The sequence below is a fragment of the Salmo salar genome, chromosome 05 (assembly GCF_965601325.2).
Source record: "Salmo salar chromosome 05, fSalSal1, whole genome shotgun sequence".
Classification (NCBI taxonomy): Eukaryota; Metazoa; Chordata; class Actinopteri; order Salmoniformes; family Salmonidae; genus Salmo; species Salmo salar.
The window spans coordinates 63,000,426-63,072,300 of record NC_138295.1 but is presented as its reverse complement, the minus strand read 5'-3'; the positions used below and the strand labels follow the sequence as shown (position 1 = coordinate 63,072,300).

At 43.8% G+C, this 71,875-nt stretch overlaps 3 protein-coding genes across 8 annotated transcripts; 1 reads left to right on the top strand and 2 right to left on the bottom strand.

Moving 5' to 3' along the window:
• Positions 1-22,026: 22,026 nt before the first annotated feature.
• LOC106605451 (transcriptional repressor p66-beta) lies at positions 22,027-42,752 on the bottom strand. 5 transcript variants are annotated; one of them, XM_045718497.2, is made up of 11 exons: positions 42,468-42,752; positions 33,476-33,879; positions 33,233-33,362; positions 32,652-32,783; positions 30,763-30,912; positions 30,248-30,424; positions 29,445-29,805; positions 29,099-29,298; positions 28,767-28,877; positions 27,538-27,784; positions 22,027-27,009 (listed from the first exon to the last, which is right to left on the bottom strand). In XM_045718497.2, exons 2-11 carry the CDS (start codon positions 33,871-33,873, stop codon positions 26,873-26,875), a joined length of 2,043 nt encoding a protein of 680 aa, XP_045574453.2. In that variant the 5' UTR covers positions 33,874-33,879; positions 42,468-42,752; the 3' UTR covers positions 22,027-26,872. The 5 variants fall into 5 exon arrangements, with proteins under 5 accessions (XP_045574453.2, XP_045574455.2, XP_045574456.2 ...); XM_045718499.2 differs by having other exon boundaries at positions 29,445-29,820; positions 30,784-30,912; XM_045718500.2 differs by having other exon boundaries at positions 29,445-29,808; positions 30,784-30,912.
• A 2,123-nt stretch (positions 42,753-44,875) lies between these two features.
• Positions 44,876-61,260, bottom strand: iqgap3 (IQ motif containing GTPase activating protein 3). Of its 2 annotated transcripts, none has more exons than XM_014201121.3 (36): positions 60,998-61,260; positions 60,599-60,686; positions 58,541-58,697; positions 58,092-58,169; positions 57,833-57,977; positions 57,597-57,710; positions 57,119-57,297; positions 56,930-57,011; positions 56,677-56,840; positions 56,510-56,597; positions 56,163-56,326; positions 55,728-55,888; positions 55,511-55,626; positions 55,203-55,366; positions 55,018-55,108; positions 54,700-54,867; positions 54,228-54,367; positions 53,930-54,100; positions 53,743-53,826; positions 53,536-53,607; positions 53,371-53,440; positions 52,991-53,199; positions 52,701-52,853; positions 52,397-52,560; positions 52,075-52,299; positions 51,635-51,775; positions 51,336-51,420; positions 48,784-49,016; positions 48,531-48,663; positions 48,142-48,392; positions 47,961-48,048; positions 47,632-47,844; positions 47,304-47,470; positions 47,069-47,197; positions 46,869-46,977; positions 44,876-46,684 (listed from the first exon to the last, which is right to left on the bottom strand). In XM_014201121.3, the coding sequence occupies exons 1-36, from the start codon at positions 61,032-61,034 to the stop codon at positions 46,571-46,573; spliced, it is 4,947 nt and encodes a 1,648-aa protein (XP_014056596.1). In that variant the 5' UTR covers positions 61,035-61,260; the 3' UTR covers positions 44,876-46,570. The 2 variants fall into 2 exon arrangements, with proteins under 2 accessions (XP_014056596.1, XP_014056597.1); XM_014201122.3 differs by having other exon boundaries at positions 53,536-53,601.
• A 584-nt stretch (positions 61,261-61,844) lies between these two features.
• Positions 61,845-70,816, top strand: LOC106605386 (tetratricopeptide repeat protein 24-like). The gene is given in 11 exon segments (XM_045717736.2): positions 61,845-61,856; positions 62,292-62,349; positions 62,352-62,401; positions 62,766-63,059; positions 65,499-65,700; positions 65,780-66,016; positions 66,864-66,992; positions 67,326-67,447; positions 67,582-67,674; positions 69,619-70,195; positions 70,530-70,816. Coding segments are annotated over 8 exon segments (1,038 nt in total). The 3' UTR covers positions 67,382-67,447; positions 67,582-67,674; positions 69,619-70,195; positions 70,530-70,816.
• Positions 70,817-71,875: the final 1,059 nt, after the last annotated feature.

Below are 71,875 nucleotides of genomic sequence, written 5' to 3'. Positions count from 1 at the left end.
TCCTGACTTCCCTGAAAAGTTGCATATCGCGGGGGCTATTCGATGCTAATGCAGAACGCCACAGGATGTTTTTGTGCTGGTCAAGGGCAGTCAGGTCTGGAGTGAACTAAGGGCTATATCTGTTCCTGGTTCTACATTTTTTGAGTGGGGCATGCTTATTTAAGATGGTGAGGAAAGCACTTCTAAAGAATAACCAGGCATCCTCTACTGACGGGATGAGATCAATATCCTTCCAGGATACCCGGCCAGGTCGATTAGGGAGCGTTTGACAGTGATGAGGGGTGGTCGTTTGACCGCGGACCCATCACGCACGCAGGCAATGAGGCAGTGATCGCTGAGATCCTGGTTGAAGACAGTGGAGGTGTATTTAGAGGGCAAGTTGGTCAGGATGATATCTAAGAGGGTGCCCATGGTTACGGATTTAGGGTTGCAGCTAGTAGGTTCCTTAATAATTTGTGTGAGATTGAGGGCATCTAGCTTAGATTGTAGGATGGCCGGGGTGTTCAGCATATCCCAGTTTAGGTCACCTAACAGTACGAACTCTGAAGATAGATGGGGGGCAATCAATTCACATATGGTGTCCAGGGCACAGCTGGGGTCTGAAGGGGATCTATAATAAGCGGCAACGGTGAGAGACTTGTTTCTGGAAAGGTGGATTTTTAAAAGTAGAAGCTCGAATTGTTTGGGCACAGACCTGGATAGTATGACAGAACTCTGCAGGCTATCTCTGCAGTAGATTGCAACTCTGCCCCCTTTGGCAGTTCTATCTTGTCAATAGATGTTATAGTTAGGGATGGAAATTTCAGGATTTTTGGTGGCCTTCCTAAGTCACGATTCAGACACGGCTAGGACATCAGGGTTGGCGGAGTGTGCTAAAGCAGTGAATAAAAGAAACTTAGGGAGGAGGCTTCTAATGTTAACATGCATGAAACCAAGGCTTTTACGGTTACAGAAGTCAACAAATGAGAGCGCCATGTGTTGTCACTGAGGAGAATGGTTCTCACCTTCCTCCTCTCAGGAGCCTCCACTGATGTTGCATCCCAGCATATTTTACGTACTTCAGGTTCTCAATAGTGTTAATGCTTTGCCTCCAGTCATTGCTGACTTCTACCAGGGAGTTCTGGATGTCCTTCACATCCCCCAGGGCATTGTGGAGCTGACGGAGGCCTGAACGGACCCCTTTTAACTGGGAGTGGATTGCAGCCTGGAGAGTAGGGACAAACAGTTGTAAATTATTTAGATATGGTTTTTAATTAATCAAAGGGCAGTACAAATTCACAGTATGCAGCCAATGTCAAAGCTAAACAAATTATTTTCTAAATTAAGTCGTGCTTCTACTAAAACTCTAGATCTAACTGGGTGATCAATAAATCATGGGATTTATGTCAGTTGCTAGGTCTTAGCAGGTGAATGATTCATTTTCTAATGATTATGCTAGCTAGCTAGCTATGGCTCCAAACAGAATCAAGCTAGCTAGCTAACTTAAAAATAGCTTGCAAAATAACTTTATCTAATCGATTTCGGTATCTACCATCAACGAAAACCACATATTTCATCTTCTTCTGTGGTTTGGTAACTTCCGGACTCTGGCTGGACTGAAGACACCGCAAAGTTTGGAAAATGTCAAATTATGCAGTGCCCTGCTTGCAACAGCGCCTTCAACCGCAAGGGGATGTTGTATTTCCACTCCGTTGTTGACGTCCCCATTGAAATGCATGACATCCAGCGCAACGTAATGGAGTGCTTATGGGTACTGTGAACGAGGCATAATGGTTACCTTATGGACGCTGTAGCCTCGTTTTACTCCGACGTGTAGAATTTGAGCTAGGTTTGGCCCAGAAATTGTCTGACAACCCTAAAGCCTCTAAAGTTTACATTACCCATAAGCACTCTGTTACATTGCGCCAGATGTACTGCATTTCAATGGGGATGTCCACAACAGATTGGAAATGCAACGCCCCCTTGCGGTTGAAGGCTCCGTTGTGAGACACGCAGCATACTTACAATTTTTTTTAAACTTTGCATCGTCTTCAGTCCAACCATAGAGGAAGATGAAAATACACTGCTCAAAAAAATAAAGGGAACACTTAAACAACACATCCTAGATCTGAATGAATGAAATAATCTTATTAAATACCTTTTTCTTTACATAGTTGAATGTGCTGACAACAAAATCACACAAAAATAATCAATGGAAATCCAATTTATCAACCCATGGATGTCTGGATTTGGAGTCACACTCAAAATTAAAGTGGAAAACCACACTACAGGCTGATCCAACTTTGATGTAATGTCCTTTAAACAAGTCAAAATGAGGCTCAGTAGTGTGTGTGGCCTCCACGTGCCTGTATGACCTCCCTACAACGCCTGGGCATGCTCCTGATGAGGTGGCGGATGGTCTCCTGAGGGATCTCCTCCCAGACCTGGACTAAAGCATCCGCCAACTCCTGGACAGTCTGTGGTGCAACGTGGCGTTGGTGGATGGAGCGAGACATGATGTCCCAGATGTGCTCAATTGGATTCAGGTCTGGGGAATGGGCGGGCCAGTCCATAGCATCAATGCCTTCCTCTTGCAGGAACTGCTGACACACTCCAGCCACATGAGGTCTAGCATTGTCTTGCATTAGGAGGAACCCAGGGCCAACCGCACCAGCATATGGTCTCACAAGGGGTCTGAGGATCTCATCTCGGTACCTAATGGCAGTCAGGCTACCTCTGGCGAGCACGTGGAGGGCTGTGCGGCCCCCCAAAGAAATGCCACCCCACACCATGACAGACCCACCGCCAAACCGGTCATGCTGGAGGATGTTGCAGGCAGCAGAACGTTCTCCACGGCATCTCCAGACTCTGTCACGTCTGTCACGTGCTCAGTGTGAACCTGCTTTCATCTGTGAAGAGCACAGGGCGCCAGTGATGAATTTGCCAATCTTGGTGTTCTCTGGCAAATGCCAAACGTCCTGCACGTTGTTGGGCTGTAAGCACAACCCCCACCTGTGGACGTCGGGCCCTCATACCACCCTCATGGAGTCTGTTTCTGACCGTTTGAGCAGACACATGCACATTTGTGGCCTGCTGGAGGTCATTTTGCAGGGCTCTGGCAGTGCTCCTCCTGCTCCTCCTTGCACAAAGGCGGAGGTAGCGGTCCTGCTGCTGGGTTGTTGCCCTCCTACGGCCTCCTCCACGTCTCCTGATGTACTGGCCTGTCTCCTGGTAGCGCCTCCATGCTCTGGACACTACGCTGACAGACACAGCAAACCTTCTTGCCACAGCTCGCATTGATGTGCCATCCTGGGTGAGCTGCACTACCTGAGCCACTTGTGTGCGTTGTAGACTCCGTCTCATGCTACCACTAGAGTGAAAGCACCGCCAGCATTCAAAAGTGACCAAAACATCAGCCAGGAAGCATAGGAACTGAGAAGTGGTCTGTCGTCACCACCTGCTGAACCACTCCTTTATTGGGGGTGTCTTGCTTATTGCCTATAATTTACACCTGTTGTCTATTCCATTTGCACAACAGCATGTGACATTTATTGTCAATCAGTGTTGCTTCCTAAGTGGACAGTTTGATTTCACAGAAGTGTGATTGACTTGGAGTTACATTGTGTTGTTTAAGTGTTCCCTTTCTTTTTTTGAGCAGTGCACTTGGTTTTCGGTGATGGCTTTATGGGACAGCTAGCATTTTGAAACAATAACCCATTCTTATAAGTGAGTACAATTTTAATAGTAATGTTGAATAATACACACTGTTAAGCCAATTATATTATATGACTGTTGCCTCCCGTTTAAGTTTATTGTGAAGGTAATGACATTTGTTTTGATTATAACTATTAGGTGGAGGTCGCTAGCTACAATGGTATCTTCAACCTAGCCTAGCGTTTAGCTAGCTGCTCTGCAGTGCAAGCTAGCTTGACTCGCTATAAAGTTAGAGATACAAGTTGAGGATTTTTTTTTTTAAACTAACGTGTTTTATTATCACCTGAAACAATATATTTATCTGGTCTTGAATGAAAAGGTCATATTTTACAAACTCCCAAAATAAATGTGATCTCTTACGAGAGACAAGCTCTCCTCCATCTTGTGTTACAAACACTACACTTGTCCATTCAGTTGCGGGGCAAGAATTCATGAAGATGAAATAACACTTCACTATGTGAATGGGGCATCATACCAACAACTGTGTCAAAAATCCGGTATAGCAGCCTGGTTGATAGACTAGACGTAACATAGTAAATGTATATCCGGACACTGACTATTGATATGATATACCTTTGGTATGGTTACATATGACAGAAGCTTACTCAAGGCAAAAACCGAAGTAGGGTGGTTGGTCCGGTTGGATGGGTGCTCTACAACATTCGCAGAGTACGACCCTGCCTCACACAGGAAGCGGCGCAGATCCTAATCCAGGCACTTGTCATCTCCCGTCTGGATTACTGCAACTCGCTGTTGGCTGGGCTCCCTGCCTGTGCCATTAAACCCCTACAACTCATCCAGAACGCCGCAGCCCGTCTGGTGTTCAACCTTCCCAAGTTCTCTCACGTCACCCCGCTCCTCCGCTCTCTCCACTGGCTTCAAGTTGAAGCTCGCATCCGCTACAAGACCATGGTGCTTGCCTACGGAGCTGTGAGGGGAACGGCACCTCCGTACCTTCAGGCTCTGATCAGGCCCTACACCCAAACAAGGGCACTGCGTTCATCCACCTCTGGCCTGCTCGCCTCCCTACCTCTGAGGAAGCACAGTTCCCGCTCAGCCCAGTCAAAACTGTTCGCTGCTCTGGCACCCCAATGGTGGAACAAGCTCCCTCACGACGCCAGGACAGCGGAGTCAATCACCACCTTCCGGAGACACCTGAAACCCCACCTCTTTAAGGAATACCTGGGATAGGATAAAGTAATCCTTCTAACCCCCCCCCCCCCCTTAAAAGATTTAGATGCACTATTGTAAAGTGGTTGTTCCACTGGATATCATAAGGTGAATGCACCAATTTGTAAGTCGCTCTGGATAAGAGCGTCTGCTAAATGACTTAAATGTAATGTAAATGAGCGTATAACGTTACATAGGAATGTCTAGCAACCCCTAGCCTAGCTAACGTTAGCAACCTAGCTAACGTTAGCCACATCAAATTGGCATTCGTAACATATCCTACCTTTAACAAAGTCGTACGAATTTGTACGAATTACAATTTGTAACATATTGTACGAATTGCAATTCGTAACATATACAAAATGGATGATGGACATCCACAAATTCATACATTCCATACAGAATGTGACGTATAAGTCTCCTGGATTTACATTTTACTATGTTATGTCTACCCCAGAGACCAGGTTGACGAGAGGCGGGGAGTGGGTTGTGTACCGCCAATCAAGTTGATTTGCAAATTGCGATCCTGGATTTACATTTTACTATGTTATGTCTACCCCAGAGACCAGGTTGACGAGAGGCGGGGAGTGGGTTGTGTACCGCCAATCAAGTTGATTTGCAAATTGCGCGACTATAATACAATCAGTACAATCAATAAGACCATCTGACACTCCCTTTACATAGGCAAAATCAACAAAATCCCTTTCCAACCCGCTGTCAAGGTTCTTATATACAAGTGAAAGCTATTTATTGTGTAGTGGCCCCAATTTGTTGTGTGCTAAACAGTACTGTCCTCTAGTGCGCATTTATATGAAGTACATGGATGACAAACCTGCCACTATAGAGTTGAGGGTGGGCAACATGTATTACATAGGCCATTATAGACCTGATTCTCAACATAATGACAACCATATAAACTTGTGAACAATTGGATATTTGTGCGTAGTCCCTTTCACTTCAAAGTAGATTGTTTGATGATGATATAAGCCACTGTAGCCAAAAGCATCAAGCTTGTTCAAACACTTTCATTCAGATGTTGGATATGTTATTTAACGTTGCTGTAAAATTAACTTGGTGAAGTGAATGAGTGTTCCATTTACTGACCAGATATAGGCCAAAAACTAACAATACAAACAGAATATTTCAGTTTCTTACAGTGCCTTGCGAAAGTATTCGGCCCCCTTGAACTATTCGACCTTTTGCCACATTTCAGGCTTCAAACATAAAGATATAAAACTGTAATTTTTTGTGAAGAATCAACAACAAGTGGGACACAATCATGAAGTGGAACGAAATTTATTGGATATTTCAAACTTTTTTAACAAATAAAAACGGAAAAATTGGGCGTGCAAAATTATTCAGCCCCCTTAAGTTAATACTTTGTAGCGCCACCTTTTGCTGCGATTACAGCTGTAAATCGCTTGGGGTATGTCTCTATCAGTTTTGCACATCGAGAGACTGAAATTTTGGCCCATTCCTCCTTGCAAAACAGCTCGAGCTCAGTGAGGTTGGATGGAGAGCGTTTGTGAACAGCAGTTTTCAGTTCTTTCCACAGATTCCCGATTGGATTCAGGTATGGACTTTGACTTGGCCATTCTAACACCTGGATATGTTTATTTGTGAACCATTCCATTGTAGATTTTGCTTTATGTTTTGGATCATTGTCTTGTTGGAAGACAAATCTCCGTCCCAGTCTCAGGTCTTTTGCAGACTCCATCAGGTTTTCTTCCAGAATGGTCCTGTATTTGGCTCCATCCATCTTCCCCATCAATTTTAACCATCTTCCCTGCCCCTGCTGAAGAAAAGCAGGCCCAAACCATGATGCTGCCACCACCATGTTTGACAGTGGGGATGGTGTGTTCAGGGTGATGAGCTGTGTTGCTTTTACGCCAAACATAACGTTTTGCATTGTTGCCAAAAAGTTCGATTTTGGTTTCATCTGACCAGAGCACCTTCTTCCACATGTTTGGTGTGTCTCCCAGGTGGCTAGTGGCAAACTTTAAACGACACTTTTTATGGATATCTTTAAGAAATGGCTTTCTTCTTGCCACTCTTCCATAAAGGCCAGATTTGTGCAGTATACGACTGATTGTTGTCCTATGGACAGAGTCTCCCACCTCAGCTGTAGATCTCTGCAGTTCATCCAGAGTGATCATGGGCCTCTTGGCTGCATCTCTGATCAGTCTTCTCCTTGTATGAGCTGAAAGTTTAGAGGGATGGCCGGGTCTTCGTAGATTTGCAGTGGTCTGATACTCCTTCCATTTCAATATTATCGCTTGCACAGTGCCCCTTGGGATGTTTAAAGCTTGGGAAATCTTTTTGTATCCAAATCCGGCTTTAAACTTCTCCACAACAGTATCTCGGACCTGCCTGGTGTGTTCCTTGTTCTTCATGATGCTCTCTGCGCTTTAAACGGACCTCTGAGACTATCACAGAGCAGGTGCATTTATACGGAGACTTGATTACACACAGGTGGATTCTATTTATCATCATTAGTCATTTAGGTCAACATTGGATCATTCAGAGATCCTCACTGAACTTCTGGAGAGAGTTTGCTGCACTGAAAGTAAAGGGGCTGAATAATTTTTCAGTTTTTTTATTTGTTAAAAAAGTTTGAAATATACAATAAATTTCGTTCCACTTCATAATTGTGTCCCAGTTGTTGTTGATTCTTCACAAAAAATTACAGTTTTATATCTTTATGTTTGAAGCCTGAAATCTGGCAAAAGGTCGAAAAGTTCAAGGGGGCCGAATACTTTCGCAAGGCACTGTACTTCCTTCTTACTAATTCAGAATGTTGCCTATACTGGATTTTTTTTACTATACCACATCTTTATTAAAATAAACCTTTATTATACCACACCTTTATTATACCACACCTTTATTCAAAGAAACCTTTATTATACCACACCTTTATTATACCACACCTTTATTATACCACACCTTTATTATGCCACACCTTTATTATACCACACCTTTAATAAACTACACCTTTATTATACCACACCTTTATTAAACCACACTTTTATTATACCACGCCCTATGTGTAAAAGTACACAGTTGGGATATGGGTTAGGTTGTACTCACAGTTGGGATATGGGTTGGGTTGTACTCACAGTTGGGATATGGGTTGGGTTGTACTCACAGTTGGGATATGTTACACCACATGGACCTTGATACACATGCGTTTTGAGATACATTTTTGTAATTCATGTATTAGCCACAATAGTCTTGGGGGAATAAAATGGCAGAGAATGAATGAAGGACAGGAATGTACAGGTCGCTTTACCAAACCATGTCAGTTATTGGTCCATTCATTACTAGCCTGCTGTTTTAAAGGCACAGTGCAGTCAAAATGTGATTTTCCTGTGTTTTATATACACTCAGTGGCCAGTGTATTAGGTACACCCATCTAGTACTGGGTCGGACTCTTCGTAGCCATGAAGGGATGCACCTGGTCAGCAACAATGTTCAGATCAGCTGTGGTGTTCAAAACGTTGCTCAATTGGTATCGAGGGACCTAACGTGTGCCAGCAAAACCTTCCCCACACCATTACACCACTGCCACCAGCCTTTACCGTTGACACCAGGCAGGATGGGGCCATGGACTCATGCTGCTTAGGCCAAATCCTGACTCTACCATCAGCATGACGCAACAGGAACCGGGATTCGTCGGACCAGGCGATGTTTTTACACTCCTCGGTTGTCCAGTGTATGTGATTGCATGCCCACTGCAGCCACTTCTTCTTGTTTTTTGGGGGGGCACGACGATCAATCCACTCTCAATCACTTAGTTCACTTATTTTGCCCTTTCTAGAGTTCAAACGAACAGTAACTGAATGCCTCGATTCCTGTCATTATGATAATGCCCTTTTAGTGTAAGAGCTGTTTAAAAAGACTGCCTGAAAAATCTGACAGTTTTGGTGGGATTGAGTTTGGCCTGCATGGTGACATCGCCAGACGGTAAATTAGTTAATAGACCAATAAGAAAGACATTTCCAGCCCTTCTGCCAATAACCGCTAGTTTTCAGTTTTCTCTGTCCCCACTCAGACCATTACCAGACAGTCCTAGCAAAACAAAATCTTCAGAAATTTATTTTTGCTAAGAAGCAATTGTTTTCTTATTTTTACCATTTTAATTGAAAACAATCACAGTAAGGTACTTAATTGTTACCCAGAAATGATTTGATATTGAGATAAAAACTATTATAAATTACTTGTACCTACTTGGTAATACAGTACATGTGGTTTGTATCTTAGCGATAACTCATGATGGAAAGTTATGAAGCAAATCCAAAGGTCGCTCAGTAATAAACTCAGCAAAAAAAGAAACGTCCTTTCACTGTCAACTGCGTTTATTTTCAGCAAATTGAACGTGTAAATGTTTGTATGAACATAAGAAGATTCAACAACTGAGACATACACTGAACAAGTTCCACAGACATGTGACTAACAGAAATGGAATAATGTTGTCCCTGAACAAAGGGGGTGTCAAAATCAAAAGTAACAGTCAGTATCTGGTGTGGCCACCAGCTGCATTAGGTACTGCAGTGCATCTCCTACTCATGGACTGCACCAGATTTGTCAGTTCTTGCTGTGAGATGTTACCCCACTCTTCCACCAAGGCACCTGCAAGCTCCCGGACATTTCTGGAGGGAATGGCCCTAGCCCTCACCCTCCAATCCAACAGGTCCCAGACATGCTCAATGGGATTGAGATCCGGGCTTTTCGCTGGCCATGGCAGAACACTGACATTCCTGTCTTGCAGGAAATTACGCACAGAACGAGCAGTTTGGCTGGTGGCATTGTCATGCTGGAGGGTCATGTCAGGATGAGCCTGCAGGAAGGGTACCACATGAGGGAGGAGGATGTCTTCCCTGTAACGCACAGCGTTGAGATTGCCTGCAATGACAACAAGCTCAGGCCAATGATGCTGTGACACACCGCCCCAGACCATGACAGACCCTCCACCTCCAAATTGATCTCGCTCCAGAGTACAGGCCTCGGTGTAACGCTCATTCCTTCGACGATAAACACGAATCCGACCATCACCCCTGGTGAAACAAAACCGCGACTCGTCAGTGAAGAGCATTTTTTGCCAGTCCTGTCTGGTCCAGCGATGGTGGGTTTGTGCCCATAGGCGACGTTGTTGCCGGTGATGTCTGGTGAGGACTTGTCTTACAACATGCCTACAAGCCCTCAGTCCAGCCTCTCTCAGCCTATTGCGGACAGTGTGAGCACTGATGGAGGGATTGTGCATTCCTGGTGTAACTCGGGAAGTTGTTGTTGCCATCCTGTACCTGTCCCGCAGGTGTGATGGTCGGATGTACCGATCCTGTGCAGGTGTTGTTACACGTGGTCTGCCACTGCGAGGGTGATCAGCTGTCCGTCCTGTCTCCCTGTAGTGTTGTCTTAGGCGTCTCATAGTGCGGACATTGCAATTTATTGCCCTGGCCACATCTGCAGTCCTCATGCCTCCTTGCAGCATGCCTAAGGCACGGTCACGCAAACGAGCAGGGACCCTGGGGATCTTTCTTTTGGTGTTTTTCAGAGTCAGTAGAAAGGCCTCTTTAGTGTCCTAAGTTTTCATAACTGTGACCTTAATTGCCTACCGTCTGTAAGCTGTTAGTGTCTTAACGACAGTTCCACAGGTGCATGTTCATTAACTGTTTATGGTTCATTGAACAAGCATGGGAAACAGTGTTTAAACACTTTAAAATGAAAATCTGTGAAGTTATTTGGATTTTTACGAATTATCTTTGAAAGACAGGGTCCTGAAAAAGGGACATTTCTTTTTTTGCTGAGTTTATAAGTAAAGTTATTCCAGGAAACAGATAATACAGTCACGATACATGGCCACTATCCATGTACACACCCACTCAAAAAAAGCACACGCACAGACAGACAGACAGACCTTCTCTCAAAACATAAAAAACATAGAATACAGCTAAATTAAGAATATGACAAAATGTTTAATAAACATCAGGACAAAGCCAGTATTTGTATTTGTATTTATTATGGATCCCCATTAGCTGCTGCCAAAGCAGAAGTTACTCTTCCTGGGGTCCAGCAAAATTAAGGCAGTTTATACAATATTAAAACATTACAATACATTCACAGATTTCACAACACACTCTGTGCCCTCAGGCCCCTACTCCACCACTACCACATATTTACAGTACTAAATCCATGTGTATGTATAGTGCGTATGTTATTGTGTGTGGTGTGTGTGTGTGTGTGTGTATGCATGTGTCTGTGCCAATATTTGTGTTGCTTCACAGTCCCCGCTGTTCCATAAGGTGTTTTTTAATCTGTTTTTTATATCTAATTTTACTGCTTGTGTCAGTTACTTGATGTGGAATAGAGTTCCATGTAGTCATGGCTCTATATAATACTGTGTGCCTCCCATAGTCTGTTCTGGACTTGGGGACTGTGAAGAGACCTCTTGTGGCATGTCTTGTGGGGTACGCAAGGGTGTCCGAGCTGTGTGCCAGTAGTTTAGACAGACAGCTCGGTGCATTCAACATGTCAATACCTCTTGTAAATAAAAGTAGTGATGAAGACAATCTCGCCTCCACTTTCAGCCAGGAGAGATTGACATGCATATTATTAATATTAGCTCTCTGTGTACATCCAAGGGCCAGCCATGCTGCCCGCTGGCCATTGCTTGCTCTGTGGCACCTGACCACACGACTGAAATTGCTCAATTTCCACATTATTTATTACAAGATTTAGTTGAGGTTTAGGGTTTAGTGAGTGTTTGGTTCCAAATACAATGCTTTTAGTTTTAGAAATATTTAGGGATAACTTATTCCTTGCCACCCACTCTGAAACTAATTGCAGCTCTTTGTTGAGTGTTGCAGTCATTTCAGTCGCTGTAGTAGCTGACGTGTATAGCGTTGAGTCATCCACATACATAGAAACTCTGGCTTTACTCAGTTTACAATGGCATGTCGTTAGTAAAAATGTAAAAAAGTGAGGGGCTTAAACAGCTACCCTGGGGAATTCCTGATTGTAACTGGATTATATTTGAGAGGCTTCCATTAAAGAACACCCTCTGTGTTCTGTTAGACAAGTAACTCTTTATCCACATTATAGCAGGGGGTGTAAAGCAATAACACATACGTTTTTCCAGCAGCAGACTATGATCAATAATGTCAAAAGCTGCATGAAGTCTAACAAGACAGCCCCCACAATCATTTTATCATCAATTTCTCTCAGCCAATCATCAGTCATTTGTGTAAGTGCTGTGCTTGTTGAGTGTCAATTCCATGCTGAAATTCTGTTGTCAATTTGTTTACTGTAAAATATCATTGTGTCTGGTCAAACACCATTTTTTTCCAGAAGTTTACTAGGGGTTGATAACAGGCTGATTGGTCGCCTATTTGAGCCAATAAAGAGGGCTTCACTATTCTTGGGTATCGGAATGACTTTAGCTTCCCTCCAGGCCTGAGGGCACACTCTCTCTAGTAGGCTTAAATTAAAGATGTGGCAAATAGGAGTGGCAATATCGTCTGCTATTATCCTCAGTAAATGTCCATCTAGATTGTCAGACCCTGGTGGTTTGTCATTGTTGATAGACAACAATCATTTTTTCACCTCTTCCACACTGACTTTACGGAATTCAAAAGTAAATTTTTTGTCTTTCATAATTTGGTCTGATATACTTGGATGTGTAGTGTCAGCGTTTGTTGCTGGCATGTCATCCCTAAGTTTGCTTATCTTGCCAATGAAAATGTAATTAAAGTAGTTTGCAATATCAGTGGGCTTTGTGATGAATGTGATCCATCTGATTCAATAAATGAAGGAGCCGAGTTCGATTTTTTTCCCAGAATGTAATTTAAGGTGCCCCAAAGCTTTTTACTATCATTCTTTATATAATTTTTCTTTGTTTTATAGTGTAGTTTATTTTTATTTTTATTTAGTTTAGTCACATGATTTCTTAATTTACAGTAGGTTTGCCAATCAGTTGGGCTGCCAGACTTAATTGCCATACCTTTTGCCTCATCCCTCTCAACCATACAATTTTTCAATTCCTCATCAATCCAAGGGGATTTAACCGTTTTTACAGTAACTTTCTTAATGGGTGCGTGCTTATTAGTAACTGGAATAAGTAGTTTCATAAATGCGTCAAGTGCAGCGTCTGGTTACTCCACATTACACACCACCGACCAGCAAATATTCTTTACATCATCAACATATGAATCACTACAAAACTTATTGTATGACCTCTTATACACTATATTAGGCCCAGCCTTTGGAACTGTGGTTTTCCTGGATATGGCTATTATATTGTGATCACTACATCCTATGGATTTGGGTACTGCTTTAAAGCAAATATCTGCAGCATTAGTAAAAATGTGATCAATACATGTTGATGATTTTATTCCTGTGCTGTTTGTAACTATCCTGGTAGGTTGACTGACAACCTGATCCAGGTTGCAGGCACTGGTTACAGTTCGATTTTTTTTCCCTGAGTGGGCAGCTTGATGATAGCCAGTCAATATTTAAATCACCCAGAAAATATACTTCTCTGTTGATATCACATACATTATCAAGCATTTCACACATATTATCCAGATACTGACTGTTAGCACTTGATGGTTTATAGCAGCCTCCCACAAGAATGGGCTTTAGGTGAGGCAGATGAACCTGTCGCCATATTACTTCAACAGTATTTAACATTAGATCGTCTCTAAGCTTTACAGGAATGTGGTTCTGAATATAGACCGCAACACCGCCTTGGTTGGCATTTCTGTCTTTTCGGTAGATATTATAACCATGTATTGCTACCACTGTATCATCAAAGGTATTATCTAAGTGAGTTTCAGAGATAGTCGGAATATGAATGTAATCTGTTACAAGCAAGTTATTGACTTCATGGACCTTGTTTTTTAGGCTACGTATGTTAATATGGGCTGTTTTTAGCAATTTTCTGGGTTGCTTGATTGTTTTTTAATGCTTTACTGGGAAGCTTATCAGAGGTAGACGTACTCGTGTTATTTACATTGGAGCTGATAGTGCAGGGTGAGCTGCATAAAGTGGTCTCCCTACTATTGCACACCGCCTCAGTGCTAACAGTGTAACTCTGGTTTATAGGCTCATGATTACTGCTTACAATAGCTGTAGGATAAACAGATGTATTCGGTGCAATTAGGGGTACATAAATTAAATTACTTACATTGTGTTTGCCAATGCCCCTAAGATCATGTACATTTGATGCAGCATTATGAAGACTTATTGTCACAATGGTAGGGATTAACTGAGCTGGTCTTGGATCATTTACCAGTCATTGTTTCAACACAGCCTTGAAATGTGTGGGCAGAGTCCAGGAGCCAAGATGATTTGGATGGACTCTGTCATTCCTGTAGAGTATCTTCTGTTTCCAGAAGGTGTCATAGTTATCAATAAAAGTGACCCCAGCAGAGCTAAAGTAGTCTTTTAGCCAGATGTGCTGAATCTTTCACACCCGCGACCCAACGATGGTACTGGACCTGAAATGTTTGGCCGTTTTGTGGAGTCTTTTAATGCTAAAATCAGTTCTTTAAAATCAATTTTCAAATGTTCCGAGCTAGCCCTCCTAATGTCGTTTGACCCAACATGGACTACGACAGCGTCAGCTCCCGACATCTGTGGTAGAACAGTCGGAAGCAGCCTTGTTATGTCCTGTACTCGTGCTCCTGGGAAGCACAGGGTTTTTGCCTTGGGGACCGAGATGTTTCTCACCATAGAGCTGCCGATGATGACAGCTGGTGGCCGGTCTCTCAGGCAGCCTCACAGTCTGGTGAGGCTGGGAGCTCCAAGGATCTGAACCCGAGGTAGAAGCCACCGGAGAGGGAGACAGAGCCGAGGACGAAGACACCGGTACCTCCGGATCTGATCTTGATTGGGAAGCCACCACGGACGAAGGCGCCGGAACCTCTGGATCCAGGGCGGCAAAACTGTTTCTGGTCTGTGTCAGTTCCGGGCTCAACATCTCCATGGAGACCCCTGTTGCCAGAGGACGCCGCCTTCGATTTCCACGGCGAGTGACGTGCCTCCATGTCTGGTTGGTTGGATCGAGATCAGCTCCGTTCTCCAGGGAAGGGGGAGACCCCTTCGGGGATGGAACCTTGCCTAGCACCGGCCAGTAGGCTGTAGAGAGCCGACATGGCGGCGAAACATCCATCAGACCAGAGCGGCGTCCGGCTACTGGGGTGGAAGAAAAAGAAAAAGTAGGTGGGTGTGGGTTCCCCAGTAGCTTATGTAGGTTTTCTACTTGCTTGCTAAGAGTTGCTACTTCGCTCATGTAGTCCTCCGCAAGCAAGTAGTTGCTACATTAACAGTCAACGCGGTCCACATTGTCCCATAACAAAGCAAAGTAAATGCAGCTCCTGCAACGTTGGAAACGTTCATTAGTAGCCTATATTCGAAGGAGAGAGAGTTCAAATTGTAAGCAGAATGACTTGGTTGACACACTGTTCATTTATGTCATTTCGTCACAGATGGATGACTAACGGAGGTTCCAGGTAGAGTACAAATAACCAGGCTCAACAATACACCACTCACTGGTCAGATCACCTCTTACTATAAACATCCTGTTCTCCTCTCTGAAAATGTCCAGCTCTGTAACAACAACCACTAATGGGGTGGTGATCATCACCCATGTGCATCCTTCTGGAAACGTAATGAAGGACACTTCTCTCCCTCACTGTCTGGTACAGACAGTCTTCTCAGTGCTGGGAAGATTCCGGATGGGGCATCCAAAAGCGCTGGGGGTAATTTCTGTTTAAGATAATTTATATTTATTTTCCAACCAACATTTTGGTTTGTGGCTTTAGCGAAAGGTATTATAATACTGTTTTACTGCACAATGAGCCATTGTACTATGCTAATTTAAGATGTAAACATCTTTATAATTGAATCATGTAGTTTTGAATAACAATGCATTCCAATTGTTTTTTATGCAATTGAAAAAAAATCTTTCATTTGAGGTAATGCTTCATAATCTCTTAATTATCTAATGACTTATATATTATCTAATGACTAATATATACTGAACAAAATATAAACGCAACATGTAAAGTGTTGGTCCCATGTTTCGTGAACTGATATAAAAGACCCCAGACATTTTCCATATGCACAAAAAGCTTATTTCTCCAAAATTTTGTGCACAAATTTATTTATACATTTATTTTGTCAATTTGACCAGCGATAATATAGCAAGCAGGAATGAGTTGATGGAGAATCCACGCATCAGGCGTGACTCTCACTCTCTCGCTGCAGTGTCCCTGCGCGCCAAAAATGACAATCAGGTCTCTCCGCGACGCACATACAGTCGTGGCCAAAAGTTTTGAGAATGACATATTAATTTCCACAAAGTTTGCTGCTTCAGTGCCTTTAGATATTTTTGTCAGATGTTACTATGGAATACTGAAGTATAATTACAAGCATTTCATAATAGTCAAATGCTTTTATTGACAATTACATGAAGTTGATGCAAAGAGTCAAAATTTGCAGTGGTGACCCTTCTTTTTCAAGACCTCTGCAATCCGCCCTGGCATGCTGTCAATTAACTTCTTGTCACGGCTGTTCGAAGGAGCGGACCAAGATGCAGCGTTTTCGTAGTTCCACATATTTTATTATAGTGAAACTAAATGCAATACACTAAACAATTTGAAAATATGTAAACAGCAAACAGTGACGCAGAGAGTACAACACACTACTCAAAAGACAATAACCCACAAACCACAATGAGAAAAACCCCTACTTAAATATGATCTCTAATCAGAGGCAAATGAGGATCAGCTGCCTCCAATTAGAGATCAACCCCAAACAATTCAACACAGAAATAGAAAACTAGAATTTAAACATAGAACTACAACATAGAAAACATAGAACAAACACAACCCCCCCCCCCCCCCCCCCCTGTCACGCCCTGACCACTCTAGCATAGAAAATAACAACTCCGAATGCACCCAGACTCCGAATGCACCCAGCCAAAAATAATTTTTAAAAAACACAAAGGGAGGGTAGGGTGGGTGACTAATGTCTATGACGGCGGCTCTGGTTCCGGGCGTAGTACCCCCACTGCCCGCTGATCCCCCCGCTTCTGTATGTCCGGAGGAACCAGACCATGGATCCTCGCCGGAGGCTTCGGACCGCTAACTGCCGCTGAAGACTCTGGGCTAAAGGCCGCCGCTGAAGGCTCTGGGTTGCAGACCACCGCTGAAGGCTCTGGGTTGCAGACCACCGCTGAAGGCTCTGGGTTGCAGACCACCGCTGGAGGCTCTGGGTTGCAGACCACCGCTGGAGGCTCTGGGTTGCAGACCACCGCTGGAGGCTCAGGGCTAAGGAGCGTCGCTGGAGGCTCAGGGCTGAGGAGCGTCGCTGGGGGCCGAGTGCTCACAGCAGGCACTGGCTGTACCGGGTTATTGATGCGCACTGGACGGAGAGTGCGTGGAGCAGGAATCGGTCTCACCGGACTGGGAAGACACACTAATGGCCGAGTGCTCACAGCAGGCACTGGCTGTACCGGGTAATGGATGCTCACTGGAGGGAGAGTGCGTGGAGCTGGTATAGGAGGCGCCAGACTAGTAACACGCACCTCAGGGCGAGTGCAGGGAGCAGGAACAGGACGTACTAGGCTAGGCAGACGCACTGGAGGCCTGATGCGTGGGGCTGGCTTTGGAGGCGCCAGACTAGTAACACGCACCTCAGGGCGAGTGCGGGGAGCAGGAACAGGACGTACTGGGCTGTGAAGGCGTACTGGAGGTCTGGAGCTTATGGCTGGCACAACCCGTCCTGGCTGAATGCCAATCTTAGCCCGACAACGATGAGGAGCTTTCACCAAACGCACCGGGCTGTGAATGTGTATGGGCGATACAGTGCGCATTACTGCATAGCTCGGTGCTTGCCTCGTCACCCGCTCCCCACGGTAAGCACAAGGAGTTGGCTCAGGTCTCCATCCTGACTTAGCAAAACTCCCCGTGCCCCCCCCCCCAAAAAAAACATTTTTTGGGGGGGGCTGCCTCTCGCACTTGCCTTTCGGTGCGTATAACACCTCGTAGTATCGTCGCTCTGCCTTCTCTGCCTCAAGTTCCTCCTTCGGTCGGCGATACTCCCCAGTAATGTAAGATATGTAAACATTATTAAAGTGGCATTGTTTAAAATGACTAGTGATCCATTTATTAAAGTGGCCAGTGATTGGGTCTCAATGTAGGCAGCAGCCTCTCTGAGTTAGTTATTGCTGTTTAGCAGTCTGATGGTCTTTAGCAGTCTGAAGATGTTTTTCAATCTCTCTGTCCCAGCTTTGATGCACCTGTACTGACCTCGCCTTCTGGATGGTAGCTGTGTGAACAGGCAGTGGCTTGGGTGGTTGTTGTCCTTGATGATATATTTGGCCTTCCTGTGACATCGGGTGCTGTAGGTGTCATGGAGGGCAGGTAGTTTGCCCCCGGTGATGCGTTGTGCAGACCGCACCACCCTCTGGAGAGACTTGCAGTTGAGGGCGATGCAGTTGCAGTACCAGACTGTGATACAGCCTGGCAGGATGCTCTCGATTGTGCATCTGTAAAAGTTTGTCAGGGTTTTGGGTGACAAGCCAAATTTCTTCAGCCTCCTGAGGTTGAAGAGGCGCTGTTGCACCTTCTTCACCACGCTCTCCGTGTGGGTGGACCATTTCCAGTTTGTCTGTGATGTGTACGCTGAGGAACTTAAAACTTTCCATCTTCTCCACTGCAGTCCCGACGATGTGGATAGCGACGTGCTCCCTCTGCTTTTTCCTGAAGTCCACGATTGTCTCCTTTGTATTGTTGATGTTGAGTGAGAGGTTGTTTTCCTGACACCACACTCCGAGTGCCCTCACCTCCTCCCTGTAGGCTGTCTCGTCGTTGTTGGTAATCAAGCCCATTACTGTTGTGTCGTCTGCAAACTTGATCATTGAGTTGGAGGCGTGCATGGCCACGCAGTCGTGGGTGAACAGGGAGTACAGGAGAGGGCTGAGCACACACCCTTGTGGGGCCCCAGTATTGAAGGTCAGTGAAGTGGAGATGTTGTTTCCTACCTTCACCACCTGGGGGCGGCCCGTCAGAAAGTCCAGGATCCAATTGCACAGGGCGGGGTTGAGACCCAGGGCCTCCAGCTTGATGATGAGCTTGGAGGGTACTATGGTGTTGAATGCTGAGCTGTAGTCAAGGAACAGCATTTTTACATAGGTATTCTTTTTGTCCAGATGGGATAGGGCAGTGTGCAGTGTGATGGCGATTGTGTCATCTGTGGACCTGTTGGGGCGGTATGCAAACTGAAGTGGGTCTAGGGTGGCCGTTAAGGTGGAGGTGATATGATCCTTGACTAGCCTCTCAAAGCACTTCATGATGACAGAAGTGAGTGCTACGGGGCGGTAGTCCGTGATTTCCTGTAGACCCTGCCACATACATCTCGTGTCTGAGCCATTGAATTGCGACTCCACCTTGTCCCTGTACCGGCATTTAGCTTGTTTGATTGCCTTGCGGAGGGAATAACTACACTGTTTATATTCAGCCATATTTCCAGACCTCTTTCCATGATTAAATGCGGTGGTTCGTGCTTTCAGTTTTATGCGAATGCCGTCATCCATCCACGGTTTCAGGTTAGGGTAGGTTTTAATAGTCACAGTGGGTACAACATCTCCAATGCACTTCTTTATAAACTCACTCAACGAGTCAGTGTATAGGTCGATGTTGTTCTCTGAGGCTGACCGGAACATATTCCAGTCCGCGTGATCAAAACAATCTTGAAGCGTGGCTTCCGATTGGTCAGACCAGCGTTGAATGGTTCTCGTCACTAGTACATCCTGTTTGAGTTTCTGCCTACAAGACGGTAGGAGCAAGATGGCGTCGTGGTCGGATTTCCCGAAGGAAGGGCAGGGGAGGGCTTTGTATGCATTGCGGAAGTTAGAGTAGCAGTGGTCGAGAGTATTACCCTTGCATGTAGTGCAATCAATATGCTGATAGAATTTAGGTAGCCTTGTTCTCAAATTTGCTTTGTTAAAATCCCCAGCTACAGTAAGTGCAGCCTCAGGATATATGGTTTCCAGTTTACATAGAGTCCAGTGAAGTTCCTTGAGGGCTGTCTTGGCGTTTGCTTGAGAGGGAATGTACACAGCTGTGAATTTAACTGACGAGAATTCTCTTGGCCGGCATTTCTAGGTCGGCTGAGCAGAAGGACTTGAGTTCCTGTATGTTATGATTACACCATGAGTTGTTAATCATAAAGCATACACCCCCGCCCTTCCTCTTCCCAGAGAGGTGTTTATCTCTGTCGGCGCGATGCATGGAGAAGCCCGGTGGCTGAACTGATCCCGACAACATATCCCGACAGAACCATGTTTCCATGAAACAGAGAATGTTACAATCTCTGATGTCTCTCTGGAAGGCAACCCTTGCTCGAAATTCGTCTACCTTGTTGTCAAGAGACTGGACATTGGCGAGTAGTATACTTGGGAGCAGTGGGCGATGTGCACGTCTATGGAGCTTGACCAGGAGGCCGCTCCGTCTGCCCCTTTAACGGCGCCATTGTTTTGGGTCGGCTGCTGGGATTAGAGCCATTGTCCTGGGTGGTGGTCCAAACAGAGGGTCCGCTTCGGGAAAGTCGTATTCCTGGTCGTGATGTTGGTAAGTTGATGTTGCTCTTATATCCAATAGTTCTTCCCAGCTGTATGTAATAAGACTTAAGATTTCCTGGTGTAGCAATGTAATCAATAATACATCAAAAAAACGAAATACTGCAGTTTTCTAAAAACTCGAAGAAAGGTGACCATCTCTGTCGGCGTCATCTGTGATATTTCTTATTTTGTATACATTTGCAAAAATTTCTAAAAACCTCTTTTTGCTTTGTCATTATGGTGTATTTTGTGTAGATTGATGAGGGGAAAAAACGACTTAATACATTTTAGAATAAGGCTGTAATGTAACAAAATGTGAAAAAATCAAGGGATCTGAATACATTCCAAATGCACTGTATGTCACTGTCAAGGTAATAAATATCCTATGATGTCCTGTGTTATTTCTGCAGACTATGAGCTACCCAAAGGGTCCAGAAAGAGCAGATATGGGTACTGGTGTTCAACAGAATACATTACATTGCAGTCATCCCCTGAAAAACAGACCTCAGTAAATAAAACACTATTTATTTTGTTGAAATTATTTTGTTAGCTATGTTTCCGTTGAAAGCCAGGCAATGGCTAGCACATCACTGTGACCACACTATTATATTGATGGTGTCTGTTATTGTCCACAACTTCTCTAATTATGTTAACTAGCTATATGGTTAATAATATCATAGCATTATTTTTAAATGTATTTGTAATTTATATTTGTTCTTTAACTGACAGCCAGAATTGTGTGAAAATATTACATTTATCAAAGAAAAGGAACCACAGTTTAGCCATGTTAGTTTTGCCAATGATTGTTATAAGACAAAATACTTTGTTCAAAGTTGATCTGGCATCACCTTTTAGAATACTAAAACACAACCCAAATGAATGTGACTGGATGTCCTGAAAAAGATCATTACCTCATTGTCCACACAATAACATTTCTATAGGAAATACTCAGGTGTTCTGGAGTCACTGAAGGGGCTGAAAACATTGTTATAATGAGAGATCTTTGATGCAATTTCTCTTTAGATTGAGAGGTGGATGGAATATACAGCAGCCTGTCCTGGAGATTATTAGGATATCATTTGGGTATTCTTTAATATTTCTTTTTTAGGTTTGTGCAATTGTATAATTCTTGTTTACAGACAAGTGATGTAGATCATGTCGACCATAATGACCGGATGTGACTATACAGCTACCACCCGTAGTGACTTTTAATAGCAGGTTAGGAGAGCAAAACCCTAACCCTTTTCCTAACCTTAAGTCTCCTAACCTGCCACATTAATTCTCCTAACCTGCTGTAAATTCTTCTAACCTGCTACTAAAGTCTCTTCTGGTCGTAGCTGTACTCCTTTTAGTCGGAACCATAATGACCCTGAGACACAGGCAAGGGGAGGTGTGTCTGTCACACACGGCCACAGCACAAAAAACACTTGATTCCATTTATTTATTCAAATATCGAGTGTATTCTTTCAGATGTTTTATGTTTCCATTTAATAATAAAGGTCCACATATCATAGACCATATCATCATTTGACCACATCAAATAGTTGAAAACATCGCTTAAACTTTATTGACAGAATAAGATGCAAGCCATTGGAGTCATATTGTGACAGTATTGCGTTGTGTTGTTGAGAGTATTCCATGCTCTGTTTGACACAACATCTAGTACTCCTTCATCTTTTAAAAGGGGTATTTGAAGACTCGCTTTATGACCATGGCTAGGTTAGCACATAGCTTATCCATTAGGACTGTAGTTTAAACACACAGCGGGTAGTTCATTTCATGAGTCTCTTTCTTACTTATATGTGGACCATGCACTGCCTTTCCCTGTAAAATATATACTAGGAGAAAAAAAAGATAATGAAAAGTCCCATTCCAGTTGTCTGATCTACGCCAAGCCTTACAATAATTTTTCAGAGGAGAAATTTTTAAAAGTGTACGATAATGATAATAATATTAACTAATCGCTAACTGAACATCAATGCTGCTGAAAGTAAAGCATGTAATAACAACAGAGCACTTCATACAATGTATAGACAAAGTGGTCCTGGGATAGATCAAACAACTCTCCATAAAAGATGATCCTACTGCCTCTAAGTACTAGAAAACAAGATATAGAAAGTTGAGAATGCTTTTGATAGTAAATAGAAAAACCCCACATATTTTTGCACATTTGTGGCACAGGAATATACAGTGATCAATAAACAAAATGACAAGCTTCACAATATCCATGGCTTTTTGTTAGTTTTCTATACAATGTATACCCACCTTGAATTCAATGTCTTATTCCACAAAGGAGGAACGCATATGTACAATAAATATGCCATTATTATAACTACAGCCGTTCAAGATAATATTACCTGACTATTTCAATTTCTTAAGTTAATTATATTTCTTGATTTTTCTTTTTCCCTATTTGTTTGTAAAAAAATTGTCAGAAATGAACTTGAATAGACAGGTCAGCAAAATGTATTTTTTTAAATGTTTGAAACCTTACAAAAATTACATCTGAAAATGCTATTTTTCCTGTTTTTTTTCTTTACTTTCTTTAAAACAAAAATGTTAAAATGGTGCATCTGGCATAGTTTGAGAAAGAGAGAAAGATTGATGATGAAGTAAGTCCACAACGCATACATACAACAAAGAGGACAAAGATAACTATCAAAAACAGTGAGGCTGAAAATCACCCAAGGGTCACTGTTGTCCATCCCAAACAGTGATCTTGCTGTGGGGTGTTCTGTGTTATTGGACTACGGCAAACCCTGGGTCGTGTTCATTAGGCACAAACAGTAGGAAAGGTTTTCAAACGGACAACAGAAATGAACGCCCCTATAGGATAAGTGCAGGTAGTACCACCTCTGTTTAAAATATTTGCTTCAGTTTGGTGCTTACTGAACACGGCCAATACAACATCTGTTCCATCTGGGTGCAACAAAAATAGTGCTTATACTACTGTATATGGGAGTAAGGCTACCTAACTGTAGTTGGGATACTAAATGGATAAAATAGTAACATTCAGCACAAAATACTTGAATGAACTTTATCTTCCCTGTGTCTCAAAATATTGCACCTGCTTTTGAAGTTTATCAAAAAGGGCAAGGAGTAAGCCACTGCTCTCTGGCAATATGTTTTTTTAATGTTTTAAAACTGCAGGGTATAAGAGGCAATAACCAGGCAACTCCTGCTTGCAAGAAGAAAATGAAATTGGAATTAATATTGCCTGCTGCTTTAAAATGGATGCACCAGTATCTGTTACTTCTACATTTTATCAGGCATTACTGAAATAGAGCCACAATTATCATGAGATGGAACAATAATCAATTCAATAATAATCAATCAATTCACCCTAGATTCCTGGTGGACAGAAACAATATCCCTACTCTCTGTACCTAAGTGCTCTGCATGTACAGTCCTGTGCATTGCCATAACCCATAATGTACAGTACCAGTCAAAAGTTTGGACTGGTACTCATGCCAGGGTTTTTCTTAGATTTTTACTATTTTCTACATTGTATAATAATAGTGAAGACATCAAAACTATGAAATAACACAGGTGAAATCATGTAGTAACCAGTGTTAAACAAATCAAAATATATTTGAGATTCATCAAAGTAGCCACCCTTCACCTTGATGACAGCTTTGCACACTTTTGGCATTCTCTCAACCAGCTTCATGAGGTTATCACCTGGAATGCATTTCAATTAACAGGTGTGCCTTGTTAAAAGTTCATTTGTGGAATTTCTTTCTTAACGCGTTTAAGCTAATCAGTTGTGTTGTGACAAGGTAGGGTATACAGAAGATAGCCCTATTTGGTAAAAGACCAAGTCCATATTATGGCAAGAACAGCTCAAATAAGCAAAGAGATACGACAGTCTATCATTACTTTAAGACATGAAGGTCAGTCAATTCAGAACATTTCAAGAACTTTGAAAGTTTCTTCAAGTGCAGTCGCAAAAACCATCGAGCGATATGATGAAATTGGCTCTCATGAGGACCACCACAGGAAAGGAAGACCCAGAGTTACCTCTGCTGCAAAGGATAAGTTCATTAGAGTTATCAGCCTCCGATTGCATACCAAATAAATACTTCACAGAGTTCAAGTAAGACACATCTCAACATCAACTGTTCAGAGGAGACTGGTCTGATGTGTCCAAATTTGAGATATTTGGTTCCAACGACCATGTCTTTGTGAGACGCAGAGTAGGTGAATGGATGATCTCTGCATGTGTGGTTCCCACCATGAAGCATGGAGGAGGAGGTGTGATGGTGTGGGGTTGCTTTGCTGGTGACACTGTCAGTGATTTATTTATAATTCAAGGCACACTTAACCAGCATGGCTCCCACAGCATTCTGCAGCGATACACCATCCCATCTGGTTTGCGCTTAGTGGGACTCGTTTGTTTTTCAACAGGACAATAACCCAAAACACATCTCCAGGCTGTGTAAGGGCTATTTGACCAAGAAAGAGAGTGATGGAGTACTGCATCAGATGACCTGGCCTCCACAATCACCCGACCTCAACCCAATTGAGATGGTTTGGGATGAGTTAGACCGCAGATTGAAGGAAAAGCAGCCAACAAGTGCTCAGCATATGTGGGAACTCCTTCAAGACTGCTGGGAAAATATTTCAGGTGAAGCTGGTTGAGAGAATGCCAAGAGTGTGCAAAGCTGTCATCAAGGCAAAGAGTGGCTACTTTGAAGAATCTCAAATATATTTTGATTTGTTTAACACTTTTTTGGTTACTACATGGTTCCATATGTGTTATTTCATAGTATTGACGTCTTCACTGTTATTCTACAATGTAGAAAATAGTAAAAATAAAGAAAAACCTTTGAATGAGTAGGTGTCCAAACTTTTGACTCCTACTGTATATCCTGTAAATGTCTCTTTCTATATAACTGTTTGATTTATGTAGATATTCAAGTTGCATTTGTCATTCTGTGTTTATTTATTGTCTCCTGTGCAAAGTACCTTTCAGATACGCAAACACTTCAGAAGACACCAAACATCTAAATAGCTTAGAGCAGGCTAAATAGCTTAGAGCAGGCTTAAAGCTAATAGCTAGCTAGACACTCTCCCTGACCATTTTCAAATGCCTCCCAGACACCATGGGGATAATGTTGACATAGTATCTAAACGGAATCCATAACTTTGAATGACAGGGTAGAGTGAAAAATAGCAAATCCTATTAGCTAAGAGATGAAAACAGAGGAGAGAGGGAACCCCTGTGCCTCTTCCCCCCCATGCCCACTCCTAAATAAGTACAAACCATGGTCCTATGGGAAACCCCTTCAATTTTGAGTCTAAGGATGATCCCTCCCACCAAATCCAATACCTGCATCCTCTCCAATTAAATAAAAACCTTATTCACCTGATCTCTCAGCCAATTAAGTACGTTCACATGATCTCTCGTCCAATCAAATCCCTCTAAATGATCTCTCCAATCAATACCCCATCAATTATATATGCTTTAGGATACTAACTCCTCAATTCCATCACTTCTGAACTACAGCCCCCAGGCTGCCTCAGATGAAAAGGTTGACAGGATACAGGGCAACTCTGCTATAGGTTCAGTTTCTGTGCCTTCATATCCAATGGGAGTAGTATTTTTTCAGCGGTGCATCCAATCCAAGTCCAGATGGTGCATTGGGCTGTCTCTCTTTGTGGGATATTTATCCATCCTTGTTTCAACAATCAGTTAGAGAAGCATTGCTTCAGACAACTCCAGGGTCTCAATCATCCTCTTTTCTCCCCACAAATCTTTGAAGAAAGCTCAAGCTCAAAGGCTTGAGAGATTCAGGTCAAAGTTAAACCATCACAATCACCTTTTTAAAACAAAGGTTTGGCCGGTCTGGTAGAATTTCTCCTCCAATAATTCACAACCAAATGTGGAAAAACAGGGTGATGGTTGAATTCAGAAATCAGAGAAAGAGCAGGGATTTGAGAGTGGTGCAGTTCTCAAAAAGATAGCTTGGTAATTCCAGACATAACAAAGACTTGAGTCCGGTAAGGAAAGCTCAAGCAAGACAAAATATTTCTTCAAAAACAAGCGCATAAATCCAAAACAAAAGACACCCCACACTCGGGACACTGCCACAAGCATATAAAGACAGGGGTTCTCCACAAAGATGGGCACGCTCATAACTGGTAGCGGCAATGCAGTAACAACATCCATAGCACTAATGACGATAGTAATAACAAGAGGAATTAAAAGGGGTTTGCATCACGTTCAAATGAAAAGTCATTTCAGAGTTTGGTGGCCTCTTGACTCGTTGATTGTGTTCTTCATACAGGTTAGTTTGGTAGGCACACTAACAGGCACTGCATGCGATGGGGGTTGAGGTGTGGTGTGGGGAAGGGTTGTGGTATTGCGTCGGGGCGGGGTGAGGTTCATTTCTGTCCGCTGATGGACTGGGATATGGAGCGAGGCGGGATCATGTCCAGCAGGTATTCCCTCTGGCGGTCAGCCAGGCTGGACCCCTTGTGGCCGACCACATTGCCTGGGTTCAGGTAGGCAATGTTCACCCCTGGAGAGGGAGAAAGAGGGAGGGAGGCAGTGAGAGACTGTCAGAAAGGCCTGCCTCAGCCCCATCCCCAGCCCTGGTCTATACAGTTGTATGGTTAATTTTAGCCCTATCCCCTGCCCATCCCTGGTCTATAAAGTTCTTTGGCTAATCTCAGCCCCATCCCAACCCCTGGTCCATACAGTTGTATGGCTGATCTCCGTCCCATCCCTAGCCCAACACCTGGTCTATACAGTTGTATGGCTGATTTCCGTCCCAACCCCAGCCTAACCCCTGGTTTATAAAGTTTTTGGCTGGTCTCAGTCCCATCCCCAGCCCAACACCTGGTCTATAAAGTTGTTGGTTGATCTCAGTCCCATCCCAACACCTGGTCTATAAAGTTATTTGGTTGATCTCAGTCCCATCCCCAGCCCAACCCCTGGTCTATAAAGTTATTTGGTTGATCTCAGTCCCATCCCCAGCCCAACCCCTGGTCTATAAAGTTCTTTGGCTGATCTCAGTCCCATCCCAACCCCTGGTCTGTTTACTCACCAGGGATGCTGTAGAGCTGGCGGCGGTTGTCGTGATGCTGCTGCTGCTGCTGTTGCTGCTGTTGTTGCTGTGCCCGGCTGTGCCCACTAGTGCCCAGCTGTCCACTGCGCTTTCCAGTCATGCCCAGCAGGCTGCTGGCCACCGAGAGCTGGGAGGCCTGGGCGAAGTTGGACAGGACGCCCCGGGCCGAGCCAGACAGACCCCGTTGGAGGGAGGCCTGTGACTGGGTCACCTGTGGCTGAGGCGCCTGGAGGTCACACACACACACACACACACACACACACACACACACACACACACACACACACACACACACACACACACACACACACACACACACACACACACACATCAGATGGAGAGTCCATCTGTCAGCACGGGACATCCTCAACAACTAAAGGGGGTGTGATGATGGTTGGGGAAATGTGAAAGTATCATTCTCACATTCCCCACCCACCTCAGGATTCCCCTTTTTGCAGCCATTTTACCCCTGTTTTTGTGGGGTGTAAATTCACTTGTCACATAATCATAATCGTCACTGGATGGATTTATTTCAAAATAATATATGCCAATTAGGAGACACTTTTAACCAAAGCGACTTACAGTCATGCGTGCATACATTTTAAGTATGGCTGGTCCCAGGAATCGAACCCACTATCCTGGCATAGCAAGCACCATGCTCTACCAACTGAGCTACAGAGGACCACGTGAAAGCAATGCACATTCCAACCCTTGCTTGTAAATACACTTTCCAATTGATTTTGCGATCGCTTTTTAACAACCACTCAAACACATGCCAGTCCTGTTCAAAATGTCAACAATGACATGTGGTTTTTGATATGCATCTATTTCAACGCCCACCCTTAGACGGGGATTAAAGACAGAATAGAAAGTGATCATTGCACAAGAGGGTGGTACATTTTTGTAAAGTTAAAAAAAGTTCAGATTTAATTCATTTTAAGTGTTTACAAAGTAACTCAGCCAGTCGCTCCCGAAAATGTACAACCAAATCTCATAAATAGGGGGTTTAATATTACACAAGACAGAGGTTTATGTGGTTTATGAGCTATAATTCAGTCAATATTTGATCGATTAAAAAAAAGATTGATCAAGTATCCATTATGCAGCTGTTACAATTGGACCTTTTATCAACTTTGCTGAACAATGCTAGATGACAGGGTGTCTGTTGCAGCAGGGAGCACTTACTAACAGCGGTGACAGTGACATACCTGTCTGTGTGTGTGATGTCTGCTCATAGACTCAGCCTTACTGACGCTTGGAATAGTTTGAGCTGAACTGGTGGCAAGAGCAGCTTGCAACTGGATTCTCTGCTCAATCTCCTGTGACACAATTAGTAAAATATGGTTATTCACACACACACACACACACACACACACACACACACACACACACACACACACACACACACACACACACACACACACACACACACACACACACACACACACACACACACACACACACACACACACACACACACACTTTCCCTATAAACAATGGTTGCCTGAACAGAGCAACGGGGAGCCAATGGAATGCTGACCTGCTCCTGCTGTAGAGCCTTGACGAAGGCGTTCTTCAGCCTATTGGTGTGCTCAGCCTTCAGTGCCTTCTTCTGATTGGACGACATACAGGTCTCGCAAAGTATGCGCCCACCCTTCTCCTGCTTCCAGTGAGGGGTGAAGTCCGTCTTGCACTGGGCACACGAGAAGGGCTCCATGGAGGAGGGCAAACGCAGTTTACCTAAAGAGAGAGCCACAAGAGTTCAATGAGGGGAGAGGGGCCCAATTCCAAACCGACTCATCTGATAACATTGTTGGTTTGATGGTTGTGTGCAGGACAAATGGCTAGCTAGGCATCAGCAAAAGAGTTCCAGTTCCTTCCCTCACCCTGACTGTCAATGACACTCTGCACAACCTCCTCCAGGCCCACCATGTAGATAAACTCGCTGTTGGCCGCTGACGGCAGGAAGTGGAGGAGCGGCGCCGGCGGCTTGGGAGGAGGGATCTCCAGCAGGGTTTTCTCCAGCTGTTTCCTCAGGGCAAGTTTGGCGGCTGCCTGACTGCTGGCTGTGTCGACCATGGAGGAGCCCACCGATGTCCCCCCTGGGCTGTGTGTGGCTGAGGGGCTGACCGCCCCCACCCCCGACACCCCGCTGACCCCTCCCGCGGCTCCGGCCGCCTGCATGTGGGTCAGGTTCATGTAGATGGCCGAGGAGGAGGAGGAGCCAGAGCGCTGAGAAACTGCCACCTGCTGGGTGGAAGACTGCAAGTAAACACAGAGAACCATACCCGTCATTCAGAACAGTGTTTTTAAGTTTAAGTCTGATGGCATGACAGCAACATTTATCTGCTAAAAATGATATAACCCTCAAATCCTGGCATCTGAGTGGAAGCAACTGATTTTGAACCTCTATGAAAATGGTATTCAAACTTTTCCAGCACTTTTTCAATGGACATACCCTGTCCATAGACTGCTTACAGATTAAGGAACCCTATATGTGATTTTGTAATTTGGGTGAACCATCCCTTTAGTTTGAGAGAACCAATAAATACAATTTCATCAATAAAATAGTATTTTCTAATTATCTCTCAAAAAAGTTAGCATTATCCCCTACAATAATCTGTACTTGTATTTTTTCCACTGCTCTATGATGATTATGACCAATAACAGGGATGACATTGGGGTTTACCTGCTGGTAGCTAACGGCATTGTTAGAGCTGCCAGTCGAGGAGCGCATGCCACCCTGCTTCTGCTGTGCCAGCCTCTGGCCCTGCAGCTGGGCAGGGTTGGGCGCTATCACCCTGCTCTGTGACATCATCATCTGAGACATGGAGCTGTTGGTGGCTGACCTGATCACCGAGTGACCCTGGGGGAGGAAAGAGGAGAAGAAGGAGGAAGGAGAAAAATATCATAAGTAAGACATGGGTGGTGTTGTTTGTTGGTTTTCAGTGTCATGCCATTTTCCTGCTCATATTCACCAGAGATTATTTAAGAGGGTAATGCCTCTTCATAGCACGAGATGGCACTACTGTGCAACTATTGAAACTGGAGACTGCTTTATTGTGAGATGGTTCTCATGCAAAATATTAAAAATCTTTGTTCAATCCCATCCCCCAACTTTGGCTTCCTTGCTCCTGCCCAACTTGCATTGTGACCGACCCAAGGCACAAAGGGAACTCTAAAAGAACCAGTACTGTAGCCCACCTGTGCAATGCTGTAGCCCACCTGTGCAGTGCGATGGTTCTGGGGCTCTGGGGTGTGGTGGCCAGGGCGGCCAGACATCTTGCTCATGCTCTGAGCACCGTGGACGGCACCGCTCTGGAGGGCAGACGCTGTGTTCTGGACCACAGGGACCTGAGGGGGACAGAGGGTAGAGGTGATAGAGGGGTCAAACATAGAATAATACTAATATAATAAGGTTATTTACCTGACACTTTTATCCTAAGCAACTTATAGGTAAGCCCTTTTCACTCTATACTGTATATTGGGTGAAAATAGCAGATTTGGTCACTGATACGCGCATTAATTGGACAGCAGTATAGTAACATATACATTACATCAGAGCTCTGGGTATCCGTTTTAAAGCGGTATATATATATATTTTTTTATTATTTATTTTATTTAACCTTCATTAAACTTAAGCAAGTCAGTTAAGAACTTATTCTTATTTACAATGACGACCTACCAAAAGGCAAAAGGCCTACTGCGGGGATGGGGGCTGGGATTAAAAATAAAAATAAAATAAATAAAAATATAGGACAAAACACACAACACGAAAAGAGAGACAACACAACACTACATAAAGAGAGACCTAAGATGACAACATAGCATGGCAGCAACACATGACATGGGAATCAACTGACAGACATTCCAAGCGGGAGCACCACCTGCAACATTCTTCGTGCCAATTGGGTTACTTTGGCATTAATGATTGCTATGTTTGATGTACAGTTACGGCGTCATACCCTGGGTTGTTGTTCTGAACAGAAGGAGCCTATATTCGGCGTAATGTGAAGAAAATGATCCGTGAATTAGCACCTGAATGCACCCATGGCTCCATTCCATGCACACCAAAATTACTATCTGTTCCTCTGAAGTGCCTTGTGAAAGCCTAACACTAAAAATCAGATTATAGAACTTCGCTACTCATGTTGGCAATATAATAAGCATTCACATATTCACACCTAACTCTGATTGCAATTTGTAATGGACCATTTTTGGATTGCATTAACAACAGTAATTGTGTGATGGTGTGGATGAAGGGCTGTGTTCCAAACCAAAAAAAACACAAGGGTGCTTGCTTCAGTTCCTTAACAGTACAGCTAGGAGAGCTCAAAAGAGAATCTAATAGTTGAAGGCTCTTTCCTTGACTCATAAACGTGTATTTAAATGACTTAGGAACTGTGCACACATAGGTGTGGTGTGTTGCAACTTGGAGACACCAATTTGACCTCTGACCCTGAAATTGTTTTGTCTTATACTGCATCTACCCCAAATGTTGCATGGATATTCTCATTGTGTTATTGAATGTGTCCAGAGTATTTCCAGATTTCTTTATCAACAAATGCTGCGGAAAGTACAAGAAATGTCAAATGCAGATAAAATGAACAGTGTAATGTTTGGATTCTTGTGTCAGGTGAACTGTTTGTTTCCCCATAATCTTTAAAGTGTTCCCTTTCAATTGCTACAATGGTTAGCCATATGCTTCTTTTTTATGTTTAGGCCCTATCCGTATAGGCCAATTCCCCCGAGTGTAAAGTGTTAATGCATAAACAGTAAGTGAGTGAGAAAAGGATGAGTGCAGTGGATGAGTGAGTGAGAAAAGGATGAGTGCAGTGGATGAGTGAGTGAAAGAGTGACGAGTGCAGTGCAGTGGCTGAGCGAATAAGAGAGGGTTGAGTGTGGTGGATGAGAGAGTAAGAGAGGGATGAGTGCGGCGGCAGAGAGAGTGGGAGAGGTATGAATGCGGTGGCTGAGAGAGTGTAGTGTGACAGAGTGAGCAGTGGATGACAGAGGAATGAGCGAGTGAATGACTGAAGTAGATGAGTATAGAGGATGGATGGGACAGCATTGGGTGGGTGGGTGACTGACGCCTTCTGCACCAGGTTCTCCTTCTGCATCTGGCTCTGCCTCAGCTTCTTCAGCAGCACCAGCCTGGCCTCCTCCAGCCTCAGCTCTTCTCTCAGAGCCCTGATCATCTTCTGCCTCTCCTCCCCTGTCTTACCCTGAAGCACACACATAGAAACAAATGAGCCCACATACTGTACCCACTTCTGCCATTCCTCTCCATACACACATATACAACTATAAAACTTGTCATTTTATCTATTGTACTTGGTTTTTGTGTATAGATGATGTGTTATAGCTGATACCAATGATGTATAGATGATATAATGTATTATAGCTAATACCAAATTAATATCTGTACTGTTTGCCTACAGTGTCTCAAAACTATCTGAGTGGTCCACAATGTGTTTTTTATAATTAATTAATGTATTAACAACTCTATACAACTATGCACTATTCTAACACTCATACACACATAAAGACAATATGCACATACTTCAACATTTGTCAAGACTGCGCTAATATGTGCTGTAACACACACAAACACACACACACACACACACACACACACACACACACACACACACACACACACACACACACACACCTTAAACATCTCCAGGTTCGCTGCCCTCAGGCGTTCTTCCCCTTGGCTGGGCCCTCTTGGACTGGACGCCTCATTGTCTGACAGGACGATCACATCAGGGGAGGGTGTGTGTCGCTCCCGGTCCACGTCACTGTGGAGGAACACACACACTTTCAACTCTGACTGACTGATTCTTAATTGTAAGAAAGATTTCTATTTTCCCTCCTATCCTCTTGTACTCCCCCTCTCTCCTCCTCCACTCACCCTCTCCGGGCGCTGAAATCCACTGGCTCCTCGCCCATGTTCTCCTTCCCGCTCTTTCCCACCATGCCATGGGCTCCCACAACCTGACCACGGAGGCTCCCATTAGTCTTCTCCTCATAAGCCCCTCCCCCTGAAGACCCATGACCCTTGACCTCACCCCTTAGGGCCCCGCCTCCTGAGACCCCTCCCAATCCTCCCCCCTCCAGGCCGGCCAGGTCCTTGCGTTTCAGATAGGCCAGCATCTTGAGGCGCTCCATGGCTTGGTGGCCCTCCATCTTGATGCGTTTGGAGAGCAGCTCATCTCGTTCACTGCTCGTGGCGCCGCCTGCAGGCGAGGAGGAGTCCAGGCCTCGCTTCAGCAGGCTCAGCCGCACCGCCTCCTCATTCAGTCGCTCCATACTGGACTGGATGGATGAAAAAGAGAGAGAGAGACAAGAGACAGGGATAAAGGGATGGAAAGGAGTACGTCGGAACATCTCTAAGTTACCCGTGATTATTTGTCCTAAGATAAAACAAAGAATTTCTAATATCAAAAGAGCAACATGATTATGACATATATTCAAATGTGCAACTCAAACACAAACAATAAAAAGCTCTACTCAAGCAAAGAAATAAAATATATTCACTTGTACGTACAGTGGGCATACTTGAGCTGATGATACAATCGCAATTTTTGGAGACAATATTTCTGGCACAATATTTCTGACACAACTGTGGGAAGCATTGGAGTCAACATGGGCCAGCATCCCTGCGGGACCCTTTCGACTGATCAAAATTCCCCAACTTATAATAAGTTGCTCATTTTCAATGGAAAAATGTTGCAGCAACCACAGTGAAGGATAGCTGACAGGTCTGCTGCTCTCCCACCATATTGTTTGTTTTGCCACCTCAGACAGCGCTAACAGTTAGCTGTTATTACCCCTGTCCCATAACCATAGACTAGCAGCAGGCTAACACAGTACAGCACACACAGATATCCTATTGAATTAAGAGTAAAATAAGCACGTGTAACAACTGTGTTACAACTCCAATAATTCATACTTCTATCCTAAAAGTTCATTTTTCCATCAAAGCCAACAGAAAACAACGGGAGAAATACTTTCTGTCCTTGAACATGGTGGAAGGTACAGTAAAAGGCACACACCCACACTTTTTCCTTCCTGACCTTCTCCAGTCTGAGTGGAAGGGGTATGTAATATGATATGTACCCAAGACAGAACATGCTTGAGAGCTTTATGTATCTATATGGATGTACCCTGTGTGTGTGTGTGTGTGTGTGTGTGTGTGTGTGTGTGTGTGTGTGTGTGTGTGTGTGTGTGTGTGTGTGTGTGTGTGTGTGTGTGTGTGTGTGTGTGTGACTGTAACATGCATGGGCACATATGATGACTTAAACATGCACACACATGCGCATAAAGACGGTCAATTAATGAGTATGTCATGTCCTCTATCAGGCCCTGAAATGGTTCCCCATGTGTGTGCGCAAATCCGATTGTATTTGACACACTTGAGTCATACGAAGGCTGGTTGAGGATGCACAGGCAGACAATGTAGGTTGTGCCACAGGGAGTTAGTTTGTCCTGCAACTTCGACCAATGATATGCTTGAAGAAGTTGGAGAGTGATGAGGATTGGCCAGGAAGAGGGGGGGAGTGGGGGGAGGGGTTGTCAGGGGACTAGGATGGTGGACTGGTTATAATTAGAGCATAATGCCTTGCTATGTAGAAATGGTAGCACTCTTGTGTACACACACACTAACACACACACACTACCACACCCATTTATAAGGAAAGACACATAGTATGGTTTTTCTATGTAGCAATTAAAAAATACAAAAAAATATGTTTACTACTCTCTCTCTCCAGGTCCAGAGAGTCATCATGCCTGAGACATGGAAGTTACCACTTCCTTTACAAAAGGAAAAAGGAAGTGGTAACCCGCATAGAAAACTGTGGAGAGAGAGAGAGACAGAGAGAGCAAGAGCGAGAGAGATGAGGAGAAGGTAGAATAGTGAGTAAGTGTGAGTAAAACCAAACGTAGCTAACAAGCCAATCAGAATTGTCTTGTGGTGTGTGTTTTTGTGTCTGTGTGTGTACATGTGACCATCTTTACCCAGCACCTCTTGCCCCCCCCCCCACCCCCTTCTCTGTCCCTATTGCTCCTTATATAATGTGATGACTGTTTCCCTCAGCTGCAACAAACCACCATCTATCTCTCTCTCCCTCTCTCACCAGTCTCCTCCCACAGCGCCCAACCCCAACACGCATCGACACACATGCGCGCACACATGCACACACACACCACACTCTGGGCCCGCTGCCAAACAACACAAGTCAGACGCCTCCATACCGCGAGAGGAAGAGAGGAGGAAGAAAAAGGGGGTGCTAAGATGGAAGGATGGTAAACGAGAGGGGATGATCAGCATAAGCACAGACACACACAGACATACTTAAACAGCACACAGACAGACACAAACAGACAGTCAGACATACACACTAACATTCCCCAAAGCTACATAATCATTATCCTGCAAAGTGAAGCTACTGTTGAAGTGATGTAGAGGTTGGACAAAAATACATTCTACTGGGACCAGCACCCTCGGATAAAAGATGCAGTGATATACACAAATCTGTCTTACTGTCCTTTTTATTTTTTACAATGATCATATTGGCATTCAAAATAAACAATCCTACAGGGACAACGGACAGACTGCTACGCTACAGTATATACCATAGTTACTGTAGCCTATATCCTGTAAAAGAGAGCTATACAGTAGAAGACTTCGACACAGTAACAGATAAAGATATGTACAGTATTCTTCAGCCATACCCAGCCCTGCGAGAAGACACGCACACACGGACACACCCACACACACACCACACACACACTGGGGTTTCAGAGACCATGCCAACATAAGGCTCCTTTGTTCCCGTTCCTCAACCCCCACCCCTCCTCCATTTTCCTACAGTTGTGCGATGCCAACAAAGCACCCGTATAAACACTCCCCTCCCTCCCCCTTCCCTGTCCTAACTCCACTTCCCTCCATCCATCCCTCAAAAAACACTGGGGAGCAAATACAACTTTTTTTATCGTAAACATATGCTGCATAGTTGTGTTTGCAAGACCCCGAGGGGGGAAGGGAAGTGAAGAATAAGGGCTTATGTCGTACTGTTAGCAATATAGTCCCAAGGGCTTTGATTTATGTAGGGACCAAGTATGTGCATGTACGTGGTGAATGAGGAGCAGATTACAAACAGAGATGTGATTTCCTTCGTTAACCTTATTGTTGCTTGGTCCTAGCAGAAGTCAGTGCAGAAGCAGCTTTAGAAACCCACCAATCTCAGCCTAACCTGTCAACGAGGGAGCACAGGTTGTATGCAAATAATGAAGCACTGATGATCACCACACATTTGACAACACATTGTTAGCAAGGTGCAACCAAATGGAAGAAAGGAATCAGCCATGATCCCACCCATATGAGTCCTGACTTAATGTGGGAGAACCCTGAGCTAAATTCTGAAAAACACCAACACCAGAAAATCGTGTTTTAACCTTTGTTCAAACATAATATCATATAGCAGTGGTTCCCAAACTGTGGGTCAGGACCAGGTGGGTCGCATGATTGAATTTTTTTGCGCATTGCACATATTTAGAAATACCTTTTTGGAATGCAAAAACGATTTCAGTGTCAACTTAAATGACTAAAACCAAATAGAAAGTATGTAGAAAAGATAATGGACCTATAGAATAGCCTATAATCTTTGAGAACATACAACAAAATAAATGCTAGACTATCAGGCCCCCATTCATTTTGTTATAATGTCCCATTCATTTTGTTATAATGTCCCATTCATTTTGTTATAATGTCCCATTCATTTTGTTATAATGTCCCATTCATTTTGTTATAATGTTTCAGCATAAGAACACAGCATTAGACATGCAAAAATGCGTATAATTGCAGGAGATTAGCTAATAACAGCAAAAGCTCCATGGCAACATTTGTAGAATAGCTGGAAATTACGTTTAAAAATATACATTTTTCTGTCCTCTGCTAAGGTGATATTTTGTACTTATTCTTTGGTCTGTGTAATATTAAAACTAGCTACTTTTATATGTGTTGTGTTGTGATACTTGTAACTGACTTACTTGCCTTTCATAATTGCCCCCGAGGGGTTAAATAAAGTTGTATTTCATTTAAATTAATATGTACTGTCAGACTGAATCCCTAGAATGACTATAAGGCTAATCTAAAAATCCTATCATCATTATAAATCACCATTATTACTATAATAACATGTAATGATCCGTTCATAAAGAACATGGGTGGTTCATGACGGGTCACTGTGGTCATTAATAGGGAATCAAACACAATCATATCTAACTCCATTCAAGATCAGTGTGTTTATGGGGGGAGGAGAGAAATTAGGACAGGACACAAATAATTAACAGGGCCTTAAGTTTATCTATCTCATAAATGTAGCCTGACGAAAACTGTATTGACTGAAAAGAAAAGGAAAAATATATGAGGACATGGCGGTGATGGCATCAGGGGTTGTTGTCTACAACCAATAGGGTTTCATCACACGATCAACCCCAGGGTACAGAGGGTTCCTGACATGAGACTGATTAGACTGAAACAGTGTTCATGGGAAACAAAGGGGTAGCTGGTCACCTTGACAAAAAAGTCAGACATTTTTTATAAAAATCTGAATCTATTCAATTGGATGAATCCATTTACTCACACAATGAATCTAGCACAAAGCAAATGCAAAACACAGACACACACACACACACACACACACACACACACACACACACACACAGTCCAACATTACACTGTGATATCATATCATACACACACCTGTTAGTGTCAGATCACATAATCCAGACAAACGAACCTACACACTGTCACCCACACCCATCCTTCTGCTCCCACAACACTACAACAACACTTAGGAGGCCCAGTTCTTCATCACACAACACTTATCACATGGTTGCCATGGCAACTATGGCCTGTCTATTTATAGACCACACCACTAATCAATTTAATTTCTGCGGTTGCCTAAGCAAAGGAGGGAGCAAGGGACAAAGGGAGCAAGAGGAAGAGGAGGAGAGAGCAGAGATATCAGAGTTTTGTGTTCTGCTTATAGTGGAGATGCTGAATTTCCTAGAAAGACATCCATACCTTTGTCCTAATGATACGTCAATCACATTTATTTATAAAGCCCTTCTTACATCACCTGATGTCACAAAGTGCTGTACAGAAACCCAGCCTAAAACCCAAACAGCAAGCAATGCAGATGTAGAAGCACGGTGGCTAGGAAAAACTCTCTAGAAAGGCCAGAACCTAGGAAGAAACCTAGAGAGGAACCAGGCTCTGAGGGGTGGCCAGTCCTCTTCTGGCTGTGCCGGTTGGAGATAATAACAGAACATGGCCAATATGTTCAAATGTTCATAGATGACCAGCAGGGTCAAATAATAATAATCACAGTGGTTGTCGAGGGTGCAACAGGTCAGCACCTCAGGAGTAAATGTCAGTTGGCTTTTCATAGCCGATCATTCATAGCCGAACCATGATTGATCGAGACAGAAGGTTTGTTAAGAGGATTTTGAAATGGACCAAGATGGACAGACATATACATGCATATTATGAAAACGGGCAATTCCACAGGTAACAGAATGATGCTGAGACTCAGATTTTTCACTTTAATCCTATCAGTCCCAAGACCCCAGCAAAAATCTGCTTTTCATTTATCTGACTTTCAATTATCTGCATGTCCAGCCCTTATATTAAGCCAATTAAGTGTTTTAGGCCTACCATTTTATTTTCAGGACAACCATTGCGCACAAGTAAAACTCAAATCAGTTTGACAAACAGTTGCATTCATGAGTTTTATTGACAAATGTCAATAAAAAAAAATGGTCATCCAAAACAAAAACCTGATAAAAATTCATTTATATGAATGCTGTAAGTACAGAAATTGTTTGCTCACTGGGAAATGAATATGCAGCTAGTCAGTGACAACTGTGTGGAGTTTGGAGTTTGTGACCGCAACTATGTGAGCTTATTACAGCATAATAGACACTATGTCCTGGGATTTCCTATGATGTTATATCTATAAGAAACCCTTAACTTCTAAAGACTCTTGTATAGCTTGTGAGCGTCATAGAGCAAAACTTGTTGCATGTAAGTGTTTGTGAGGGTCTCAGCCTTCCATAGATAGCTTTTAGTAATTTGTAGCACAAATATAAAAAGATCCAGCCCTGGGCCCCTTCGGGATCCACCCTTGTCTCGTACTCGTTTTTTAAAAATGTAACCTTTATTTAACTTGGCAAGTCAGTTGAGAACAAATTCTTATTTACAATGACGGTCTACCCCGGCCAAACCTGGACAACGCTGGGCCAATTGTGCGCCGCCCTATAGGACTCCTAATCACGGCTGGATGTGATACAGTCTGGATTCGAACTAGGGATTGTAGTGTTGCCTTTTGCACTGAGATGCAGTGCCTTAGACCGCTGCGCCACTCAGAGCCTGATGGTCTGTAGGTCAAACACATGATGTTTAAAGGAGGTCAAAAGTCCAAAACGCGACGATGGTACTCATTGGGTTAAAATGTATGCCAAACAAAAATCAATGATTGCAAAGCTAAACAAACCAAAAAATGATATGCACATGGATGAGTTTGAACAATTTCCACAGAAAATGTTACAAAAACACATTTAGCTGAAGAACAGTGCAGATGCAAAGTTCAGTAAAAGGACGGCACAACCCATCATTCTGCATTTGCATTGTTCTTCAAGTACATGTGTTTTTGTAAAATTTTCTGTGTAAATTGTTTAAGTAGTCATTCTGCATTGTTGTATCGTTTGTTTAGCTTTGCAATCATTGGTTTTTGTTTGACATACATTTTAAAGTGAAACATGTGAGCCTCAGCATCATTCTGTTACCGTGGAATTGCCCATACACAAATGCATTGCATCTGCCATAAGGCCTATCCCATCTAGGTAGATAAGGCCTAGCCTACAACATGGGTCACAGAGTTGGGCCCCCTGTCCCTTTAGGAAAAAGAGTCACCCATTATCTCTCCTTTCCGTTCCCCTGTGGTGCCAAGCACTGTCCTAACGTGCTAGCCAGTCTGAGCCGGTTTATAACCTCAGGATATGGAATGATCTCTTAATGTGAAGCCTTTGGTGACGTCACATGGGAGAGAGAGAGAGAGAGAGAGAGAGAGAGAGAGGTGGGTATGTGTGGGGGGGGAGGGGGGGCGTACAAACGCATGATGTGCGAAATTCAGATTAGTTCTATGGAGTTTGTATTGTGGAAGACTTTCAATCCATCCACACTGCTTCTAACCCACATTAACCCACACATCGCCTGCCAACCACTCATGTCAGGGTTTGTGTTGTGATGATGATGTGAGGTATATGAACCCTAAAAGGGTTGCCAGTTCGGGTCCCACTTCAGTTCAACCCAGGCTGTGTTCCTTTAATGGCACACTTCAGTCCAATTTGCTTCTGGAGATAAACAGCCCAAGAGATTTATCATTTGCAGCCAGGAGATATACAAATGGAGACTAGAATGGCAGAAGAGCACGTAAGGGTAGACAACCACCTGTCCATCCCCTTACTGCATTTCTATTCCAAAAATAAAATGTATGGCAGAGGAATCTCCAAACTTTCATCTCACCTGCAAAAGTCAAAGTCAACTAGACAAGTTCTTATAGGAATAAATCATCAGGAACATGACAGTCAAAATTTGGCATAAATCAAAGATTTGGCCTTTTTATCCGTTTGTTATATCTTTGTATAATTCAGTTCTACTGAATAGGAGTGGTAAGGTCTCTGTTTGACCTCCATGAGTAAATGCCATGATAGTTTGAACAAGTGGTTCACAAGGATGGAAAAGATTTACTATTGGATTCCTGGAAAAAGTGGCACTGACTAGTGAAACATTGTCCCTCTGTGTTGGTCACAAAAAAACAGAGGTAAAGTCTAACCCTAGTGGGAATAAATACAAAAGTTACAAAATGATAATAAATAAACACTTACATACACAAAATAGATTATCTGCTTATCTATTGGTTTTCACAAGTGACATTTCTCATTGCAAAATACATCAATTGACCTGTCACTGAAACATACATTAACCTGTCATACATTGACCTGCCACTGAAATGTTCATGAAACTCAAAGAAAAAAACGAAGTTGACACCAGCTGAACAAAATTTGATTAAAGTAAACTGATAAGAACTCTGATCATCTGGTTGCCCCACGTATCACTACAGGCATTCACAGATTCCCTTCAACAGCACTTGTCATCGCCAACCATGGTGGCCATTTGCATAGGGCTAGGAAACAAGTTGAGAGGGTGAACACGTCTTCACTTACGTAAATGGCTGATGCATTTTGAATTAATTTTATTGTATGACATATGCACAACACTTCATGCCATTTGTCTCCAGTTCGCTCAAAAAAGATCCTTCATATTCACAAACTCGATCGTAGCAACGTTGATAAATATATTTCAACAATCAAATTACAATCATAGGTTTCAGATTAACATTTTGTTCATAACGACACCACGAAGACGCATTTTTCCCCCCAACCAATCTAGGTTAACCTCAAGGGACTCGAGATTAAACAATAAAAGTATTCTGCTCTATGTCTATCAATATGATCCGCGCTCACTGTATCATTTATCGCTATAATGTAAACAAATTTGCAACGTTAAAACATTATCAACGTTTGTGTCCGCTGTTTTAGGCAGACCTCTCTCATTACCTACATTTTGTAACTAAAAATAACGGCAAAGCTCATCACTATTAACCCAATAGAACTACTATGTAACCGTTATTTCGCTCCTCATCTCACATTGTCCCAGTACTTCAGTTGGACTGAAGTCTGGAGCCTCATCACATCTAGAACCATGATCCGGGCATTGAGGTTTTTAGTTAAACTTCACTTCAGATAGGCCGCGGCAAAATCCTCGGTCTCACCTGACTCGCCTTCACCCCGCAGGTTCCACTGGCTTCGGGTTTGGCTTTGGGATCCTGGGGCGCTGCAGTAAATACTCACAACCAGTCAGTCCCCGGTACTGGCAGGCAATACAAAAGCGCTGATTGGGCCCCGACAAGCTCTCACGCTCTCTGTCCGTAACCAGACAGACAAATTATTGGACCGCGCTTGTGTCACTGACGCGCCTCTACTCAAAGGTGTATGTTGTTGTCTGGAGGGGAGAAAAGAGGAGAAATTGACCGAGATGCCCATCCTGTGAACAATACAACATTTAGGCTATATGCCATCAAAAATGTGACATATGCTCATGTCGTCAGTTGTTCTAGTCATGTCGTCAGTTATTCTAGTGTAGACATCACCTCGAATTAATTGATTGTAGCCTACTGGGCCTACTTTGTTTGATGCATTTATACTATTGTTAGTAAAGGGACAATTTTGTCAGGTTTTTGTAGCCTATTTCTTATGCAATCACTTGGACCTTATTTATGTTAAACATATTTCACGGCTGAGGTAAGCTACCAGTATGGGACCCGCATTCAGCATGCATTACGCCCGGTCTAACAATAAACAAAGGTCATTTAATTGCCATGAGTAATCAACACTTAATGGCCTACATGCAAATCTGTTTGCATTTTAATGGGTATTCCAACTTTTGTAAGCTACCATTAAACATAAAGATTATCAGCCCTATGCTTCTACAATTTAGTTGAACAAATACTGTTAAACCATTGTCTATTTATTCTGCACAGGATGCTGCCTGGAAGCTATTGACCGCAATGCTAACTGCGCCCTCTAGTGGCTACCTGGTAGTATTGCGCGGGCACATTACTGTATAGTAGAGGCATTATATTTTAGCAATTACACTATACAGATACAAAAGTATGTGGACACCCCTTCAAATTAGTGGATTTGGCTATTTCAGCGACACTCGTTCTGACAGTTGTATAAACTCGAGCACACAGTCATGCCATCTCTTTCGACAAACATTGACAGTAGAATGGCCTTACAGAAGAGCTCAGTGACTTTCAACGTGGCACGGTTATAGGATGCCACCTTTCCAACAAGTCAGTTCGTCAAATGTATGCCCTGCTAGAGCTGCCCCGGTCAAAGTACAGTTATTGTGAAGTGGAAACGTCTAGGAGCAACAACCACTCAGCCACAAAGTGGTGGGCCTCACAAGCTCACAGAACGGGACCGCCAAGCGCTGAAGTGCGTAAATATCATGTGTCCTCGGCTGCAACACCCACTGCCAAGTTCCGAACTGGTTCTGGACACTACTTCAGCATAAGAACTGTTCGTCGGGAGCGTCATCAAATTGGTTCCCATGGCCGAGCAGTCGCACACAAGCAGGAGTGGCGTAAAACTTGCCGCCACTGGACTCTGGAGTAGTGGAAACGTGTTCTCTGGAGAGATGAATCAAGCTCTACTATCTGGCAGTCCGACAGACGAATCTGGCTTTGGCGGATGACAGGAGAACGCTACCTGCCCGAATGCATAGTGCCAACTGGGTCCCGTGTGGCTTATTTGGTAGAGCATGGTGTTTGCAACGCCAGGGTTGTGGGTCCGATTCCCACGGGGGACCAGTACGGAGAAAAACATTTATGAAATGTATGCATTCACTACTGTAAGTCGCTCTGGATAAGAGCGTCTGCTAAAATGTAAAGTTTGGTGGAGGAGGAATAATGGTCTGGGGCTGTTTTTCATGGTTACAGCTAGGCCCCTTAGTTCCAGTGAAGGGAAATCTTAACTCTACAGCGTACAATGATATTCCAGACGACTGTGCTACCAATTTTGTGGCAACAGTTTGGGGAAAGCCCGTTCCTGTTTCAGCATGACAATGCCCCCATGCACTAAGCGAGGCCCATACAGTAATGGTTTGTCGAGATCGATGTGAAAGAACTTGACTGGCCTGCTCAAAGTCCTGACCTCAACACCATCGAACACCTTATGAATGAATTGAAATGCCGACTGCGAGCCAGGCCTAAATCGCCCAACATCAGCGCCAGACTTACATCCATTCAGCCACAAGAGCAATAGTAAGTCCCCGCAGTAATGTTCCCACATCTAGTAGAAAGCCTTCCCAGAAGAGTGGAGGCTATTATAGCGGCAAGGGGGGGGGAGGGGGTGGACCCAACTCCATATTAATACCACGATTTTGGAATGGGATGTTTGACAAGCAGCTGTCCACATACTTTTGGTCATGTAGTATACATGGTGAATATCTATGGTGGGTATTGTTATTTACCAGTTTGTGAAGCTCACAGCGCAATCATGCATAAAAAAAAATTAACTTATGGCCATTATGAAAATAAAGCTCTCATTAGAAATAAACTATCATTAAGAATAACAGGTGAAGAAAATAGATTAATCATGAATGTAAAACCAAAAGTATGACAGAAAAAATACATTTTTATTTGAATATAAAAGTAAAAAACAGGAGTGTTAACAGTTTCCATTGCAGAGGAAGATTCATTACAACAACTTCAATCAGGCAGTTGGTTAATTCATCTAACCAGACAATAGACTAAATGTCCCTTACAGCTACAGCACTGATATGTAAAGAAATAATGACAGTTGTATTGGCATGTTGGTCCACATTCATATTTACCAACCAATTGTGACTGGCCTGAACATGTTAGTGTTGAAAAGAAAAAGTGAAAGAATAAAACTAATCAAGACTAACATTAGGGTAGCAGAATGACAATACAAAGAGAACAGAAACAATTAAAGACAGAAAATATGTACATAAGTTTGAACAAAGTTTCAAGCCCAGACTAACAAAAGGTCAAAGGTTGGACAACAAGGCTCAACCACATCTCCAGCTGACAGAAGCCTAGCTAAATGGAGTCACCCTCATTGCAATATCATCTGTCTTTAGGGTCAAATACCTTACAATGTGGCCAGACCTGTCAGTAAACTACACATCAGGGAGACAATAAGCCATAATCACAGGAAGTCCCAAGGCACATATTACAGTACCATTTCCTGTTGCTAGGCTAATGAATGTGACATTTGAAACATTAAGCTGCACAACATAAAATCCCGAGAGCATATGTATGTGGAGCGGGAGGCATATGTAGCTTAGCGGCGGTCCTGTGCCCATTTTAAGTAGTGCACAAAATACTAGAGGATTGTGTCGGCTGCTATGTGGCAAACTGTAGTGTTTCTATTTAAACAAATCCATCCATAATGTATGAGAAGTTGCTCAGTGAGTTTTTGAAAGGGAGAAAGGTGGCGAAATCAGCCGGCTGAAAAACGATTAGGATACAGTCGTATAACATCAGAGGATTAAATAAATGATAACAGATGAAGCCGTTTGTACACAGATAGCGCCACTGGAGATAAAAAAAAAATAGTCTTTTTGATTAAAATCCCTTAAAGTAAAGCTGCTCTAATATTTTCAAGAAGATAAAAGAAAACAAAATGTAAATCTGGGAAGGTGAGATTAATACAAATTGAGGCACACTATAGCCCTGTCATCACAACAAGCAAAATGAGGAACAACATCACTCAAGGCAAATAGTTGGGCAGCAGGTAACCTCAAGGTTAGTGTTCGGCCCCATTGTCTCATGTCAGATAGCACGACGGCAGTCTGCGCTGAATTGAGGTTGAGGGACAAGCACCAAGAGTGCTTGATCTGACGTAAGACAATGGCGTTGGGCCAGTATAACCGAATGTTCGCCGGATCAAATCCCGAAGTTGACAAGGTGAAAAATCTGTATAATGCCCTTGGGCAAGAACCTTAACGGCCTACCTGGAGCAATTGGGGTTATGTCTGCCCCTAGCTGGCTCTGACCCCAACTCGCTGAGGGTGTCTCAGGAGTTGGGATATGCAAAAACACATTTCCAATTCACACAAGTTCATTATTAAATGAGCAACCCTCATCCTTAGTGACCACGTTTTTGAATTTCCTGTTTGAATGACATCACTCTAAATTAACTGATTTGATAAATGTAGTTAGATATGAACTAAATCTGTCCATTGGTACATTTACAAAAAGTAGCCAAAGTACAATTATTATTATTCTTTTTTTTTTTTAAATAGCATTTTGGGGTGGCAGATCTGGCAGTTTCCTCTAACCCCTCACTTCTTGAAGAACTTCTTATTGAGAAGGAAGATGAGCAGGTTGACGTTGACTTTGGCCTTGTCGAACATCTTCATCACCGCCACTCCCTCGTACTGGAGCTGCAGCAGGTCCTACACACACACACACTTCTGAAATCCAAGATCTTTCAAAATAGCAACACTGAATAATTTACCATTACAGCACCTACAATATAGAGCACCGATTTCAGTGAGACTGGGATATGCATCAATCACAGACCATAGGTTTGTATTGAAATGTCAGTTCTAGTTTAATTCTACTACTACCCAGACTCACCTGGTATTTGAGGGGGAACTTCTCCATGTCCACCCCCATAAAGCGAGCCTTTACCTGGAACGTGCCGCCCTCCTCACCGGGCACAATGTCAAAGATCACATTCTTAAACCTGAGAGATAATAAGAAATGTAAATATATTTGATTTGAGGCCCTAGGTAACCATACATGGTGATTTGGTAGGGTGGTGTGAGTATACTCACTGTGTGACTGGCAGGTCCTCAATCTCCAACAGGACTCCTTTCTCATGTAAACGGGCAGCAGTGTAGGTCAGAGTGGGCTGCTTGCTCTTCTTCCCTTTGCTCTCTGCTGCCTTCTTTCCACTCACCTTACTGAGGGGAGAGAGAGAGAGATAGAGCTCAGCACAGTAGCAGTCTGCAGTCGTTTTACTGCTGAACTTCAAACAGTGTGGTCACACTCCCACATGTGTTTGTGTACCTGTGTTTGGCGGTGAGGTTATCCAGGCAGGTGGTGATGTACTGGCTGTAGAAGTCCACCTGTTCGCTGTGGAAGGAGCTCTTGCAGTGAAGGCTGCCCATGGTCTGTCTCAGCTTGACCAGCTCAGCCTGACGACGCTGCCGGTACAGACGCTGGTGGCGGATGTCCTGGGAAGGATGGTTTGGAAAGATAGGGTTACATTTGGGGGGGCAAATCCAAATGGCGACCAATTGTGACGAGCTACACCATCTTGGTTTAGGTGTAGTTGATTTGGTATGATAACTTAATTAAAATGTCATTGTGTGTGATGTGTAGTGTCTCTATCCACCTTGGCTATGAGCTGTAGTATCTGTGTCTCAGAGTCAGGTGGGGTCAGGACCCCCAGGCTCTCCAGCCTCCTCAGGCTACGCTGGATCTTCCGCTTCTTCTCCTCCAGAGACAGGTTGCCGTCGGCAACAATTGACTGGTTCCTCTTCATCTTCTCGGGGGTGCGGGCGTCCCTCTGGGCACGGCGATGCATCATCCACCCATGCTGCACCTCCTGAGAGGAGAGGAATACACCAGCAGTTAGGGGGTTAACTACTACCAACTCCCTGCGGAGGGATGAGAGTGAGGAAGAGGGTGTGTGGGAGCCCAGTGAAGAGCTGTGGAATATACCTGATCCTGAGAGGAGGCGGCTCTGAGGACCTCACTCAGTGTGTCTCCAGGCTGGGCTCGGATCACGTCGATGATCAACTGTTTGGTACTGCAAAACACAAGCACACTTCACATTAGACATGCCATTTTCATAGTGCGATGGTCGTACCACAGTGAAATGTTAAATGGTTTAAGCCCCTACCTGAGGAGAATCCCCCTGGCGTCAGGGTGATCGTCAGAGCCCCTGAACACATCAAACTTGCTGGTGAGGGTGAGGGACACCTCCATCTTACTGTACTGGGCCAGGGTCTGTTCTGTCTGGGGCTCCGCGGCGCTCACAGCCCCATCCCCAACCAGAGCGTGGATAGTGGGCACCTTCCCCAGGTCTCTCAGCAGATTCAGCAACGGGTCAGACTGGTCGGGACACAGGGAGTCCTGGTGCTCCAGCAGAAGCTACACACACACACACACACACACACACTTTAGTGCACAGGATCTACTAAAATGAAAAGGTTTGTACCCAACCAACGTCCCCCAGAACCCATTAAACTAAAAGTTTGGATGAGTCTTCATCTTATGTGGCATCCAGACCTTGTGGGTGTTGAGGAGCTCACTGATGGAAATATAGATGATAGGTTTGTTGAGGATGACCATCTCAGAGTACTCATCAATGTTAAAACGCTCCTCTGGCTCGGGCACGTCACACGCAGCATGCAGGAACTTACTGCGGAAGATACATGAACAATGCTTAAGAACCATTTAGCATGTATAGCCTAATTATAGTAACAAAGCTCTCTTCTGAAAAAGGGGGTGGAGGCTGCGCTAAAATGCCAGGACGACTCACCGGAACTTGGAGTGCGTCAGGGTAATGTAGTCGTTGAGGGCGCGCAGGTGAGGGCTGTCACCGTGGAAGTGTTTGTGTGCGGCGGCATGCTGCAGGATGCGTGCGATGGAACCCAGGATGCGGCGCTGTTCAGGGAGCAGGGAGGAGCCGGCCGAGAACTCGACCACGTCAAAACCATCCGGTGCCACCACGGCTGGGTTCATGTAGCGGTAGTACACCAGGTTCCCCACAATCTGACCACAACACAGCCATCATGTTCCCCACAATCTCACCACAACACCAGCATCCCCACAACGCCAGTATTCCAGAAAGCCGGACTAGTGACTTAGCGAGATCTGTCAAACCAGAACTTTCCAGCTCCAGAAAAAGAGCTTGAAAAACAGCCTGATCAGAAACCATAGTAGCACTGAATTCTCTGAAGTAAAACTGCTACCAACTAGGTTAACTTGATCTTAGCCTGTCTTGGTGAATAAATACGGGACTTCTCCGCCAATAAGGTTGTTCAGCACTATGACTTGTCCCTTCTTAGAAAATCCACTTGACATCGGAGCCTGCGGGCTTTGGCAGTGCTTTACAAAGGAGAACGACTTACAGGACCTCGAATACATCCTTTAGATCATTCAGAAGACTGTGCAGAAAAACAATAACATTCAAAAATACAAATCACTCATATCCGGTCAATTTGCTCAACACATATATAGCACATCTAACAACATGATAAAAATAGCCTAATTCAGCCTTCAGATTTTCCAAAGTCATTGGTGTTATAGATGGACACATATTCCCAATTCAAAGACCCTCTGGACCAAATGAAGGAGACTAAGTGAATAGAAAATATTTTCACAGCATAAACAGGTAGCTATTGAATATTGTAGCCAACACTTCCAGCAAACCAAATCATTTTCAGAAACAGTCATTCAATTCAATGATTTTCCTTACTTCTTTGGTCAGATGATCTGTGACTACTAAACATAGAACACATGGTTGCCCGGGTGGTCATGAAAAGCACTATGAATTCAATAAATGATTATTCATCCTACATAGGCCATGGAATGGGCCTAGCATTGCATTTGTGACATAGGCTACTACAACTTACATATTAGGCCATAGCCTTGACACTTAATATATCACCAGCGTTGCAATAAAAATGCTTATGAAGTGAAAACATTAGTCACCCATGTGTGTAAGCTAGGCCTATTAAATATTGGAATCATGCCACTTCACTTGCGCATTTACTCTGTCTGCAATTGTCTGCCAGGCTCCCCCTCTGGCTTTTGCAGTAGTGGATGTATTACTTGTTTTGGTAAATACACCACAGTACCAATGTATGAAATCGAGCACACCGGCATGCAATCTCCATAGACAAACATTGGCAGTAGAATAGCCTTACTGAAGAGCTCAGTGACTTTCAACGTGGTACCGTCATAAGATGCCACCTTTCCAGCAAGTCACTTTTGTCAAATTTCTCCCCAGTCAACTGCCCCAGTGAACTTTAAGTGCTGTTATTTTGAAGTTGAAGTGTCTAGGAGCAACAACGGCTAAGTCGGGAAGCGATACGCCACACAAGCTCACAGAACAGGACCTCCAAGAGCTGAAAATGCATCCTGCCCGAATGCATAGTGCCAACTGTAAAGTTTGGTGGAAGAGGAATAATGGTCTGGGGCTGTTTTTCATGGTTCGGGCTAGGCCCCTAAGTTCCAGTATAGGGAAATCTTAACGCTACATCATACAATTACATTCTAGACAATTCTGTGCTTCCAACTTTGTGGCAACAGTTCGGTGAAGGCCCTTTCCTGTTTCAGCATGACAACGCATGCCCTCGTGCCCAAAGCAAGGTCCATACAGAAATGATTTGTCAAGATTGGTGTGGAAGAACTTGACTGGCCTGCACAGAGCCCTGACCTCAACCCCATCAAACACGTCTGGGATGAATTGGAATGCAGACTGCGGGTCAGGCCTAATCACCCAACCTCACTAATGCTTGTGGCTGAATGGAAGCAAGTCCCAACAGCAATGTTCCAACATCTAGTGGAAAGCCTTCCCAGAAGAGTAAAGGCTGTTACAGCAGTAAAAGGGGGACCAACTCCATATTAATGCCCATGATTTTGGAATGAGATGTTCGACGAGCAGGTGTCCACATACATTTGGTCATGTGAAAATATTTGTTGTGTTACAATTGTTTCAGACTTGTTAAATATTGGGCTCAGTCTTTTGACTCCATATCTATCGACATGAGGATCTTTTTAAATGTTGCGCGCACGAGCCAGTTGTCAGATCAACCAATCTGAGCTTTGCTTAGCCTAATAATTTAAACGAGAAGCAACGGTTCTGGAACCAAGAAACCCTGAACTCCCTCATCTGGTTAAGACAAGCCGGATACGTTTGGGAAATCCTGAATTTGTTAAACCATCTTTGTGGAATACCCCTCTGGTTCCCCACAATCCAACCACAACACAACTAACAGCACATCATCACACATGGAAGGTTCAGATCCTGTCTAGCTGATAAGCGTATCTAAGTGATTTAATCATCGAGTCTGGTCAGTAGTGTACCTTGTAAAGCTCATCCTTGCTGGCCTGAGGAAACTTCTCGTGTAGAGAATCTCTCAGGACCTTGGCTGTGTAGCGCATCCCATATCTGTGGGAGGAAGGAGAACGTCAGAGTGTTGAACTCTCATCACAGAACATAAAGCATCAGAGAAACAAGTCAAACTAAATCAATTAGTAGCCAAATCTGGTGAGGGGAAGACGTGAATGCCCAACAGCTGTTTGATTAAGTTGCTGGTGATTCAAATGAATTGCACTGAGAATGAAAAGGAAGCTCTGCAGAGTGCATATGAAGGGCCTCTTACGGTAATTTATGCAGGTTGCTGGTGATAGCGTTGAGCAGGCGGTCTGTGAGGTTCTTGAGGTTGACGATAGAGATGTCCAGGCGACGCTGCACTTCGGGGTGGGCCAGGGCCTGCTCTGCACTCACTTCATAGGGCAGGGAGCTGGAGAGAGGAGACAGAGTATGTTGTGTCTGTATAGATGTACGTTTCTCAATGGACCTCTTGAAGCCAATCTGAGAGTGTAAGCGTACACATCTTTAAAATACTAGTCATGAGAAAATCAAATCAGTGCATTCAACTAAAGTAAGTAAATCAGTCTGCATAGTATATGTATTTCTTGCTGTATGCTGACCTCTAGTGGCCAAGCTAAAATTGTCTAGTCAACTCTAGTAGATGGCTCTCTATAGGAGAACGAGTGTGTGCCACTGTGATACTACATTTGCTCCTGGTTCAGTGCTGACCTCTTGTGGCCGGTCTGGGACTCGGTCTGGTTGACCCAGCTCTTGTAGATCTCGCAGGGGTCCGTGCGGATGCTGAGGGTGCGGTCCTGCAGCACCTCTCTAATGGCCGGCCCCAGGATCTCCTTCAACGCGGTCTGACCGCGGGCATGGCGGTAGAAACTCACCAACATCTTAATGACTGTGGGGTTCCCAGTCACCACCTCTTGGGGCTGGTCCACCTTCCACCTGAGAGAGGAGGGAGGGAGTGAGTAAGAGAGAAATTGTGTTCAGTGCAACTTGACACCCCTGACAGCCTTTGTGTGTATAGTGTGTGAACACTGACTTGATCTCGTGGCGCAGCGCGGTGGTGAAGAGCTGCAGCAGCAGGTAGGCCTCCCTGCAGTCGGAGCCGTAGTTGAACAGGGTGAAGATGACCGTCTCCATGAAGAGAGTTGTTTTATTCTGGGGCATCAGGAAGATCAGCTGGGCCAGGTACAGAGGCTGAGTCTGGAGAACACACACACACACTTAAATTACGCGAGCCATTGGAGAAAACTCAGCACAGGCCACATACGAGGGGGCAAATAAAATAGTCGACCCTGTATCGATAACACCTACTAAAAAAATGTTTGTTTCCATCAGCTCACCTGTAGCAGATAGAAGAGGTGCTGGTAAGCCTCCAGTTTGTCCCTCTTGTCTTTGCTCAGGGCCTTGAGGCCCTTGCTCTTTTCCTGAGCCATCATGTCCGACAGCTGCTCCTTGTTCTTCTTGGTCAGCTTCTTGCAGTGGGAAACCACCTCCTGTAGTCACGTTAGTTAATCAAATAAATGGATGAGAAGTGTGATGGACTACGGACACTACTAGGTACCTTCCAAATCAAAAATGAATAGAACTTCTGAAACCGGTGTAGCAATAATGAAATGAAATAGGCTCCGACCTGCAGGGTGACACGGTTGCGGACCAGCAGTCCTATCTTGAGGTCCATTAGGTCCAGGTCGGTCTCTAGCTGGCGGTTGGAGCGAATGGTCCTCACCACCTCCTCCCTCATACGCAGCAGCTCCCCCTCCTGGCGGATGTCGTTGTCACCCATCTCCAGCAGGTGGGCAAACTTCCTCACTACTGACAGAGGAGGGGTAGTGGAGTGGACTGGAAGAGAGCAAGATCACGGTGTTAATACGGGGGGATGTCAATGCAAGTGAGACTGGTGTTATGCAAAAGACTTGGTATTTACATTGGACTTAAGTTATGATCATTATATATATTTTTTTTAAGTGTGGGAAACCAAGCAGACTTGTGAGTGGAGCTGTGGCCACCTACCTAGCATTCTGTATTCCTCACGGGCCTTGTTGGCTCGGAAGAATGCCTGGATCTTTATAATGGCGCCCACCTGTAGAAGGACCAAGGTCAGGCTACATTTCAAGGTATGTAGCCATTTTTAGAGCTGAGGGTTTGTGTACAGGTGTGATGGTTGGTTGCACTCACTTGACGTTTGAAGAAGCGCCGACGAGAAAGGTATTTCCTCCGAGCAATCCACATCTTCACACTGGCCTGGACCTAACACACACACACACACACACACACACACACACACACACACACACACACACACACAGAGTAAGAACAACTGATGTCAACTTCAACACAGGGTTCGTCTTCTAATTTACAAAGAGATTATTTGGTCAACCTTACCCTGACCACAGCCCTCCAGTTCTGGTAGAGATACTGTAGCCTCTTTCTGTAGGCTCTCTGCTGTACGAACCTCCTCCACTGGGACTGGAAACAAACACACACACTGAGCACCTTTCAGTTCTGAAAAAAGTATTTGGGTTTGTAACGTTAGTCTGCACTGTAGTTCTATGGTTCTTAGAAATCTGACCTGGATGGTGATGATGGCTGGTAGCTGGGTGTTGAGGAAGTGCAGACGGGCACCCAGCCTCTGTCTGAGGAGGAATCCCTGGGCCCTGGCCTGCAGCTGCACCACCAGGCCCTCGCTGGCCTTCCAATGCACCTCCCGGCCGTGGGCCGCAGTTACACTGTTCAGCACCGCCTGTAGAGGGAGACAGACCACAGAGACAGTCAGCCATAATAACTGTTGGCTTATCTAATCAATACAAACTCTAGCTCTACAGCCATACTTGTTTGTACTGAATTTACAGGTAATTTTGTATTTTGACCTGTATTTCTTCATGGGCCAGGAACACTGTGCACTGGACAAAGCCCTGCGGTCTCTCCCAGGTGCCCTCCAGCTTGTGCAGGTGGAAGTAGTAGGGGCTGTCCTCAGTCTTGGTCTTCAGCCATGGGCTCCGGTTGTCCCCTGAGTCCCAGTACATAGAGATTAGGGCTTGTCACTACCTAGAAGCTTAAAGGTAGACTCAGTGTTATGACGCTGTCAGGAGCAGCACCGCAGATACTGAGATGAGCACGATGCAACATAGTAGCTGCGCACGAACACGGGTACGCTTCACTCTGCTACAATGTGGCGGCTATGGGACCAAAGCAAGTTAGTTGTTGCTGAAATTGACATTTACTTTGTGCGTCGCTGAGTCGACAGTTAATCCTGACCAATTATGAGCAGCTAACATGCTACTAAAGTGCATAGATCACCACCAGCATGAACGCAAGTGAATCACGGTAGCGGGTACGGACCTCCCGCAGATTTGGCTCTGAGTAGGGCGATGAGTTCAGCCTGGTACACTCCAGCACATTCTGCCACCACGCTCCGCAGCGCCACCTCAGGCAGACGCAGGACTCGCAGAGTCTGGGACGCCTTGCCTTCCTTCACTGCCTGGTTCACGGCCGCCAAGCCCAGGGACACTGGCCAGGGAAACACACACACACACACAGTTAAGATAACGGTATACATTTTGTGACTATATGAATTACAGCTGTTGTGAGGAAACCCATCAGCATAGAATTTCACCATTGCTTTAAAAACACGATGTGGAGGGTATTATGCCAACTCACTCTTCAGGGCTCTTTGAGTGTCCTGATTGGCTCTTCTCACTCCTTCCTGAATGTCAGCCAACCACAACTCTGCTCCTGGGTCACGGTTCACCTGTGATAGGACAGGGCACAGCATTGAATAATGAACCACAAAATCTTGTTTAGATTCCGTGTTTTAAACTATTATGTCTTCCTGGCTGACATACCTCAGCCTTCTGCTTCCGGGCTCTGATCAGTACGTCATGGTAGCGGCGGGCATTGAGTGTCGTCACCTCCTCAAGGCCACTAGAAGGCAGCAGCAGTGCAGCCAGAGTCTTCTGAGGGTCGCCTCGGCACAGGGCCTGGTTAATCAGGCCAATGGTGAGGATCTCTGGGGACAAACAGGAAGCAGATCCAGTCAAATACAAGGTGTTCCTCTGGTTTTAGAATCAAATAGCATCCAACAAAATATTTCTGTCAATGGACCTAAACCCAGAGTGTTTCTGGGAGTTGGTGTCCAGTTCTCCAAACGTACGGTCATGCTCTTCCTGCACTGCTGCATTTACAGAGTTTAGTCCTCTCTGGAGATCGTTCCATGACAGCAGAGCTCTCCCAGCCTTCCTCCTCTGATCACCCAGCTCCTCAAAGTACCTGAGGCAAATGACAAAGGAGTTCGTTAAAGTATACAGATCTGCAACCAGGCTACATGGAGACAACGGAGAATTGTCAGGAGAGTGGTACTGGAAACCCACCTCTGGACTAGGCTGTCGTTAATATCAGCCAGACCGGCTGCAGGGCTGATCAGCGTGGCACAGAAGGCTCCCGCATCTTTGGCCTCCACCGCCTGGTTGATGAGAGCCACCGCCGAGAGCATCTCCACTGCTACGTACAGCTCCTCCTGCTGCAGGTCCCCCTGCAGGCACAGAGGACCACATTCACTACAGTTAGTTTACATACAACAAAGTTATTCAATTTCAGTAACCTGGTCATTTTCCCCTATATTGTTTATATTACTATATAAAAAATATAGTATATTTCTATCTATTTTTTTTACCAAAATGTTAATGGAACACAGTCTTGTTTACAGCCAAGACAGAATTGCAGAGAAAAGGAGTTGAGTGAGATGAGGGAGATTAGGTGGCCATGGTAGCTTAACGGGCCAGGTGGGGAACTGTAGCCTAACCTACCTGAGGACTTTGTCGCTGCAGCGGGGCCAGTTCACTCTGGTAGAGCGCTGAGGCAAAGGGGTAGACGTCTGGGAGGTGGGCATCAGGGTCCATAAGAGCACGAACAGTCTGCCTGGGCTCCCCAAGACGCAGGGCCTCATTGATGGACCTTACAGCTTTCTGCACTGAATAAACACCCACACTTTGTTTGGATGGATCTACAACGGACCATTGTGACTGCAAAGGACAGGTCATTAATATACTTACACACACATGCAGCAACTCAAGAGTCACTGGAATTGATATAGTGCATGCCCCTAGTGATAAGAACCGACTACGATAGAGTATTTAGTTGACTGTGTACTGACTTGTCTGGTTGCGCTGGGCCTCCTCGTTAGCCACACACACCGCCTCCTGCAGCTCATCTCGCTCCAGAGGGTCCACACAGCCCAGGTCCTGCCACATGTCAGTGAGCAAAGGTCAGGGGTCAGTGTGTGTGTGTGCGCGCGCATGGTGTTAATGTGCAGTTTCTCACCAGGGCCTTCTGTTCACGGTCAGTGGCCAGTTGCTCCAGGTACCAGGGCCCGTGGTCTCTCTGGAGGCCCCTCAGGGCCAGACAGGGGACCTGGAGGGCTGCCAGGAGGACCAGAGAGTCCCCACAATCCAGGGCCTCGTCCACCTGCTCTATGGCCGCACGCACTGCAAACAGTAACAAAAATATTTGGTTTAGTTCCGATTTTTTTCCGTCATCTTGTTATTTATCTGTTTGATGGTTAAGTCCTACTCACCATTCACTTTGTCAATGTTCTCTTGAATCTCACTTTGGGTCAGGTATTCCTCATAGATATCCTTCTCCTCTGAACCTTTACACTAGAAATTCAGTACACGATTACCATCCTGACACCAACAGAAACTCTGTACCAGGGATACGGCTATAAATGCATTTTTTAAATGATCATATTAATTCAGTCAGTCACCTTGGTGTAGGCGAGAGCCGCCTTCTGTGCCCGTGCTTGGCGCAGCATCTCCTGGTAGACTGGCATCAGGTGCTCCTGCAGGTTGGTGAGCATGGCGCTGGGGTTCCGCAGGGCCTGGGCAGTGACCTCCACATGCCCACTCTCCACCGCCTCGTTGATAGCTATAACCGCAGCATGGACTGGAGGGAGAGAGAAGGGAGATGGAGGCAACATTTTGATAAACTATTCAAGGACAGTGAAAACATTGACTCTTAGATGACAGTCGATGACTAAGGAACTTCAACAGTATCTGATGCGTCTCAAGGCGTTTCAATTTTGAAATCCTATCCATATCAGTTTAAGTAGAGAGTACCAATGTGCCAACAGACAACCCCTTGTCTAAAACTAACATTTTGGGCCAGTGTGAATTCATAATTTAACTTGAAATAAGGTGTATTTTCTACATCTGAAAACATCAAAGCAAAACATCTGTGCTTACCAGCAGCCTCATCCACTGTTATCTCATTGGCTAAGATTCCCCCAATCTTGCTAAAGGCTGGCATCTGGATGCCATATTTGTCCAGCTCCCGTTTCATGTTGTTAATCTCCTCCTCTGGAGAATAAATATTACCCCAAAAACACAGGAATGAGAGAAGAATATTAATATGATATTTTCCCCTTAACCCAGTTACCAGTTGTGATTGAATAGTAAGGGGCTACTAAATAAGACTCTACCTGTAAATTTGACCTTGCCACAGAGGTCATGGATCTGAGGGGCCAAACCTAGTCGGAAAAGGTAGAGGCTGAGAGCATGGATGCAGTACACAGTTCTGGGCATGTTCTTCTTATCATAGATGTCAGTCGTCTCTGGGTGGAACATCTGAAACAACAAGGACAGGTTAGGTGCAGTTCAGGTGTAACAGTAAACAAGATAGCTACTGTTATACGTGAGGAGAGGCCTAATAAAGAGTTTATTTCTCCCTTTAAAATGTACCGTTGGTAGTCCGATCTCCGCCATCGCACTGCGCCAATGGTTGATGTTGTCCGTGTGGCGGAACTGCAATCCCATACCCTGAGGGAGAAACATATGATCCGTTGGAGAAATCTGCATTATGACACCTCTTTGATATTCAGCTACACTATTCAATGCCTTTTAAATAGAGTATTACGCTTGCTCAGCACTAATTCAAATCTCAGCTCTAATGGAGTTGGTTTTCAATCACAGTCACATGTGAAAAGACTGCATTAGAGCAGAAAAGCAGGTACTTGGCAAAATAGGTAGTTCTAAAGGACCGCGAAGGTAAGCAAGAGGCAGAGTGTTATTTTTCAGAGAAAAATAAATGACAAGACTGTCAAAAGATAGTTTCCTGCTGAGAAACTCAGTCTTTCTTACTGACAGAGGCATTTCAGTAAAACCATAGGTCTGTGAACAATAGAGCAGACCTTGAAGCGTTCCTGGTCCAGGTCATAGATTTTTTTGAGGGGGATTATCTTGGGGGCGAAACAGTGGCCTAGCTTTGCCAGCAGCACCCCGTTCCTCAGCCCCTCCTCCAGCTCAGTAGGGGCAGGCAGCTCCTCGTGGAGACAAGCTTCCATCCACCTATAAAGAGAGAACATACGTCTAATGTTAACTTACTAGCGAATGTTAACGCAAGATTTTTCCAAGTATTGCATGTGATGTGTTGAAACATGATGAAGTAAGAGCAATCAGACTTAATGACAGAGATAGTTGCTTTTGCAATGTCCTGCAGACAGAATTGGCCAATCCACTTCAAAAGACAGGTAAAAATGGTTTCAGGTTGGATATTCGCCTGTAATTTTTCTTACCGCCACCAACAGCAGTTAGGGACCGTCAACAGTGACACATCACATTCTTCTCATTTCAATAGCTATTTAACTATTACTCCTAAAACTTTCAAAACTGGTTCTAGCTAACCCGATGGCATAGACACACACTGCACACATTTTTGTTTGTAGATTTACATCTCACACCATTTTAAATTGTTTATTTACATTTTTGAATTTCAATAGCTCAGTGGTCATATGACCTACTGGACTCAAACAAGGTTCAGAATGTCCAACTACCTTTCTATATGGTACACCCTTTAGTTTGTCAATTTTCATCTCACACATTTTGGATGAATTTTTCTCAATTTAAAATTTCAATAGCTCCTTGGTCATGTGACTAGTGACTTCAAACAAAGTTCACTGAAGCTGGAGACTCTTCTCCCTCACTATCTTTAAGCATCAGCTATCAGAGCAGCTTACATATAATTGCACCTGTACATAGCCCATCCAACTACCTCATCCCCATATTGTTATTTATTTTATTCATATTTATTTTGCTCCTTTGCACCCCAGCATCTCTCCTTGCACATTCATCTTCGGCGCATCTGTCTCTCCAATGTTTATTTGCGAAATTGTAATTATATCGCCACTATGTCCCATTTATTGCCTTACCTCCCTAATCTTACTTAATTTGCACACACTGTATATAGACTTCTCTATTGTGTTATTGACTGTATATTTGTTTATTCCATTCTGTTGTCGTTTGTGTCACACTGCTTTGCGTTATCTTGGCCAGGTCGCAGTTGTAAATGAGAACTTGTTCTCAACTGGCTTACCTGGTTAAATAAAAAATACATACAAAAAAATAAAATGTAATACTGTATGTGGGAATGTCTGTCCTATAAGTAGTGTTGGTACATGGAATATTCCTCAACTGCATATATCAGAAATTGCTATTGCAAATATAAGTATTATGTTCAACAACTGACATTTTCAGATATTATTTTGACAAACACACCTTGGTGCTTACAATTCATTCTCTATTGTCATAGATTTGGTGGACACTCATCTTTGTGATATGACTTTCTTTAAGCGCGTACTAATGAAACTGTCACCTAATATTTTTTTCTTAAAGTCTACAAACGCTCTACATTTATTCACCTTGTTTGAAGTCACTAGGTCACATGACCAAGGAGCTATTGAAATTCCAAATTTTGAATAATTAATGTAAAATCATGTGTGATGAAAATGGACAAACTAAAGGGTGTGCAATACAGAAGGGTAGTCAGTGAACATTCTGAACCTTGTTTGAGTCAAGTAGGTCACATGACCAAGGAGGTATTGAAATTTGAATGTAAAAAAAGAAATGTTTGTACTTTGTTTACGCTCCCTAACTAATTCAACTAGGAATACAAAATATTGCTCAATTTTCCACATGTTTATTAGCTTTGGAAAGCAAATTAATGTCCAAATCGTGAAAATAAGACCTGTGCAATGTTGTGTGCAATTTTTCCAACACTTATTTGGAGTCTGTGTCACAAGTAGTTTGAAAGCGCAAATATCCGTCGAATATCCAACTTGAAACTGTCTTTACCTCGGTCTTCAAAAGCAAGTTGGCTATCCATGATAGGGTGAAGTAATACTGATATAGTCTGAAGTACACGTCAGTTATTGTCCGAAACCAACTGAGACGAAAGTGTCAACTGTTCTTACCTTTTAGCCTCTTCCAAACGGCACAGGTATTGATAGGCAACATTCTGGATGCGTTGTTCATCCATCTCCTCAGCTGTCAACCGCTCATCTGTAACAAAATGTCAAACAATCATAACTTTATACAAAGTACCATCCAGCTAGCTAACTTAGCTAAATACCTGAGCTGACATGAACTTGACCCAAGTTAACCTTGACAAGTTAGCTAACGTTATATTAGGAGCCTTGCAAGTTTGCTAGCTATAACGTTACAGTAAGCCTTTAACGTTAAGGTTAGATCATTCGCTAATGTCACCTGCGATCTATAGTTAGCCACCCACCTAAAACAGGCAAAACAACCAGTTTACTATTTACTGTCTAACAAACGTAATGTTAATTAGGTTGCAAGGTCGCTTAACTTACATCCACCTGAACGCGTATGTGTGCCCGAATCTCCCATTTTCTTGACTTTTCCGACGACGACGGATTACTGGCACGTTCTCTCAAAACGCTAGTTATATTTTCTGGTCTCAAGTTATCGATATGATTTTCGCATGTGGATAGTGTTTTAATTAAATTGTTGATGCTGTTTCCACATTCAAAAAAGAATACACAATCCTTCCTACTGATTCAACTGCAGTGCACACATTTTTCTGTTTAGGTTCCGTCAAATTTGAACTTTGAATATCCCGCCATCCACTCATTGGCTAATCAGAAGCTGTTCTGATTGGCCAATACAGTTGGTCACTTTGTATTGTGGTACATGAAGTGTATTTTAGAAACGTTCGAAACATACCTGATAACCATAAATAACTTTCTGGGAGCTGTTTACTTGTTACTTAAAAAAATTAAAATAATAATGTATACATTTTGTAAATAACCATAGCTAGCAATACGATATTTAAGTTGCTGCTTCAGTCTCCTTGTTAATTGTGCCGAAAATAATTTATATGGCCAACTACTCACTTCCTATTTAATATTGCCATAGCAACAGACCTGCTACTTCCTAGCTTTCCCTGGCTCCACAAACCAGTAACTCCCTAACATTAGCTAGCTAGCAAGCTAACAAGAAATACCAGCTAAAACGTGTGATATAGACTAACTAGGGTTTACGGCTGTACGTATAATTGACCAATGTCAAGCTAACTAACTAATTTCAACGGCTCTGTCTTGGACGGCTGTTCTTCTTGAATTGTGAGTGAAATAGCTAACTAAACTAGCTACGTTAGCCATGTTACCAAGACTCGAGAACCTAATGCGTTAATTAGTCATGTGGTTTCAAGTAAGTAAGTTAGCTAGCAAACAAGATACACATCTGTCCATGCTACTTCTCAAAAATGTTTATTTGAATGCGATAATTCTGGCTCTATATGCCTAAAAGAAATGCCTTTCAGTGAGCTCATAATAGACTTGGTTAGACATTTTATTTGAAAAGGACATGCACTGAGTGAGTCCTCATGTTGTTTGCCACATACCAAGTTTTCACTATCACCAAAGGAGGGCAGTTCTGTCAGTGTCATGACCTGAGTGAGTGTGACAATCTGACCTTCATAATTATTTCGCTCTCCTCTTTCCATCAGTTTCCTCATAATGCTATACTGTAGCCACCCCTTGGCGAAACCAACATGGCATCTGATAGCTACCCATCACATGAGGGCAGGAAAAATAAGAGTGACGGGGTGTAAAGAGCAAAGACAAAGAGGCTGATGTCCTGTAGGTCCAGGTGGACATTGAGGAGCTCACAGCCTCTGGCCACATTGCCCTAAAGCAAGGGACTGTGAAGAAGCCCTCAGCCTCTTCAAAAAGGCCTTCAAAGCTTCCATAGAGGTGATATTACTTAGGCTAATTCCTTGTTGTCCATTTTGAGACATTTTGTCCTGCACCTCACCCATATAATATAGGGCTTGCTAAAACTGTGAGAGGGAGAACTGAGCACCTGATTTTATTGTTTGGAAAATGTCCAGGCAACAAAAACTTGTCTGGTTCCAAGTCCAAATGAATTACAGTATTCACACAATCTTTATTGTCTCCAAATAGTAATTGGTTTTCACAATGACATACATCTGACAACCACAATATTTAGACATACTGTATGGAAGAAAGTGAAATATGCTGCATAATAGTTACTGGTACTTATGTTAGCTTTTATAATGTTTAAGTATTCTCTCTTACCATACTCTATCACCCACAGCTAAAGGAGACCAGGGTCCAGCGGGCATGTGCCTTTAACCTGGGAGCTGCCTACGTGGAGGCGGGTAAAGCCCTGAAGGGGCTGGACTTCCTGAAGTGGGCCCAGCCAGGAGAGAGGGACGAGCAGATAGCAGACCTCCAGTTCAACCTGGCCGTAGCCCATGAGACCCTGGGGAACCACAGCCAAGTGGCTGGTCACTGCCTCCAGGCAGCCCAGCTGTACCGCTCCCAGGGGGATGGGGCCAGTGAGGGGGAAACCTGCATTAAAATGTCCCACTGTCACCTGCTCCTAAAGGTCAGTCAGCTCAAGGTGTATGTTTTTTATGGTCCAGCTCGAGAATCAGATTACCCTGCCAAAAATATCAACCCCTAACCATTAGAGGAGAACTGTAAAACAGCAGTAAACTGTACTTATCTTCCTCACCTTAAGCCATTCCAAAATTTAGGTGGAATACTCCCCTAAAGAGATTTAACACCAATCCAATACATTCCGAGAAAATCCCAAGCTGTGCTTTTTTATAATGAGGTATTACCACCAGGAGATTTGCCTTCATGCACATTAAGATTGTCAGAAGAATTTAGAAGCCCACCCATATCTTCTGCAAAGATAATAAGATGCTTATGCATTCCTTGCTGAGCGGCCTTTCAGGTTATGTCGATATAGGACTCGTTTTACTGTGGATATAGATACTTTTGTACGTGTTTCCTCCGGCATCTTCACAAGGTCCTTTGCTGTTGTTCTGGGATTGATTTGCACTTTTCGCACCAAAGTACGTTCATCTCTAGGAGACAGAATGTGTCTCCTTCCTCAGCGGTATGACGGCTGCGTGGTCCCATAGTGTTTATACTTGCGTACTACTGTTTGTACAGATGAACGTGGTACCTTTAGGCGTTTGGAAATTGCTCCCAAGGATGAACCAGACTTGTGAAGGTCTCAAAAAAAAAATATTGGCTGATTTTCTTTTGATTTTACCATAATGTCAAGCAAAGAGGCACTGAGTTTGAAGGTAGGCCTTGAAATACATCCACGGTACACCTCCAATTGACTCAAATTATGTAAATGAGCCTATCAGAAGCTTCTAAAGCCATGACATAATTTTCTGGAATTTTCCAAGCTGTTTAAAGGCACAGTCAACTTAGTGTATGTAAACCTCTGACCACCTGGAATTGTGATACAGTGAATTATAAGTGAAATAATCTGTCTGTAAACAATTGTTGGAAAAATTACTTGTTACATGCACAAAGTAGATGTCCTAACCGACTTGCCAAAACTATAGTTTGTTAACAAGAAATTTGTGGAGTGGTTGAAAAATGAGTTTTAATGACTCCAACCTAAGTGTATGTAAACTTCCGACTTCAACTGTATATGCATCAGTCAGCGGGACCCCAAACCGATCCAAATGTAACATGCATATGTCCGAAAATCAATTCAAACGTTACAAATCGCCTGTTCACAATTTTGTTGTTGCTCAAATTACTTTATTTCCGACTCCCCGGAAATGCCTCTCATCTTTTGTGACATCTGTGTCCTCTCCTTTAGTGTCAAACTAAGCATACAATTGTGTTGACAGTCATTGATCTACAAGTCATTTTGCATGCCGAACAACCCCAAGCACAATCAGTAGTCAAACTGCGAGCAGCTTCGCTCGCTGGCCAATGCGAGGCGTGCCTATTTCTGATCTGGCACATCTGCGCTTCACCTTCAGCGTTCAGATGTTTGAAAATGTCTTGTGCAATATTAGGCTTTATCACTTGAGTGACAACCAATGTAATTTGCGAGGTTATTTTTATCAAATGCGCTGTTGAAAATTGTGTTTTACCATGATAAAGTAGCCTAAGCTACCGTGGGACACACGGCTCTCATCTGGCGATACATGCTGATCAGGGCTTACATTGGATTTTATTTTGATTGTTCAGGTTCACCATCTGCAATAGTTTTGGTAGTTTGCTTGAAACAATGAGTATATACGGTCATTTTTAGATATACAAGGTAAAGTTGATCATTTCATAATGAGGACAGCAATCACTTTTGCTACCTGCACTGCATGGTCGAAGCGGGAGAGGAAGAGGAGCTCACTCGAGTCCAAAAGGTCCAACTTCCAAAAGATCTAAACCATTCCATTCTGTGACGGGGGTGAAATCCAAAGTTGTGCTTTATATTCATTGGCTATGTCATAGCAAATTTTTTACAAATAAATATTGATACATTACACTTTTTTAATATGCAAAAATGACGACTGAATTAGTGGGTGATGGGGATTTCAGATCAAAAGCAAGGTAGATAGCCAGTTTCCCTTATGGCTCAGACCAGGTGCCTACATACAACAGACATATACAGTACATCATTTACACACACACACACACACACACACACACAGAAGCCCAGCTCATAAGCTCCATCAGCAGCATATTTTAATTTAGAATGGAAAAGGAATGTGTTTATGCAACAGATGTTAGTGCATTGCATCGAACTGAATTGCATTGATTCGCTCCTCTAAACAAACCGAATCGCACAGATCGTTTCAAACTTATCGTTCCTGTATGGTATTGTAGCCCATGTATCTATATATGTATCGAATTGTCTTTAAAGGTAAAGATGCACATCCCTCATTTTTAAGAGCTTCTGCAATGTCTAACTGACTCATTTGAGATGTGTAGCAGCCAGGTCTATATACTGACAGCTCACTGACTGTCCTACATAGAGCTGGTTCTGATTCAAGCTGTGTGTTTTCAGGACTGGACCCAGGCAGCTCAGAGCTTCCAGAGGGCTGGGGAGAGCTACAGGATGGCAGGCAAGCTGGACTCATCCGCCACGGCCTTCAAAGAGGCAGGGAGTCACATGCTCCAATCAGATGACTTCACCGTGGATGATATCATCACTGTGCTCACTGATTGCCTCGAGCTGAGCAACAACATCAAAGACCCACAGTTGCTCGGTAAGGTAAACTGTCAGATTAACTGAATTGAGGAAAAAACAAATGAGTAACAGCAAATTGTTGACTGACAACAGTCACAGTTTTGTGACTTTATCCCTCAGCCTTTCAGGTAAGGTGTACAACGACCTGGGCCTGAGTTTCTCCCAGCTGAAGTTGTTCCAGGAGACAGCCGGGTGCTATGAGCGGGCCCTGCCCCTGGTCAGCACCAGGCCCAGCAGGCTGGCCGTGGTCCTACAGAACCTGGGAGCTGTTCACAACACACTGAGCCAGTACCGGCAGGCCCTGGACTACCACCGCCAGGCAGCCAGCCTGCATGGTGAGCTTATTACATCAATTACGCTGGAAAGTATAGTTATACTGTATTTTCTGCACAGTTCAGTGCTGTTATGTACTGCATGTAATAATGATATGCCATTTAGCATGCGCTATTCTCCAAAGTACTCTGCGTGCATATTGTTTGTATGAGTGGCGCAAGCACTCTACCAACTGAGCCACAGAGGATCATGTGTGTGTGAGGAACACGTCACCTGAGGCGTGTAAAGGAGTAATTGTTTAGGCAGAGGGGCAGACCATTCCTCAAACATTTCATTATACCCTGATTAATCCTTTACAGTATCTAGGTGTGTCCAGTGCTCTTCATGCCTCTGATCTGTCTCTGTGAGCAGCTCTCATATTAGCAAGAGAGGTGTGTGTGTGTGTGTGTGTGTGTGTGTGTGTGTGTGTGTGTGTGTGTGTGTGTGTGTGTGTGCGCGCAGGGGTGTGTGTGTGCGCGCAGGGGTGTGTGTGTGCGCGCAGGGGTGTGTGTGTGTGCGCGCAGGGGTCTGTGTCGGCTGAGATTCCACTGAGGCAATCCCATTGGGACTTACAGAGTGCTTACCACAGCACCACTGAGTGACTCACACACTGGTATGTCTTGTGCGTATGTGCTTGTGACGGTTCTAAGACGTATTATTTTCGTCAGCCCACATGCTGTTGGGGATGTGAACGTGACATAGCTATTTGTGCTTTTTTTAAGTGTGTGAAAAAGTGATGACGCTGTAAAGATTGTCTCTTGTTCCCTGTAGTAACCCCTCTCCCTTTGTAATCTATCTTTCTCTCAAACTCTTTGTCTCTCTCTGATACCCTTCCCCCTTTATCCCCATCATTCTGTGTGTCTGCGTCAGGGTCTTTGGGCAGTCGTCATGCTCAGGGCCGCTGCTTCAGTAACTTGGCCTTTGCCATCAGTCGGCTGAGGGAGCATGAGGAGGCAGCAGAGCACTACCTCCAAGCCCTGCATGCCTTCAAAGACACTGGTACAAAATCAAGTCCAACTTTATTCTTTATAAGAATAATAATAAGCACATTTTTCATGTTGAAGTGTGTTCTAAATGTTTAAACAGACTATTAATGACTCTTTACATCCATTGACCCCTTTTGACACTAAGTCTCACCCTCATTCGCTCTCTATCTTGTTTACTCAACTTTCTCAATATCTCTTTATATTTATCTTTCTTCTTCCTCCTTATCTATCTATCTATCTATCTATCTATCTATCTATCTATCTATCTATCTATCTATCTATCTATCTATCTATCTATCTATCTATCTATCTATCTATCTATCTATCTATCTATCTATCTATCTAGATGACTATAAGGGCCAATGGCAGGCTTGTGAGGGTTTAGGGGAAGCTCGCTTTTAGTTGAGAGACCTGGAGAGAGCCACCCTCTACTACAAACAAGCTCTGGGTTTACTGTCAAAGTGCAAGGTAAAGAGGTCACTACTACAAATACACCAACCCATACAATTGATCCCCGATAGAATATACTTTTTCAGTTATATATGGTTTCTCAGACCTTATCAGACCATATAACGTTGGTTAACTGCCGTCTTCATTTCCAGGACTCGTCTAGCTCGGTCCAGGAGCGTCTGGTCAACAAGCTGAGTGAGGCCCTGCAACACAGGCTGTCACTGATCACCCCTGGAAAACCCCAGGTAGGTACTGTCTGGACACCACACTCCTGACCATCATACTCAGTTGCAGGAAAACAAACTGATTTGTTTATCTATCAGCCAGTATCTAGTTAATATACCAACACTGTAACCAGATAACATACAGTGGCTTGCAAAAGTATTCACCCCCCTTGGCATTTTTCCTATTTTGTTGCCTTACAACCTGGAATTACAATTGATTTTTGGGAGTTTTATCATTTGATTTACCCAACATGCCTACCACTTTGAAGATACAAAATATTTGTTATTGTGAACAAACAAGAAATAAGACAAAAAGAATGAACTTGAGAGTGCATAACTATTCACCCTCAAGTCAATACTTTGTAGAGCCACCTTTTGCAGCAATTACAGCTGCAAGTCTCTTGGGGTATGTCTCTATATACTTCGCACATCTAGCCACTGGGATTTTTGCCCATTCTTCAAGGCAAAACTGCTCCAGCTCCTTCAAGTTGGATGGGTTCCGCTGGTGTACAGCAATCTTTAAGTCATACCACAGATTCTCAATTGGATTGAGGTCTGGGCTTTGACTAGGCCATTCCAAGACATTTAAATGTTTCCCCTTAAACCACTCAAGTGTTGCTTTAGCAGTATGCTTAGGGTCGTTGTCCTGCTGGAAGGTGAACCTCTGTCACAGTCTCAAATCTCTGGAAGACTGAAACAGGTTTCCCTCAAGAATATCCCAGTATTTAGCGCCATCCATCATTCCTTCAATTCTGTCCAGTTTCCCAGTCCCTGCCGATGAAAAACATCCCCACAGCATGATGCCACCTCCATCATGCTTCACTGTGGGGATGGTGTTTTTCGGGGTGATGAGAGGTGTTGAGTTTGCGCCAGACATAGCGTTTTCCTTGATAGCCAAAAATATAAATTTTAGTCTCATCTGACCAGAGTACCTTCTTCCATATGTTTGGGGAGCCTCCCACATGCCCTTTGGCGAACACCAAACATGTTTGCTTATTTTTTTCTTTAAGCAATGGCTTTTTTCTGGCCACTCTTCTGTAACTCACAGCTCTGTGGAGTGTATGGCTTAAAGTGGTTCTATGGACAGATACTACCATTTCTGCTGTGGAGCTTTGCAGCTCCTTCAGGGTTATCTTTGGTCTCTTTGTTGCCTCTCTGATTAATGCCCTCCTTGCCTGGTCCATGAGTTTTGGTGGGCGGCCCTCTCTTGGCAGGTTTGTTGTGGTGCCATATTCTTTCCATTTGTTAATAATGGATCTAATGGTACTCCGTGGGATGTTCAAAGTTTCGGATATTTTTTTGTAACCCATCCTGATCTGTACTTTTCCACAACTTTGTCCCTGACCTGTTTGGAGAGCTTCTTGGTCTTCATAGTTCCACTTGCTTTGTGGTGCCCCTTGCTTAGTGGTGTTGCAGACTCTGGGGCCTTTCAATACAAGTGTGTGTGTGTATATATACTGAGATCATGTGACAGATCATGTGACACGTAGATTGCACACAGGTGGACTTTATTTAACTAATTATGTGACTTCTGAAGATAATTGGTTGTACCAGATCTTATTTAGGGGCTTCATAGGAAAGGGGTTTGAATACATATGCACGCACCACTTTTCCGTTTTTTAAATTTTTTTGAATTTTTTGAAACAAGTTATTTTTTTGACTTCACCAATTTGGACTATTTTGTGTATGTCAATTACATGAAATCCAAATAAAAATCAATTTAAATTACAGGTTGTAATGCAACAAAATAGGAAAAACGACAAGGGGGATGAATACTTTTGCAAGGCACTGTATCAACCATCTTCTGGTATGTTGGTGGGAACTATAATGTAGTGTGTGTGTGTTGACTGTGAAAAATATGTTTCCATTTCAAGCCACTTTCAACTCTCTTGTAGAGCTTGTAAGTGTACTCATGCGTTTATACAGTTTCATCTCCAGTGAACTGACTGGGCTGTTGTTCCCTAGTGAGTGGAGCTGGCTCTGCAGAGGTGTCTGCCAGAGAGCAGGGGAAGGAGGAGGAAGCCCCAGGGCCAGATGGAGAGCAGGCACACACAGTGACGATGGGAGAAGCAGGTGACTCCCAGTCACCGGTGACAAGAGCCCGGCTTCTCAGTGAAGGAAATCTGACTGTGCTGCCAGGGGCAAACAGGCAATGCATTTAACACACACACACACACACACTAAAAATCATCGTACATGCTCACACAGTGCACATTATCACTCATTTACTGTACACATTAGCACACATATATAGATGCACCATTATACACACATGTGCATACGCCCAATAACACCCATCCAGACAACTCATAAAGAAACCCAGGGTAATTTTACTTGTTGTAATTGACTTTGATTCTTTATTAGCACACTGGAAAATCAAACGCTTTTTCATTTCGTGCCACCAGACTGGCCTCTTAAATTGTTTATTTTTGCAGAATGTCTTTAAGGTATAAACACCTATTGGGTTTTCTTAAATTACACTGAAGAAGATGAGCTCTGTGAGTGTCTGCTCTGCAGAGAAGAATTGAATAATATGGAAATGGTGAGTTATTAGCCAGCCACAGATGTATCATAAGAGCACCAGCAGAGAAAACAAAACCGCATACATAATTCATGTACATGGCGATGACCTTGGCCTCCACTGATGATTCACTACCATCCCCCTGTAAACACACACACACACACTCATTTCTGCATTGCTGCACTGTTTGTTATTCTCCCGTTCCCAGAGTAACCATATATCATATATGCCTTTAACTTGGCATTCCGGTGTGTGTGTGGCCAATGTTACACTGCTGCTTTTCATTTTAAATTATTCTTGAAAAGTTATTTTTGAGATGTTCATGTTTGAGCGTGCCTCTTCCTCTCACCTCCAGGAACCTGAATAATACATATGAGCAGCCCGACCTCCATTACCAGAACCAGGACCCATCAAACCACCCTTACCCTGAAACATGCGTCACTCATGATGTAGGCTCAAGTTTACTTTGCCCAACTGGTCAATTAAAATCCCGCCTTTTGTTGACAAAGTGCTGTCGTAACTTCTGACTCTTCGGATTCTGACTCTATCGAATCTCACCTAATATCTAATGATCTTCGAATAACTGGTTAATAAACTGGTTCGATTTAAATGGTTAATAAAACATGGTCGGACAATTTTCAATCTGAAAGCGAGTGAACATTATTTTTTTTTTTTACTTTTCACAAATTAGCAGGGCTCTGCACAGACCTTTCAGGGATCAGGTGGTCAACATGAAAAAAGGGCACCCCCTCCTCCCCCTTGATTATTTTATTTTTTACTTTCATAATTGTTAACCATCTAGAAATTCAGAACATAGCCTACTAAATGCCTCTAGCATTTTTTGATTTGTTTTTAGCATAGACCTATTTATTTCACAAATTGAAAGCAAGCTAGTTACACTGCCTCCTAAAGACATGATTGAGATTGGGAAAATAGGGTAGGCTATCAGCTGATCGTTAATTGATATAAATCTGCTAGTTGGCTAGCTCGATTATTTGTTTGTTACTGATTTGGGATTTATCTTCAATGCTGTTAAATAATAACTGAATACAGTGTGGGGAAAAAAGTATTTGATCCCCTGCTGATTTTGTACGTTTGCCCACTGACAAAGAAATGATCAGTCTATCATTTTAATGGTAGGTTCATTTGAACAGTGAGAGACAGAAAAACAACAACAAAATCCAGAAAAACGCATGTCAAAAATGTTTCATTTTATTGAGGGAAATGAGTATTTAACCCCTCTGCAAAACATGACTTGGTACTTGGTGGCAAAACCCTTGTTGGCAATCACAGAGGTCAGACATTTCTTGTAGTTGGCCACCAGGTTTGCACACATCTCAGGAGGGATTTTGTCCCACTCCTCTTTGCAGATCTTCTCCAAGTCATTAAGGTTTCGAGGCTGACGTTTGGCATCTCGAACCTTCAGCTCCCTCCACAGATTTTCTATGGGATTAAGGTCTGGAGACTGGCTAGGCCACTCTTGAGCCACTCCTTTGTTGCCTTGGCCGTGTGTTTTGGGTCATTGTCATGATGGAATACCCATCCACGACCCATTTTCAATGCCCTGGCTGAGGGAAGGACATTTCTCACCCAAGATTTGACAGTACACGGCCCCGTCCATCGTCCCTTTGATGCGGTGAAGTTGTCCTGTCCCATTAGCAGAAAAACACCCCCAAAGCATAATGTTTCCACCTCCATGTT

Coding starts and splice junctions, on each gene's coding strand:
- LOC106605451 (XM_014201128.3), bottom strand. CDS start 33,873: ATGGAGCGACTGAATGAGGAGGCGGTGCGGCTGAGCCTGCTGAAGCGA. Junction 33,363..33,475: donor GATTTCAGCGCCCGGAGAGG/GTGAGTGGAGGA, acceptor GTTCCTCCACAG/TGACGTGGACCGGGAGCGAC. Junction 29,299..29,444: donor GAGTGTCATTGACAGTCAGG/GTGAGGGAAGGA, acceptor CTCTCTCTTTAG/GTAAACTGCGTTTGCCCTCC.
- iqgap3 (XM_014201121.3), bottom strand. CDS start 61,034: ATGGGAGATTCGGGCACACATACGCGTTCAGGTGGAT. Junction 56,841..56,929: donor GAACATTGACAAAGTGAATG/GTGAGTAGGACT, acceptor TACTGTTTGCAG/TGCGTGCGGCCATAGAGCAG. Junction 52,300..52,396: donor GCGCTGCGCCACGAGATCAA/GTCAGTGTTCAC, acceptor CTCCTCTCTCAG/GTGGAAGGTGGACCAGCCCC.